The following is a 72,089-nucleotide window of genomic DNA, read 5'->3' on the forward strand; positions in this document are numbered from 1 at the left end:
TTAATCAATTTGAGAAGTTGCTCTTTGATCGTAGGTATAGACAGACGATGCCACATTGTATCTTCCTGTGACTGGATAAAAGAACCAAATACACCTCTGGGACTGTGTATAACATTGCAAGCCAATTCAAAATAGCATATTCCAGTACACTGAGTCAAGTCTTGGTCTAATGGAATGGGAGGAGCTCCTGAGAGGAAATTGTCCTGGAGGGAGGATTGAGTTTCCTTCCTCTCCTTCCCACCTTGAGCACTTAATCTTTTAGTTCTTTTTCAATGCCGTCTGATTCTTAAACTCTTTGTGATCCTTTTTGGGATTTTCTTGGCAAAGATGTTGGAGTGGTTTGTCATTTCCTTCTCCAGCTTAATTTACAGATGAGGAAACTAAGGCCATAGGATTAAGTGACTTTCCCAGGGTGACAGAGCTAGTAAGTGTCTTGAGGCTGGAGTTGAACTCAAGTTTTCCTCACTCCAGGTCTAGCACTCTATCCACAATGCCACCCAAAAAGTAACCTTATGAATGTCAAAATGGCAGAAGTTGTAGAGCTCCTATCAACAAAAGCTCTGTTTCCTCAGAATTACAGGGGCTGGTGGCAGCTTGTGTATTGACAGCTGAGAGAACAAAAAGGACAAACAAATGCAATAGGAAGGGAACTTTACAAAGGCCCAGGGGAAGGTAACACCCAAGCAAAATTTGTTTAACAACAAGATCTGGGTGGATAGGTGAGGAAGGTAAGCAGGACTTTTAAGTTTAATCTTTATTGTTAGCATTCTTTCCATCTCTTTCTTAAGTCTAGAAATCAACAAAACAATTCATCAAGCTCTAGTTTATAACATTTTCTGTTTTCTGAGATGTCAATGCTCGCACTGAAAACAGCAATCCGTTCTCCTGAAGAGCATTCTGCTGCAAGACCTTCGTGAAGACTCTATGAAGGGAGAAGAGGACTTCTGCCAACCACACTGGAATGGTGACCTTTGGTCATATGAGCTCTTCAAGTTTCAGCCTATTCTTTCCAGGATTTTGCATGTGAAAAGGAAGGTGCACCCCCTGTTCGGAGACATATTTCTGTTGCAACTGTTTTTACTATACCTGCTTATTAAATACCCTTTCTAAAAACTAAGTTTAGCTGATAATCAATAGAGAGCACACTAGCAAGCAATGGTACTAGAAAATCCCCAGGCCCTCAGGGTTAACTTTAGCTGCTCTCTGGGGAACCTGGCCTGCCAAGTTAAGTTGTTATTGCTGTCTTTTATTCTCAAAAAGGGACCTATGACATCAGGAACACACTTGACCTGCAGGTGAATTGGCTTTAAGTGAAGGAGGGCTGTGCAAAGTCATCAGCCTCCCTCTCTCCTCCGAAGCCATCTGGGTCCAGTGGCAAGATATAGATCAAGCTGCAGTGAGAGACTTTGATCTTTTTTTTTTTTTGGCAATTGGGGTGAAGTGACTTGCCCAGGGTCACACAGCTAGCAGTATCAAGTGTTTGGTCTGAGGCCAGATTTGAACTCAGGTCCTCCTGACTTCAGAGCCAGGGTTCTATCCGCTGCACCACCTAGCTGCCCTGACAACCTGATCTTTTTAAGGTCTCAGTTTGTCTGATGCAATGGCCATTCAGCAATTAAGGCTAGATAAGAAATGAGGCCCAAAAAATGGCCTCTTTTACCTACTCAGAAAAAAAAAATCGATCTGGAAGGGGAAGACCCTCAGGGTTTCTGGCCAAAACAGAAACAATTGCTATTTACACTCTGAGCCATCAAAACCCAAATAATGACCCAGTGAGGCTAGGGCTGGGACCTAGTGTTGACCAAGGTAAGTAGGAGTGGGGCAATAGATTCAGAGGCATGCTACACAGCATAAGTTGTGACCAAGAGCGTTAAGACCTGTTGTGCCAAGGAACCATTCCATAACTTAAAGTAATGAGCAATCAAAAGGTCAAAGGTGAAAGATCCAGAAGCTATAAGTGAAGTTAGTGTCTTGTTTTCCCACCAGCTAAAATGCCAGAGAGCTGAAAGTGGTTATAGAGAAGAATTAAGAGACAGCAACTCATATAGTCAACTCATATAGAGACATATAGTCTCTAACTGTCTTCCATAGACCTATAAGATGTGCACACTGGGAAACTGGGCTGGCATATATCAGGGACCCAAAGGCAGCCTTGCCTAGGAAAAGCTGTCTGGGGAGTGTTTCCTTACAGGTGGATAAAGGGGGAATCAAAAAATGTAAGGGATTGGGGGATATATGCTGCTATTTTGTGCTAAAGAGAGCAGAAGATTCCACTATTGAGGAGATCCCATGGGTGAGGAGGTCTAATCACCCCACCCACGTGGCTGAAGCTGGATAAATACTTGTTGATTATTGCCTAAGAGCTGCGAACTAGATTCCTTGCCACCTCACACATGCAAATAATTAAAATATCCTTTGTTCACTTGGTTTCTTCTTATAGTCAGCCAATCAAGAAATATTAAGTGCCTACTATGTGTCAGGTACTGAAGGTAAAAGACAGTCCTTACTCTCAAGGAACTCACAGTCTAATGGAGGAGACAATATGCAAATAATGACAAACAAGCTATATACAGGATAAAATAAAACAGAAGAAAGATACTAGAATTAAGACTTAATTATAGGAAACAGGTCATAAAAGAAAAATGTATTATGACTTCAATTCTTTCTTTTTTATGTGTATTAGGAGGGAATGTGAGATTTTCTATAAATTCACTGTTGCCAAATTGCATATTAGAAAATCAACCTTGCCCAAAATAATTTTCTCAAAATTACTTTTAAGAGAGTCACTTTCCATAGATTTCAGCACATCTTATAATATAGTTCTTTTAATATGAGCTGCTTAGTCTCCTTAGAATATTATAAATTATTTATCTTAGAAAAAACACATTAAAACAGAAATAAAACATCTATTAGTTTATATAACTCACAGCAGTAAGTTAAAAATAGCAGAATGCATGCGATTGAAAGAGAAATATGTATGCGACCTCAAAGAACAATTTTTTGTCAGTTTCACATTAAACATTGAAAACAAAAGTTGACTTATCTTAAAATAAGCTAGTCACTATATTACTTAGCTACAAGCAAATGTTTAGTTTGTAAATAAGGATGAACCAACAATGCTTGAATATGTAGTTCATCAAAATCACAACAAGAAACCAAATATTCTGAATGTATAAAATTCCATGCTTATTTAATATCTATTACATAGCTGGCTCATTGAAACCAAACTCTGTAGAGACAAATAACATTTCTGATGAACATAAACATAATCATATAGTTGAAAATCATCCTGTATTTTCACATGAATAAAGATATCATTAGGCAAGAGTTTCAACAAGGAAAGACCTTTCTTTGAATTGATGTGACATCTCTCAACATTCCAACATAGCAATAGTCTTGACTAGATCTGTGAAGGACGGGACACCAGATAGACAGATCGGCACTGAGAAATTCACTTATCTTCCTCAGTGCTTGGCTGCTGTTGACTTGCCTCAAAGATACTACATCTACATCGGCTGCTGGCAATGCCACAGAGGCATTCTCAGAGGAGTTCTGGAGTTCATGACTGGTCTACCTAGGCCCAGAAAAGAAGAACAAACGTTAACATAGTAGATAGAATGTCAACCCTTAGATGAGGAGGGCTGCAAATTTGCTACTCTTTTAAACTAACTTTGTTGGTATTGAATACTCTCAGCTTAAATGAGGCCCTGACCTCCTTTTTTAATATATTGTGAGTGATTAGCCTTGAGGGCAATGATTGCTACTTTAGCTACACATCTTATAAGCAAATTGTAAGTTCACAAATTCTTTTAAACTTGCAATTAAGTTCAAAAATATACCAACCAACTAAAATTATTTACTCACATGAAGTGTGCAAGTTAGCAAAGAAAACATCAGCATTTTTGTCATTATTTCCATAGCAAAAAAATATTACATCATTTGCCTCGTGGATGGACTATTTTAAAGCTTATCTCGAAGAACTTAAATTGAATTAGCTACAGGAACACCATATATAGGTTTTCCTGAACAATATCATCACATGATAACATTATATAATTAATGTATTATATAATGCATACAGCACAGCGCTTTGCATATAGTAAGATTTTTGAAATTGTTTAACACATTCATTCATAACTAAATCCCACTATAAAGCTGTGAAATTCCACTAATATGATTGAATCAATCATCCAGTGATAGGTGGTACAATGGATAAAGTCCTGGGCCTAAAGTTAGGAAGACTCAAATTTGTGAGATCAAATCCAGCCTCAGATACTTGCTAGCTGTGTAGTCCTGGGCAAGTTGTTTAATCTTGTTTTCCTCAGTTTTCTTATCTGTAAAACGAGATGGAGAAGGAAATGGCGAACCATTCCAGTATCTTTGCCAAGAAAACCCCAAGTGGGGTCACAAGACTGAACAAGCAAAATGAGCAACTTATTCATATGGAACTAAATGATATCAAAACACTGTTTTGCCTAATACTGGGTTTTGGAGGAACCGATTATGTGCTAAATTCAAAATGCTCATCTCATGAAAGAGCAGATGAAGTCAGGAAAGGAATGCAGGAAGATAGAAGCATCATCTAGAGAACGTAAGAAACAGAAAAAAAAGGCAATTTGTTTTAAAATGTTTAGCAAGTCTAAAAAGAATCTTTATTCATTCTTTTTAGGAAAGAGCTTGCCCTGATAAGTGGTTGAGCTAAGGAACCTTTCTCCCTTCTCTGTGGTCAGACTTCATTTTCTTTTGACTTAATAGTCTGAAGCACATCATGGTTGGTATCTGCTAGGACAGAGGTAAGAGGCAAAAAAATGCTTCCTACTAGATGAAAAACTCCCAGAGGATAGGGGCTATGGACACCTTTATATCCCTGAGAAAGTCTCACACAGTTCCTGGGGTTATTTTGGACACTTGATAAATGTTTTTTGATGGACTCAGTGAATGAAAGGCCCTAGCTTCCTTAAGAATTTATATTGGATCTAATGCACTTAAAATAAAATGGGAAATGGGTATCCTGGGGGGAAAATCTTTGAAGCAAGTGTCTCTGATAAAGTATTAATTTCCAAGATATGCAAGAAGCCAATTCAAATTTTTTTAAACTAAGAGCCATTCTCCAACAGATAAAGGGTCAAGAGACATGAAGTCAGTTTTCAAAGTGATATGTCCAAGCTATCAACAACCAAATGAAAAAATGCTCTGAATTACTAATAGAGAAATTAAATTTAAATCATTTTAAAGGTTCAAACTGGCAAAAATAATAAAAGAGAAAAACAACAAGTATTGGAAGGGCTGTGAGAAAATGAGCACACTAGTACTCTGTTGGTGGAGCTGTGAATTGGTCCAGCCATTCCTGAAAGTAATTTGGAACTATGCCCAGATACCTACATAATCGTGTATAAGCTGGGCCTCCATTATACCACGATTAGGTGCCACTCCCCAAAGAGATCCATGGAAGGAGGAAAGGACCTATCTGTACAAAAAAAAAAAATTAAAGCAGTTCTTTTCATGGTAGTCAGAAACTGAAAACTAAAGGGCTATCCTCCTATTTATGAAGAATTAAACAAATTGTGGTACATGAATGTAAGGGAATACTATTGTGACAAAAGAAATTGTGAAATGCTAGGAAGAGTTTATGAACTGATGTAAAGTGAAGTGCGTAGAAATAGAAGAACAATTTATGCAATGATAACAATATCAGAGAGAGAACCAATTTTAAAAGGCTTTACAATTCTGATCATGCAGTGAAAAAGAAAAAAATAGTACAGGAGACACAGGAGCTAAAGCTACTATATCATAGGTTCAAGTCTATCCCAGATCCAGAGAAATTTAATTTCTTCTTTTGCCATACACTTATCTCTGCAACTTAAAGCTATAACATCAGACCAATGTCTATTTATGTAATATATCTGCAAAATCTTCCCTTTTCCTAAACTCTTTTAAGAGAAGCCAATAAAAATAAATTATTATTATTATTAGTCATTTAAAACAAGCAGGGCAGACAGCCCAATACAACACAAATGAAATATGGTTTTTCCCTGGTGAGTGAGGTTACAAATAGGACAGCTAAGTCCAAAAGCCCAGGTGAGCAGGCACTCACACATTTTCCTTTCATTTTTTTCATTTCCTCTTTTCTGAGGTTATGCAAGATGAGAAATGGGGGGAACAACAAGAATGAGGTTACAGAGATAAAAGACAAAAATGACCTGTGGGGGTTGAAGAAAAGATGGTCTTGAGAGATTCTAGAAATGAAGGAGAAAAAATAGTGACCGAATTGGCCAGCAGCTAAACGTGGGAGGAAGGGAGGCAAACGTCAAATGTATGAGCTTGGAAGAGTGGAAAAAAATAATAGCACTAGCACTTCCAACAGGGATACAATATGTGAAGAGCAATGCAGGGGGCAATAAACACATTTCTAAATAGGCAAAAAGAGCTAAGAATAAAGCTTACCTCCTCTTCTTTCTCCTCCTTCCAAGGCCCATGCTTTGATCCCTGGAATACATTTAGTGAAATGTTAAAATTAATAATCATGTTAATATAAGGCTTTGATGAAAAACTAAAATTGCTGCCTTAACTGTTACTTTCTTTCTTCATTTTACTTCTTATAAGGATTTGTGTTGAAGATAAATACCCAGTGACAGAACCTGTTACTATTGCTTACACAACAGTGAATGCTCAAACAAAAGGTGGAGTGCCTACATGAGAAGACACTGATAATACATACACACAAAAGAAGTTTTTCTGACTGGCCTATTTTTGGTAGGGGGTTCTTTGTTCTGATTTGCAATTTTGGACAAAATGTGGTTTTTTAAAAATTTTATTTCATTTATTTTATTTGTATTATTTATTTTATTTTCCTCATTTATTATTTATTTGCTTTGAATTATTTATTTTTTTTTAATTTTATTTCCTCACATGTACTCACATGGTGCATATAAAAGAGATCTATGAGCAAGAAATGTTTGCATGTCCTCATTCAGAAGGAACAGCCAGTCCATCTCTGCACTTATCCTTATAACAATAACACATGGCCCAAGGATTTGTCTTTGGGGTTCCTGTTACCTTGCTGAAATCTAACACTACCTGGCTTGCTTCCTGATCTTGGCCCTGTTTCCATGGACAAATGCTTAACTGAAGAGAGGGGAGCAGAGCAGAGGAAAGGGCAGGGCCAGGAAAGAGTTTTGGGGGATTCCTACAGTTAGTATTCCCTGGATGAAGATCCAGCAGAGGAGGGAGGGAAGTGGTCAACAACGTAGGGGGCAAACTAGGCAAGAGCAAATCAGAAACCCTTGGAGAAAAGAGAATATAAAGGAGAAGAGGGTAATCAATAGCACCAAAGGCTGCAGAGAGGTCAAGAAGGATGAGGACTGAGAAATAGCCATTCAATTTGGCAGTGAAGAGATCATTAGTAACTTTGGAGAGAGCAGTTTTGGTTGAATGAATAAAAGACTAAAAAAGATATTCCCAGATGGCTGCCTAGAGTGATTTCCTTCACACGGTTCTTCTCCACCCAGCAAAGTGTCCTCAGCAGTGGCCTTGTGCCAGTGCTATGAGGTCTATCTCACCGACCTAGGAAGTAGTGTCCTACTCCCATGCCATGCTCAACTGAAGGCACACTTCATGTTGATCACCCCTGTTATTATTTGTGATAGTTTCCCCGAGTTTAAAAATTCCTGCTTATGGCTTGGTTTTCTGGTCTTCTCCTGGTCTCCTGATTCAGTCAGTCAACAAATATTTATTGAATGCTTACTATTTGCAAGGCACTATTCTAAACCTTGGGGATACAGAGAAAGGCAAACCAAGGCCCCTTCCCACAAAGAGCTCACATTCGATTTGGAAAAATGACATGTGCTTTAGGAAGATCCTCACCTCCCCTGCCAATCACATGATTTCTCGCAGCTCTAGTTGAATCCTAAATTCCTTCTCCACATTCATCAGAAGCTACACAACTGGTCCAAGTGACTCTGCTTCCTATGTCACTATGACTTTCACTAGCTGTGTCATAATGGATTTTATACTGTTTATATTGATCTTAGAAGCAAAGACCTGAGGGGTGTGTAAGAGGACTCAGTGCAGCTGTTAACTACCATTTGTTAAGATGCATAAACTAGAAGTAAGCAGCAGCCAGATGAACTTGGAACATCTGATCAGAACCATAAAAGATTATTTGAAAATGCCCATTTTTGAACTTAGGAAGTTGTCATTTTAAACATTGCCACCGGGGACAGCTAAGTGGCACAGTAGATAGAGCACCAGCCCTGAAGTCGGGAGGACCTGAGTTCAAATCTGGCCTCAGACCAAACACTTAACACTTATTAGCTGTGTGTCCTTGGGCAAGTCACTTAACCTCAATTGCCTAAAAGAAAAGAAAGCATTCTTTAGGGGGCAGCTAGGTGGTGCAGTGGATAAAACTCTGGCCTTGGAATCAGGAGGACCTGAGTTCAAATTTGTCCTCAGACACTTGACACTTAACTAGCTGTGTGGCCCTGAGCAAGTCACTTAACCCCCATTGCCTCACCAAAAAAAAAATAAAATAAAATAATAAACATTGCCACCATAATTAACGAACTAATTGCCCTCTATGGCTGATCATTTTCCTGACATGCTCAGTCTGAAATTGTCAACTACTTTAGCTGCAGACTTCATCTTTAAACAACAAAATACATAACTTCTAAAATACTAAGGAAACATTTCAATGGGTAGATACAGTTTGATCTTCAGGACACCAATGGAACTACATGTGCTGTTTCTCTCCCCTGCAACCATTCTATCATCATGTAGCTTCATGTGTACATGTGCGTAAAATGGTATCATCTTCAAAACAGGAAGCATCACTACAAAGTCAAGACTGGCTTCAAAGTATTTAATGTGTCAATTACTGACCTTCAGAATGTTCTGCACGATTGAATTGCATTGTTATTTCTACTACCTTTAGTTGTATGTGAATTATGTTTAACATAATCAGACTAATTATTATATAAAGACAAATATTAGGTGGAATCCAAGAATTATTTTATTTTAATGATTTTGGTCATAAAGTTAAACTGAAGGCAATGGGACTTGTAATTGAAGTCCATCTACACTGGATAGAAAACTACTATATTTCTACCATCTTCTGGTGTGGTGAACACTTTTGTACTAATGAAAATGCTAGTTCAGTCAGTGGCATTTCAAATAAGGAAGCAGAGGCTATACTTTGGAGCTGAACATAAACATAATTTGAAAAAGTGATGATGAACTAAGCCATATTTACACAAGTATTTGAAATAATGGCTTACGAATCCTGGAGCATGTCCTCCCTCCTCCTCTCCCCTTTTAACTGAATCACATAGAGTATCCTATTGGTTCACTGCTCAGTTCCTTATTCAGGCTCTAATCTTCCAGCAAGACATGAAATCTGGTCTGTCTCACCACCATTTTTCACATTAAGCATGCATCTCCTGCTGTGGTGCTGGAGCGAGGGGTGAGATGTTGGAGGAGGGAAAAGGAAAACTCTGAGGTTTTCTCAACATACTTCATTATTTTTTAATTCTGAACTTCAACATGTGAAAATTGGAATGACAGACCACCTAAACCTTATATTCATTGATGAATTCTGCAGAAACAGTCATGATAAAGGGGGGTAGGTGTGTATTACCCTGTCAGAGGTAGATACCTTTGCTGTGCAGTATCAAAGTTCCAGAAATATCTGCAGGTAAATGCTCACTGGGGGAAAAACACATGCAAATATAATATGTGATGGACTTTCCTTCTACTACATATTTATTCTCACTGTCAAATTCCTGTCAAATTCAAATTCAAGTTTACTGTAAAATAATATATCAAATCATGATAAAGCATCTTAGTGGAGTAAAGTCTTTTTCTCCTTCTGGGACACTGGACATTAGTGATGCAGAAAAAGTCTCCTATGCACACACATCCAACTCCCCTAACATATCCATCAGAACCCATCAATTACAAAACAATTTAATTAGTGACGTGGTATTAAATTACGCGTTCCCCATCTTGAAATCTTTTTGCACCTGCTCACCACAAAACAATTATCAGCCCTACCAGGTTCAGATCTAGAGAATACACCATTGCCACTACCAAGTACAGCACACGCTTGTGCTTCAGTGATAAAACTGACTGCCATCTATATTTCCCAGACACAAATGGCTGCTTAGATGGCCCAAGCACAAATTGCTCTAAGTAGGGGTTTTGAAAATATGATCCATAGACCTCTGGTGGTCTGGAAAGATACTTAAGATGGTTAAGGCATGTATTAAGCACACCACATGTAAGACATTATGATAGGTTCTGAGTAATAATAACAATAATACATTCAAGACGAGGTTTCCAAAGCACTTTGTATACATTGTCTTTTTTTTTTTACAACATAGTTTCTGTCTCAGAGAGCTTATAATCTATTTTGGGTTTTTAAAATGACCATGTTTATGCTTTTACTTCTGACATTAGCTGGTCATTATTTGTGATATGCAATATAAATGAGGAGTTTGGTCTGCCCGTTGCCACAGGAAAGATCTAGTGGAAGAAGAATGTCTTATTACCCATATTTCAAGATCACTAATAGCTAAGATAACTAAGATAAGAAAACAGCTAGCATTTATATAGTATTTTAAGGTTTGAGAAGAACTGTGTATATGTTATCTCATTTGACCCTCACAATAACTCTAAGAGATAGGTACCATTATTACCCCAATTTTACAGATAAGGAAACTGAGGCTGAGAGTTTAACTAACTTGCCCAGGATCACACAGCTAATAAATGTCTGAGGGAGGAGTTGAACTAATTTTTCCTGACTCCAAGTCCAGCACTCCAACCCATTCCTAGCCACCCAACGTATATTGGGATGGACAATCTAGAGAGCTTGTTGAATAGTATGCATATCTGTGACATAGTGCGGATGGTCAGTAAACTAAGCCCAGAGTTGCAGAGGATGAGGAGTGTAGGCTATTGCTTTCTGGAAATTGCAAAGCTCTTTTACTGACTTCAAGATTCCCACAAAAGGAAAAGCCCATCTTTTCAATTTTACCTTTGTTGCTGTATTGCAGCTAGAAGTGAAATACCACTGCTTCTGAAGAACTAAAGATGATTATCCACAGAAGACAATGGAAAGCCACATGGTAGGTGTGAAACAAGTTACAACATATAGCCACTAAGGAACTGCGAAGAAGTAAAGGAATCAGGGAATTGTATAATAGGAAGAGAAGATGGGCTAATACATGGCAAGAGTGAGGGATAACAGGTGGACATCTGGAGTACTCCGGTGGTTCCATCAAAAGAAGGTAAAGAAGGCATCCAAAATTCTTGAGTGAGTGGTGAACTTTTGGGAGAATAAGTACCACAGTATAGGCAAGTATAGATGGACTATTCTCAGCCTCATTAGAAGGATGTCCTAAATCAATGAAATCACTGAACCTTTTGAGTATAAATAAATAGAAGTTATTGTCTTATTTGAGATCTCGTCAAAAGCAGCAGCAGTTTCCATGTTTAGTTGTATGGACTATTTTTGTAGGATAAAACTGAAGTGGGTTGGGCAGGTAGCAAGTAGGGTCTTGTCACGTGGAAGTGGTGAATGAGTTGAAACATTTTTCTAACAGTAGCAGTCATGTTTTTATTCACTAGACCTAAGATTCTTAGCTGACTCTGAAGAAGTGTGATATAAAAGCAAACCTGAATTTGATTGATTGAATGACATTGGAAGGTTCCTAAATAGTTCGATGTAGAGAGAGTTTGCATGTTCTAGAGGAGTGGCTTTTTACAATCCATGGCATCTTGCTTGAATCATTTCCTTCAGCCCTGATCATGTTCCATTATTACAGTCCACATAATGTAGCTCCAAGTCTATAACCAATACCTTGAGAAAGTAAAATGAATTTGACAGGTTTACCTTTGGTTGACTGGCATGTTCCTCACCAACACCCCTTAATAAAAGGGGACGTGCTCGGTGGTTCTGTATTGCGAAAGAAACACAGACTCAAGATCACAAAGAAAGAAGAAATGCATGAACTCTACTGATTTTTTAAAAGGTATAGTCAACACATTATTCAGGCTAAATTACCCCCTGAAAAAAGCAGAGGTTTTAGTGGTGAATAGGCCTAAAAATACGGGGCACCTTTTGAGACAACATAATATTCTACAAAACTCTTTATGGAAAAATGATGCTTCCCAATTGGCTCACACACATTAGTGCTGCCTCCTGGCTGCATAGTCACTTTTCTATATGAATCACCAAATCTTTCTTGTCTCCAAGGTTAGGACCCATTGACACCATTCTTATTTACAAACCATGCACAATTTCACAATACCATCTATGCTACTATTGTTCAGGATTTATTACCTTGTATCAGGTTTGTCTCTGAACTCTGGTTTTTGAGGGGAAGAAGCTATCAATTCAGCATCCATTCATCTTTCCTAATGCCAACTCAGAGCATATTTCTCCATCCCTGTTCTCATGTCCACATAGAGAAAGCGTCTTCTAAGATGCTAGCTAATATAAGGTTGGTTATCAGAACATTTAGTAATGAAAATTGCCGCACTTAATAAATGCATTGTTTTATTCATCCAATATTCACTAATTTTAAAAAATAATTTCAAAAGCAACTCAAATTCAATGGTATATCCTCTGAGGTAAGTGCACTGGCCATAGCAATTCTAGCTTTGTTGAATGAAGGGTGATGATTCTCTTTGCTCTCAGAAACCTCACATAAACCCAAGCGACTCCTCTATATAGAAACTCAATCCATTAACTACAGGAACATGAGTCACATTTAGTACTGAACTGTTCAAATGGATCTCTAATCTCGGTGACATTGGTCTTTCCTTCAACGATGCAGATCACAATCTCTCCATGCCTGTCCATGCCTGTGTAAATGTTGTCCATATCTTTCCAGGAGTTTCCCATCCAACATGTTGGAGGTCTTCCTCACTTTTTCCTGATGTAGTGAGCATACCAATAGAGAACACGAAGAGTCTATTGGAATAATATGATATTCTATTAAGAATACCAAATAAAATATCTTATTGGTTTAGCATTGACTAAAGGGTCTAATTGTTCTGAAAAGCTCCTTATTTTCAGCAATGGAATTCAGACTATGTATTCTTTATTTTAGCCGGACTACTAGTCATCTCTAGTACAAGCTGGGCATACTCCCCTACAAGACTTTTGCTTATGTCATTCCTTATACCTAAATCCCCCTTCTAATGTCAGCTATTTCTTTGGAAATTCTACATATCTCTCTCTCTTTTTTTTTTAATTTTATTTTTATTTATTTGGTTAGGCAATGGGGTTAAATGACTTGCCCAAGGTCACACAGCTAGTAAGTGTTATGTGTCTGAGGCTGGATTTGAACTCAGGTCCTCCTGAATCCAAGGCCAGTGCTCTATCTTCTGTGCCACCTAGCTGCCCCCTCTACATATCTCTTAAAACCCAGTTCAAATGTCACTAACTGTAAGGACCCTTCCCTGACTACTCCAATCAAAAATGATCTTTCCTTCCTGACATTACACAATACTCTGCACTTGCCCCCACCTAGATTGCAAACTTCCTACAAGCAAGGAAAGGAAGGAAAGAGAATAAGTATTTATATAGTATCTGTCTGCCAAATACTATGCAAATTGCTTTTTATAATTTTTTTTATTTGATTCTCACAACAACTCTGAGGTGTAGGTGTGATTATTATCCTCATTTCACAGTTGAGGAAACTGAGGCAGACAGAGGCTAAGAAGTTTGCCCAGAGCAATATGGTAAGTGTCTGAGGCTGGATTTGAACTCAAGTCTTCCTGACCGAAGGCCCTGGGCTCTACTGACTAATCAGGGGCAATCTTCTTGATTTTTTTTTAACCTCTCACCAGTACGTAGCAAAATGCTTTGTATATAGTTGGAAGATGGAATGGGTTGAAATGAACTCTGGAGAAGTGAAGCATTATTGTCACTTGTACTTATATGATACTTTATCCTTTAGGAAGAATATACATTCATAAGATTAAGTGCGGAAAAAGGTAACCAGGACACTGAAAGGCCTCAGAGCCGTGACACACGAGGATTATCTGAAGGGACTGGGGACCTTTGACTCAGATAAAAGAAGACTTCAAAAGATCATGATTGCTGTCTTCAAGTTATCTGAAGAGTCGTCATGCACAAGATTACATTTGTTCTTTTTGGTCTTGTTGGGCAGAAGTCGGACCAATTGAAAGAACTGGCAAAGAGGCAGATTAGGCAGGAAGTTAGAGAATGCACCAACCTGGGATGTTTTGCGTGTAGCTGCATATCAGAAGATGTGAGCTCCTTGAGGGCAGGGACTGTCTTTTGCCTCTTTTTTGTATCCCCAGTGCTTTGGCACAGTGCCTGGCACTTAGCAAGTGCTTAATAAATGTTAATCAATTGATTGAATGATTCATCAACTTTTTTAATCATAGCATCCTTTATTCTAGTTCTTCTTCATAGTTCCCCATTAGTTGTTACATCCTATTCACATCTATCAATAGCCTCTATTGCTCTCTGAATGATGCTCATTTTTAATTCTCAGAGACTACTGTGTTCCATGACTTGAAATTATACAACAACAGAGGTAAAATACAGGCATTAAAAAGAAAGAACTTTAACTGAGAGGTGTATAATTATGATCGCCAACCTTGGTACCAACGAAGAGATGAGAAAATGCACTCCTCTCCCTCTTTTGTAGAGTTTGGAGACAATTGGTGTGAAACCTTCTATATGATGTTGTAATTTGGTTGATGCATTGGTTAGTTTTGGTGAACTATTTCTTTGCACTCATTTTTATTCTTTTTTTAAAGTATAACTCTGAGTGGGAAAAGGAGAAGGTATTGTTTTTGGAAATGAAAGTAATGATTAAAATAAAATTTTCAAAAAACAATTTTAGGTGGGCCTTTATTTTAGGGAGAAGCCTGGAATCACTAAGGTTAACTCACCAATTTCCAGCCGGAGATAGTGTTGGAAGACTTGTGTTCAAATACTATCTCAGATGCTTACTAGTTTTGTGATCCTGGACAAATCATTTAAGCCCTCTCTCAGCTTCAGTTTCCTCATGGTAAAAATCAGACAATAGAATCTATCTCTCAGAATGGTTATGGGAATCAAATAAGATAAGACAGGTAAAATGCTGTATAGTGTGCTATATAGATGTTAGCTATTTCACTATTATTACTAACTATTAGCTGCTACTACCTTTACTACTACTACCACCACTGCTTTTAAAGGCAATCCAGTAATCTTTCCTATATTTTGATAGATGTGTTCTATATAGGTTTTTATCTCACTGAATATCATAATTGGGACAATAGTCATTTTTCATCCACTTGGTTTTTCCTGAGTAGATGGATTGGCCAAACTCTTTGGAGTAATAATAGATCTTATCTAAGAGTCTCTGAAATATTCCGAGCTTTGATGTAACCAGCTCAAGATCATCTACAAAGAGGAACATCTTACAGAAGTTGGCTTGATGCATTAAAAATTTACCATCTATCGAGAATCCCTCTTCAACTGTGACTCTGCTTTGGATCTCCTGATACTGACAAGCATAAACCTTGTTTTATGTCCTATCTGATAATAATAATCAGAGAGTCATCAAACAAGTTTAACAGTTGTTATAAATTTCTAAGAATCTTGAATAATTTTGATGTATGCATGGGTGATACCTTTTTTGGAAGAGAGCTTTTTAGGTAAGCTTTTGCTTTAGCAAATCAAATGCATTAAGATTGCATATTTTTTATATCTCTAGCAATTGTATAAAGACAAAAATGTGGCCTACTGCAATGAAATATCACTTGAAAAAATTTGCCTATCCCCCACCAATAACATCCTCATCTAGGAAGCCCTTGATGCATTCATGGATTATTTTCACAAAAATTTATTAAAGAAATATCAAAGAATCTTGGTATACCAGTTTAAAAACTCAATCACTCCACACAAGGATTTTAAAGAATCCTCCTTCTCAGGAGGGAGCATCACTATGCCCTCTCAGAGACAAGGCAAAAATCAAGCACATTATTACTAGCTGAGGCTAATTTTATCCTTGACGTCCTGGGGCTACTTAACTACAATCCAGTTATCTGCTTGTGGCACTAACCAATAACAGGAAAGAATATCCGTGGCAAATCCATTGTACTTAGTCTGTGTGATGCCAAAAACAATCCAGAGATTTTAGGTCCCTTCATAATGATCAGATATCTCTGAGGTGTCAACATTTGAGGAGCTAAAAAGCTTCTGGTCATTTCCTTGGTAAATATGCTGAAACTGAAGGATCAAATAGCTTGTTCAATTTATAATGTCTTATTACAAATTTTTAATTTTTTACAAATGAATTATTAAAGTCACAAGTGATAGTGGCTCCCTTTGAAGAATTATTTAACACCTTCCTTTAGAAATCAGCTTAATTCAGCACTTAAAAGATAGTAAAAAATTCCAAAAAAACCTGATGTGATCTCTGAAGTGTCAAGGTGCATGTGATGATGAATACAATGGAAAATTTTCCAGGTGACTTCAATCAAGCTATATGACATGACTTCTATTCAGTGAATAAGGGAAGTTATCAGGGGAAGAGAGTGGTTAGCCAATGTACCAAATAGCAAAAAGATCTCTTGGTCTGAAACATGGGTAGCAAAAATGAGTTTCTTATTCACTTAAAGGAATCAAGAGGATGCATTATAGTTCTAGCTGAGCTGGCTTACTCCTAGAGGAAGCTCTGAATAAATCAGTTTCCCAATCTTTAAGAATTATCACCCCTTCGATATCATTAAGATCAATGAGGATTATTTTGAGAGAACAGAGACCTCTGAGCTTATCTGGAAATTGTGGTAGCATAAATTTATATACCCCTGTGTGTCTAAGGAAAGAATTATTAAATGAAGATCAGAATGAGAGAAAGCATCCAACTTGGAGTCAAAAGATCTAGGTTTGAGTCTTGGCATTACCACTTGCCTTTCATGTGGCCTTGAACAAGGTGACTTTGCCTCTATGAGTGTATAAAGCATATGAAATCAGTCATAAGTGTAAAGTGCTATGTAAACATGAACTATTTCACACAGAAGAGACAGTATGAAAAGCAGTGTATCATAGTAGATAGAGAGCTGGCCAAGGAGTCAGGAAATCCTGGGTTCAAGACACAGACTGTTGCCTGCCCCTGGACAGTCACCTGGTTTCCCAGTGCCCTAGACCAATCTCTATGACACTAAGTTGCAAAGAAGATGTCACTCTGATTTGGTAAACATTCCTCACTGGAACCTTCCTACACTGAAGAAATCCCAGGTCCTGTCCACAAAAGAAGATGCAGAAGGAAGAGGAGGAGAACCAACAACAGGAAAGAGGGTTTATCATTGTTCTACTTGGTCTAAGAAAGCAGAAGTAAGAGCAATAGATCAAAGCTTTAGAGAGCATGGTTTTGACACAATATAAGGAAAGATTTCACAAATAGAGCTGTCCAAAGGTGGAATTGATTGTCTCATGAATCAATTTATTCCCTGACACTAAAAGTCTTCAAGATTATTACCAAATTGTGAGGATGTTGTAGGTGATATCCATGCCTTTAGCATGGGTTGGACAAGAAGATTTCACAAGTCCCAGATGACGCCATATTGTATGACACTTGAAAGCTATTAATTCCAATTATAGAAATCTATGAGTTGTTCACTGTTGAGAGATGATCTGCTCAATTTGGGGCTCATATTCCTCACCGGTAAAGACAAGAAAGGTAAAAGGGTCTCACTAAGACTATAATGTTCATGATACCCAAAAAGCAGCATGAAGATTACAATAATAAAAATTTGTATTCCTATAGGCTCTAAAGTCGAAAGAGACCTTAGAGATCATCTAGTGTGACCTCATTATTTTTAATTTGAGACAACAGAGGCCTAGGTTGATGACATGACTTATCTAGATTCACACAGGGCCCATACTGAAACCTATTTGCAACTTAATGCCAACCCAGAACTCTTAACATGAAACCTTCTGCCTTTTTTGTTGCTTTTTTTTAAAAAAGCATGTTATAACAGTACTGTCTCCTTGATGATTTTGGGGAGGGCTGTGGGCATCCACAGAACAAAAAAAGGATGCCAATCAGTCCTCAGTCTTGTGCAGCCCACTTCTGCTTTCGCAGTGCTGGTGGCAGAGTGGGAAATTTAAAGGAAAGAATGCTAATCACACAGGTTTGTTTGTTTGTTTGTCTTTATTGTTTATAGACATTAGCTGCTGCTGCTGTAAATTTAAGATCCTTGTCTAATAAAGTACAAGTGGAAATACTGCAGGTCAAATGAGAAATGGAAAATAAAAGAATAGATAATAACAAAGATTTTCAACATTTCGCAAAGAAGTTTAACTGAACCAGTAGAATTATCAAAGGATACTATATGGAACTTCAAGATATAATAACAGAACCCATTTGCAAAACTAAAATATTTAGACTATCAAGGGAAAGAGGAAGGGGCAAAATAGGAAATAGCACTTCTAGACCTCCAACTATATTATAAAGCTGTAGTCATCAAAACCATTTGGAACTGGTTAAAAATGGACAGGTAGAACAATGAAACAGACTAGATAAGGGAAAATCAGAAACAATGGAAATCAATAAATCAGTGTTTGATAAAGAGGAAAATATAAATTACATAGAAAAAAATCTCTCCATTTGATTAAAACTGCCTGGAAAACTAGAAAGTCCTTTGACAGAACTTAGGCTTAGACAAACATCTTAAACCATATTCTGCAGCACATTCTAAACAGATACCTGATCTTAGTATTAATGTTAAAAATCATACTATTAAAAATTTAGAAGTAGATTATATATCTTTCATGCTTATGGGTAAGACTATATTCTTACCTAACAAGGCATAAAGGCAATTACAAAAGATAAAAGAGATAACAGTGATTGCATGGAACTGAAAAGCTGCAGCACAAACCAAATTAATGTCCCTGGGATGAGAAAAGAAGCAGTTGAATGGGAAAAAAAGTCTTTGTATCAAATTTTTCCGAAAAGGGTTTGGCATCCAATATCATACACAAAAAATTAACTTGTGTGTATGTCTGTCTATATAGAGAAATTCCTACATCCATATCTATATCCCCATACTAATGTCATTTTCAAATAGATAAGTGGTCAAAGGATATGAGTGAACAGTTCTCAAAGGATGAATTACACACTATTAACAACCTTATGGAAGAATTTTCCACATAATTAATAATAAGAGAAATATAAGTCAAAACAACCCTGAGATTTCACCTCATATTCTATAAATTGGCAAAGATGACAAAAGATAGAAACCATTAATGTTGGAGGGGTTGTAGGAAAGTAGGGATGCTGGTGCATTGTTAGTGGAGTTGAGAACCATGCAAGCATTTGGGAAAGAAATTTGGAATTATGAAAACAAAGTAACTAAAATAACCATGTTATTTTACCCATAGATTCCACTAGCAGTCTTATACCCCAAGAAAGCTGCTGATAAGAAGAAATTCTGATTTACAACAAAATAATTATAGCAATACTTATTGTGCTATCAAAGAGTTGGAAATAAAGTAAATATCCATTGATTGGAGAATAGCTATGTGGTACATAAATACAATGGAGTGCTATAAGAATACTACTACAAGAAGTGATGAATATAGAGAGGCACAGAAATACCTATGTGAATTGATGCAAAGTGAAGTAAGTAGAGCCAAGAAAACAATATACACAATGAATACAACAACATTAATGGAAAAAACAACCACACACAAAAAAATCAAAGGTGAATGTTGTAAAATTAAAAAGAAAAAGCATGACTTGAAAGAAGAGACATGAGGGACCTCCTTTTGCAAAAGTAGAAGGTCCTCGAGTATGGTATATTTCATGTACTTTCAGACTTCTTATCTCCTGCTGATTTTTCACTTCTTTTTTGTCTTCAACAATACTATTTATTCTACAGAACAGCTCCCTAAAAGGGTCAGAGAGAGGTGCACTGTGGGAAATGATGGTGATGCAAAAAGAAAAAACAAAAGACATCAATAAAAAGTCATTTTTGTTAAAAGAAAGTTTAACTGGCAAAATAATCGTCATAACAAGGAGACTAAAAGAGCCTAGAAATTGTCTCAGTCAGCAAACATTTGACCTCCTTGCCAAGAGGAAAATTTGGCAAGTACTAGTTTAAAACAAAAACTCATTTATAAAATCTTACAGAGAAGGATGGAAGAAGTTTATAAGCAGTAGTTTTGCCTCATAAAACATCATGATGTAGTATTTAGAAAAACAAGTCTCCAAAAACCCTAGCAAGATATCCAATTTAGCAAAGTCATCCTTTGGTCACTTCGGAATAAAACTAGATGGAAAATAACAAATAGAGGGAAAATGGCAAAGATTTGTAAAGATTATTTTTCACCATAAGTAGCAGCAGAACGACTACACTGAATTCTAACATCACAGACCTATGATGTGTTGATTGACAAGGTGGAAATAGTACTGAATGAAAGAGATATGTGATGAACAGCTCTCCTAAGCTAAGTATGCAAAGAGGACATTGATGCTGGAGAGAAAATAATTTTGACAATATTGAGGGATCAGTTAACAAAATGTATGAAAGAGGGAAGGATACAAAAGGCTTGGAAAAAAATCTTGCACCTTATTATTTTTTAAAAGTGACCTGGAATAACTACTGGCTCATGTCTGCTTTCCCATCACTAAAAAAATTTGAGACTAATCTACACATGCATTGAGGGCATCCTTGATGAAGGTTTAAAAGGCTGGCTTTGACAAAGATATTTTATATCACATATTTTACATTTTACATTCATTTTACATTTACATTACATACTACATCTTCATAGTCACACAATTCATTTAAAGGTCTAGACATCACATGATATGGCTGTGTTGCTTTAAAGACTATTACAAAAGCATTTGATCTGGCAGAGCTAAAATCAGCCTTAAAGGCTCTCCTCCAACAGGTTGTCTCTCATATACATGTTGAAATCACAGGAAATCATGTCGATTCCTTAAAACATATTACAGGGGCAGCTAGGTGGCACTGTGGATAGCGCACCAGCGAAGTCAGGAGGACCTGAGTTCAACTCTGGCCTCAGACCAAACACTTGACACTAACTAGCTATGTGACCCTGGGCAAGTCACTTAACCCAAATTGCCAAGAAAGAAAGAAAGAAAGAAAGAAAGAAAGAAAGAAAGAAAGAAAGAAAGAAAGAAAGAAAGAAAGAGAAAAAAAATTACAGAGATAACTTTTTTCCTCAACACTATTTGATCAAGGATCCCCAGATGTTTATTCCATTCTCACCAAAGAAGTTCAGCCAAAATTCCAAGTGGTACAGAGATTCTTTATCAATGATAACAGATTCAAGGTGTGTGTGTGTGTGTGTGCATGTATGTGTATGTGTATGTGTATACACACACACACATATATATATACATAGATTTATACATATACATATATAAAACAATATTTTAATTGTATCAAGCCTCAGAATATGGCCAAGTATCTTAAATGATATCCATAATTACCCAAAAGCATTTGGACTAATTATCTACACAGGAAAAACCAAGTGGATGAAGAATTTCTATTGTCAGACTACAATATGGAATTGGATGGACGATCCATAAAAATAATTTATATATTTTACATATATATAATTTTATACATAATAATTTATATATTTTTTCCTGAACATACAGTGCAAAGGGAAAATAAGCTGGATCTAAAATTGAATGAGAGGAAGAAGCAGGATAGATTGTCTTTGGGAAATTATGAAGTTCTTTTAATGACCCCAAATTTCCCTCTTAATCAAAGGCTCAATGATATTCTTCTAGTGATACTGTGTAGCAATGATTCATGGAATGCCATAATAACTAAAACATTAAAGTTGAGAGTCATTAATGAAGCAATAGAGAAATTCATATTAGATATGGACAGGCAGTAACACATTACAAATTAAGAACTATACAGGAAAACACACACAAAAAAGGATTCAGAAAGCATCTTTAGGATGCTGCAGGAAGATGATGAGCTATCAAAGAAGGCTAAAAAAGGAGGAATCAGAAATGTATCAAGGGATCCATGAAAATACATCACAGAAGTCAAGGAAGGAGCAGCTAAATTTTATATATGTAATCACATACATTTGTTCACTGTTTTACTAAGATGACTATGTTAGCCTTAACAGCACAAACACCTGTAATCATACCTCCCTTCAACTTCACTTCCAGTGTCATCTCATACCCCTCCCCCATCCACAGGGTATTCTGGTTTTTGTCTTTGATTTGGGGTTGGGTTTTTTTTGGTCTTTTAGAAGGTACACAGGAAGACAGGAGAAAAAGTAAGAATAACTTAGTAGTGGGCTGATGATCCTTCTGTCATTCTAAAATTTAATTCTTTGTCCTCCAGAATCCTACTTGACTAGAGCAGGCCCAGTGCAATTGGGAAGAAATGATGTAACCCAGGAAGAGGAGGAATTTTTTTCTACATCCCTTAAAGACTTCACACAAACACTTTTTTTTCAGAGAATCGTCGGATTTCACAAAAACCTCTAGATTTCTTTATTTCAAACCTCAGCCTTAATTATCATTTTTGAGATTTGTGAGGCACATAATTTTCCCTTAATTTAAACCTTTCTTTTTCTAGCAGGATTTCAGTTTTTGTAACTCAATGAAAGCCTGTTCATGTAAAAAATAAAATTATTGGTTAGAAAGTTATTCTTGCCATGTTTCCAAGAATCCAAGACATGTAAATTTAAAACAAAACAAAACACACTGTGATTTGCTTAGACAAAATGGCCTCAATGGGGAAAAAAAGGTTTTAGTTCAGCTATGAGTTTGATCAGAACAAGTGTCTAAATTGGTAAAATTATTTTTTCCTTCTCTCTATTCACTAACTAGCTTTACACTCTTAAAGTGACTTAGCTTTTTTAATATGTCCAATATTATTTGTTTTATTTTTTCCAATAATTCTAAAAAGTTAAAATTGTTGACATTAAGATGATGAGGAAATTAAGACAATATCACTGTTTGTAAAGAGACTTCAGTGTCAAAATTAAAATGTGTTTTATATTCATTCCATTGGTGGAAAATGAATGAGTCAAGCTGAAGGAAAAAGGCTCTCTTAGTCTACTTAGGGGAAGCAGAGTAGTGTGATAGAAGGAAGTTTGGATTCCAGTTACAACTCCACCACTAACTATCTAGGAGATGGACTGAACTGAATTAATGACTCAATTCAACAAATACAAGTTAGTGAAGGGCTTCCACTTGGGTACACTCTCTACTCCTGGGCTTTCACAGCACTATTCTCAGCTACATGTCTGACAACTTCCTCTCAGTCTCCTTTTTTTGGATCCTCATCCATAGCATACACCATAACAGTTGGAGCACCATAGGGTTCATTTCTAAGTCCTCTTCTTTCTATACATTCTCCCTCTTGGTGGCATCATTGACTCCCACGAGTCAATTCAGACAATTCACAGATCTATATATCCAGCCCGAATCCCTGTACTCAATTTCACTTCTACATCATCAACTTCCTATTGAACATTTCAAACTAGACGTCCCACAGACCTCTCGTAACTCACCTTTATCCCACGTATCTAATCAGTTAGCAAATCTTGCCATTTTCTATCTCCACAAAATCTCTCCTACCTGACCCTTTCTCTTTATTCACATAGCCACCACTTTGGTTCAGGCTTTCATCACATCTCTTTAATCACATCTCTGCCTTGTTATTCCCTACCCTAGTTTAGCTTTTCATTAAACATTATTAGATCATTCTCCTCCTCAGTGAACTCCAGTGCCTCCCTACTGCATCTCGGACAAAATGTAAACTCATCCGTTTGGTTTTTAAAGTTTTCATGACTTGACCAGAAGCTGTCTATCCAGCTTATAACATTCTACATTGTTCCCCATGCTGCACTCCATTATTCAGCCACTGATATTTTCTCTCTGTTCTTTCCACATGGTACTCCATCTCTTGTCTCTGTCTGTGCTTTCCACTGACTATCTCCCATTCCTGGAATGTTCTATCTCCACTGCCAACTCATAGAATCTCTATCTTCTCCCAAGAATCAGTTTAAGCACCACCTTCTCCATAAAGTTTTGCATAATCCAGCAACTGCTAGTGTCTTCTATCCCTAGCTACCTTGTATTTCTTTTGCATTTAGTCTACTTATAAATGTATATAGATGTATCTTCCAGATAGAATATATTCATTGAAAGTTGAAATTTTTTTCATTTTTTGTTTTGTACCCTTAGAACCTAGCACATTGCTTGTTAATTGATAGATTGATGATTCTTTAATTGCAGCACAATTTAGTACACAAGTTAGTACAATCAGACACATTTTTTGGAATTAGTGAAAATGTGTAACAAAACAAGTGACTCCTGACTTGCAGCACTAGAAAGGCCACTTTATTGTGGAGAAAGCTACTGGACTAGAAAATATTGCAAAAATTTTCTGAGGATCCTTGTGCTCAGGATATGGCAAAATGAAGAATCGCGAAAGCATTGGAAAATTAGAAGGAGTATTCAGTACAACTTCTGACTGCTGTTTTCACTCCTGATTTTCCTGGACATTCTCTACAATGCCCCAGAAACCTCTTTACCCTAGAAGTTCACTTTACTCCAGGATTTTACACATTGGAAGCGCCCTCCACCTCAGTGGCCTCTCTTTCTGATCAACTGGCTTCAAACAGAACCACCATTTTAGGAGCATAACCAGGCCAACCACATCTTCATTCTTCTCCAGGCTGCACTTTAAACTCTGCAAGATTTCCTCTACAAGGCCACCACACTAGGCACCTTCATCTCTTCTCTTTTCCTCTGTACCCTTTTCAGTTTCCTTTTTATGTATTGTTTTCACCATTAGAATTGTAAAGTCCTTGACAGCAAGGACTCTTTCTTCTCATTTTTGTATTCCCGGAACTTAGTAGAGTCCCTAGACCATTAAGTGCTTAACAAAAGCTTACTGTATCACTTTGACTTGACTAGACTCAAATGGATATGTGTCCTCATGGATTTGGAAACTCCCTCTAACAATACAGATTGCAACTCAGGTGTGCCTGACCATCATATGAAATTCTTCTCCATAACCTTCCATAAATTCTCCAAAAGAAGTCTACCCAATTTGGGGCATAATTTTCTCCTGATCAGTGGGATCAGTAGATTCCTCTTGTTGCTCACTTATGTCTTCTTGTTTTCTTTGCCCTTGCCATGTAACTAAACCATCTCCTTTTTTTATCACGCATTTCCTTGGTGAATTTTTTTTCTCCTGTTGTTCTTGAGAGTTTCTATTTGGTTATTTGTTGCAGCCTGTCCTGCTCTCACTCACAATGAGTCTCTCCATTGCCTTCTGTCTTATATTCATCTTCAGTTCTTCAGAGACTATTGTGTTCCATGCCTTGATGCCATACAGCAAAAGTGGTAGGATGTAGGTGCTAAAAATGTGATCCTTTGTTTCCTTGAGAAGCTTGGGGTCGTTAATGAAATTTGGCAACTTCCCAAAGGTGATCAAGTTGTCTTTCTTCCTTCTGTCCATCTTTGGTTAAAATTCATTGCTCAATTGTATCATATATCACAAATATATGTATAATGATGGACAAACTCTATAGATTATTCATTCAAATGCATGTCACAATCGTGGCAGGATACATTCTTCATCCATTTGATCTTTCCTGTATAAATGTTCGTGTCAACTCCTTTGAGTGATTTTCACTCTCTTCCAAGAAGCACCATAATTTCCCTGGGTTAAATGCAATCCTGAAAAACATCATCTGGAAAACCTCACCATCTATATAGAAGTCCTATTCAACTGGTACTCTATACTGGATCTCTTTCAACACTTGAAAATACTTTTGGCTAACATATATTTCCCTGTTTTATGCCTCACCTGATATTTATGATCAGTTGCATTGACCATAATGATTTCTAAAAGAAGGAAGAAGAAAGGAAATGAAGATTTATTAAGTGCCTACTGTGTGCCAGGTGCTGTGCTAAGCAATTTACAAATATTATCTCATTTGATCCTCACAACAACCCTGCCATTATTATCCACATTTTACAGTTGAGGAATCTGAGGTAGGCAGAGGGTAAGTGATTTACCCAGGGACACATGTCATTATTCAGTCATTTCAGTCCTGTCCTATTCTTCTTCATGACCCTATTTAGGGTTTTCTTGCAAAGATACTTGAGCAGTTTGCCATTTCCTTCTCTAGGTCACTTAACAGATGAGGAAACTGAGGTAGACAAGGTTAAGCGACTTGTCCAGGGTCACACACAGCTATTAAGTATCTGAGGCCAGATTTAAACTCAGGGAGCTAGGTGGCACAGTAGATGGAGCACCAGACTTAGAATCAAAAAGATTCATCTTCATGACCTCATGAAGATGTTCACAAAAAATAGTTGGAGGAAGAAATGGTAAACCACTCCACTATCTTCACCAAGAAAACTCAAAAATGAGGTCACAAAGATCAGAAGCAACTGAAATGACTCACAAACAAACAACTTCCTGACTCTAGGCCCGGTGCTCTATCCACTAAGCCACCTAGCTGCCCTTACCCAAGGACACACAGCTAGTAAATGACTAAGGCCAAATCCAAATTCAGGTGTTCCTTACTCTAGGCCCAATACTCTATCCACTGTACATACCCAGCTGCCTCTGAAGTTAGTTTTCAAGGATATTGAATGATTTTGATGTACGGATGGAAGATATCTTATTGTAAAAGAGCTTTCAGGGTAACATTTTACTCTACTAACTAAAATGTTATTTTTTTAATGTGAAGCAATTGGGGTTAAGTGACTTTCCTAGAGTCACACAGTCAGGTCCTCCTGACTCCAGGGACGGTGCTCTATCCACTGTGCCACCTACCTGCCCCATCAAATGTTATTTTTTGTAATAAAAAGTAAGTGCAACAAAATCTTATATTCTCTGCATTTTTCATTCAAGTGAAAATTGTGAAGTCAGTGCACTGTTGTTTTTTGGAGGGCAATTGGGGTTAAGTGACTTGTCCAGGGTTGCACATCTAGTAAGTGTCAAGAGTCTTAGGCTAGACTCTAGGGTCAGTGCTCTACCTACTGTACCACTTAGCTGCCCCAATTCAGTGCACTATTAAATACCATTTGCAAAAACCTATTTGTCAACCTAAAAAACCAAAATGGCCCCTAAAGTATCAGTTTCTTTCAATGATCCACTTCACTTTGCCAAAGTTCAGTTGGACATGTTGAGAATTCCCTGGATCTTAGATAGTGCACCTACTACCTTTTCTAATTCATAGTATTGCAGAAAAAGCAGTGAATTTGGAGTCAAAATGATTAGGTGATCTTTAAGGTCTTTTCCAACTCAATAACCTCATGATGCTATGGTATACCTTCCAACTCCTGACAGTCACTTCTGAGTTGGTGATTGAGAGAGTGAAGCAGGATCCAGCTACTTCTACCCAAAGGAAGCTGAACGAATTTCCATGATGCCCTCATGGAACTAGGTACAGACTCCAGGTGCAGATGCTGGTGTTTCTTTATGTCCCCACCTTTTTCCTTCCCCTTTGACAAACATACAAAAAAAAAAAACAGGGTCTAGCCAGCACCCAGATAATCAACTAGCATTTGTTAAGTGCCTACTTTGTGCCAGACATGGGAGCTACAGAGACAAAAATGAAACAATCCCTGTCCTCAAAGACCTTCCATTCTATCAAGAGAAACATATACATATTAGTATTTGCAAATGTATGCACTAAATAAATACATAGGGTTTGGGGGAGGGGATCACCAGCAGCTGAAAAAGGTTTCTTTCAGAAGTTGGTCTTTGAGCTGATTTTTGAAGGAAGGAAGGAAGGGAATCTAAGAGGCAGAGGTGAAGAAGGCGTATATTTCAGGCCGGGGGTAGGCAGGGTAAAGGAATGGAGATGGGAGATGGAGTGTTATGTGTAAAGAACAGCAAGGCCAATTTGGCCGGCTAATTTGCTACCCATTTAGCAAAGCCTGACTCTGGACTAAGAGTCTGTTTAGGGAAATAGCCCTAAACTTTTACTTCATGCGCTCTTCTCCATTGTGTACAAGGATAATGTCAGGCCTCACCAAGAAGTCAAGTCCTTCTGTAGGGAGTTAAAAAGACCTTCAATTAAAGTCTATGGGCACTGAATTTCTGATTTGCTGTTTAAATTACTCATTAAGCTTCATGATGACCCCCAATAATCTAGGCAATCATTGATATGGGAGAAACCATCAAGTAGTTAATCTTCAAACATTACTATGTTAATATTTTATTGGTTGCACTTCATTTTAATTGCAGCATGGCTAAAACTCCATTGAGTTAAACACCTTCCTTTACATGAGTACTCTAGAGGATAGTAGCCATGAAACATTTATCACAGAAACAAACATACACAATTACAGAACAATTATAGCATCAAAACATCTGTCAGTGGCCAGCCCAATGTAATACTACATCTAAAAATCAATGGTATCCATCAAACTTTGAGGGAAGAGCATGATTCTGGGGCTAGGCAGAATAATCCAAATTTCAGAGTGAACTGAGAAAAAATGTCCTTCAACTGCTGTTCATTTAAACTCCTGACATTTTGATAATAACCTAATTCTATTATCTATATTCAGAAGTCAACATCTGAGTTGTTCAAGCATATTGTCAAAACCAGAGTGCATTTATGGAATTAAAAGGGTTCACATTTTCTCTTTAAAAAGGCAATAGGGAGACTATGAGAAAGGGAGAAGTTCATGGTAGCCCTAGTGAGTTACTGTCTCTTTTCAACTCATCCATTTCAAAGAGTTAAATACTAAAATCACTACTTGAAAGTTCCTTGTGCATAGGGTTTTATTCCTTCATTGGCTTTGTACTCTCAGTTTAGTACAGTGCCTGGCACATGGAAGCTGCTTGTTGACTGATAGAGCCAAATTTTGCTGTGTCATTAATTCCAAATGTGGGAAGTAACATTGTTGGGCTGGCTTCTCATCCACTGTCTTCCTCATGTCATGTAATAATTCTGTGCTCATCCATAGTATTTCTTTTGTTGATGCTAGGCAGATCAAAGTCTTTAAAAAACAAAAGCCCCACAACCCCTTCTCCATTACAGATGATTAGAGTCAGATTCCAGAGTCCAAATATGAGTCTACTCTTACAAACATAAAAAAAGAAACGTAACTGCACCTACTGGCTATGGGCCTGGAATGAGATCCATAATATAGGACCTACATTTCCCCCCCTTTTCCCATAAAGACTTTGCTATGTCTTAATTTCTCCTCCATACTTGTGTGCTGCCTTAGCAAAGTATTACATCTCTGGCTAGATGCTCAAGGTTTTTTGGTCAAATGGTACCAAATAATAGCCAAACAATAAGTTTCTTCCTTATCTAGCTTCCGACTGATTATCTCACTTGTGTATTATCCATTCCCTAGATTGTCTTCTTCCTTTTGTTGGCTTCTTTCAAGGGCTTATATAGCCCATTAGCATTTCCAGTAGAAGAGACATAGGGAAAGAGAATAGATGAAATATATGTTTAGATCACTCAAAAAAGTTATTCATTTTATTTATTTTTTTAAATTTTTAGACAATTGGGGTTAAGTAACTTGCCCAGGGTCACACAGCTATCAAGTGTTTGATCTGAGGTAAGATTTGAACTCAGGTCCTCCTGACTTCAAGGCTGGTGCTCTATTCACCGAGCCACCTACCTGCTCCCCAAAAAAGTTATTTATGAATAGTCCTGGAAACATACTTAGTGGAAGAGGAAATGAAAATTATTAGTTAAAATAAAGTTTATAGATTATTCCTCATGAGCACAAAAAACTGGCTATAATTAGATCTAAAGTGAAAGTACTTTGAGAGTCTAGAGACTAGATCTGTGATTTTCTTGGTTCAGTGAATTCCTAGGAGAGGAAACTCTATCGATGCAGATAGACATATTTTATTAAACTTATAGTCATAAAGAAGTGCTGAGGGAATTGAAGGATTAAGTTACTTACCCAGGTTCACTCTACTCATATGTGTCCAAGGTACAATTTGAACCCAGGTCTTCCTGACTCTGAGGTAAAGACAAACTTCTATACATCTGTAGTTATCCACTTCGAGTATAACTGTTGTCCACTTGAATGTACCACCAAGTCCTTAGACACCATGGCAAAGACTGAACTTCTTATCTCTCTCCCCATACACCCAAGCTCCTTTTTAATATTTCCTGCAAGACAGCATAACCATCCTTGTTCCCAGCTCCCACACACTCAAAGTTGTAACTCTGGTATATCTTTAATTATACCCTCCCTTTTATCCTCCACAGTCAATTTGTCATTAAGTCCTGTCAATATTTCCTTGGCAGTATCAAATTCCATCCTCTCTCTCTGCTTTCATACCTACCACTCTCCTCTAGGGCCCCATAACCACAATTTCAGCACTAAAGCTGGTTCTTAGATCATTATTCTGATTCAACTATGTTCTGTCAAATACAGTTGCCAGCATAATCTTCTTCAAATGCTGTTCTCCTCATTTTTTTTTAAAACTTCAAAACAGTGAATATATCTGATTTTGGTAATGTCCATACCCTCTCCACAGATAACAAACTTCAACCCCTTTACAATGTAACAAGAGGTCTTTGAGAATTGCTGTGAACAAACATGGTGATAATCAGCCTCTCCAAACTGGGTTAGGCTGGTTCTCAGACAACCAGCATCCCTCCACTCCATCACTGTGGCAGGGCCAGCTTTTTGGCCCCTGCTTTGGTCTTAGTTACTGTGGAATAGATCAGAGTGATGTATTTAGGAGAAAAGGTGTGATATTGACCAAGGATTGACAGGATCTTGACTATTCATTTTGTGTTATGGACCATCTAGTATATTTCTCAAGCTAGACTACATAAGAACTTCATTTTGCACAAAAATCTTCTTTGCTCAGCTTTTCTTTTCTCCTTATAAAGAAGCACTTTTGCTTTGTTCTGCCATTGCCGTTTAATTTAATTTGCCATTAGACTGCCCTTGGTGGAAAAAATCAATGATGATAATAAATAATAATAGCTAGTCTTTATATAGTGCTTTAAGGTTTGAAAAAAAAGTTTAACATCTCGTTTGGTCCCTAGGAGACAGGTACCATTATTAACCCCATTTTACAGATGAGAAAACAGGCTGAGAGAGGTTAAGTAACTTGCCTAGAGTCAAATTGCTAATGAGTGCCTGAGGCAAGATTTGAATTCAGTTCTTCTTGACTCCAGGTCCATACTCTACCTACTGTGCCACCTAAATGACATAAACACTTTTGGTCAAATAATGTTTTCCTCATTTCATTATCTCTGTCTCTCAGTACATAAAACCAGTGCACTAAGGATAATCATCATAACTAAAATGTATATTGTGCTTAAGATTTGCAGAAGATGAGGAAATTTACTTTTTTATCTGCCCTGGGAATACGTATATAGGTCTCCTTCTTTCTTAGTGGTCTGGGGGAACTTTTCCTCTTAATCTAACCTAGACCCTCTACAGGTGCTTGTGATACCTCATTAATCATTCTCCCAATAATTGGTATTACATTCTAGCTTACTTTTGAAGTAGTTACGACTGGACTGGCAAGGAAGTAACTGAGGCAATGAGTTGGTCTTTGAACTAGCAAGGGAACCTGGCTAAATGGAACCTGGTGTTAATGGAATTAATATCAGTTAATATATCATAATTATGTAAGAGAGAAGTCTGGTCATCAGACAGGTGGGTACCACTGGGATAAGGAAGACCTAAACCCAAATCCTGAGCTCAGACCTGCCTCTGACACATAATAGTTGGGCACCTTGGGCAAGGCACCTGAATTTCTCAGTATACCAAGCAGTTCTCTAAAACTATAAATTACACATGAGTTGCTGATCTGCATCAGCAAAAGAAGTTTCCCTAGTGGAAATTTTTCACACTGATGAAATCATTGATCTGAAATAGAAGAAGATATTAAATGTTTGATGCAAAAGATGTAATTTTGGAATACACCAATTTCATAGAATCTAACATGTTCTAAATTATTTTCAATAATTTTCTTGAAGATAGAGTAAGGATTTTTTTTGTCTTCTACTGATTATAAAGATTCAGTCTTTGAGACTTAAGTATCAAAAAAGAATGTACTCTTAACTTTGTATTTAGGGAGAATATTGCAGGTGCAAATTCTGTAGTTTGAGCTACCCCTCTCTACCAACTCCAGTCCAGTTAAATAATAATTTCTCATAGTCCTAAAGGTCAAATTCTACCCAAAATTTCTGTATGTTTTTGATGAGTAACACTGGGTGTAGAAGGCATCACTGGGGCTAAATTGACTTCTCTAGCATTAGGAGTTACTAAGTGATGCAGGTATGAGGGACAGGCAGGTTACCAAAGTGACTCCTGGAGATTGAAAGAGCAGAATCACTTCACATCCTGATGCCAAGGATAGGTCAAAAGGAAGGATGAAATAATCATCTTTGACCTCACAAATAGGCCAAGCCATCCATCAATCATTGGTTCTTATGGTTGATTCCATTAAATCCTGTTAAGGACAAAATTTCTTAACTATTCATATATTAAAAGGCAAAAGGCACATATATTAAGAGGTTTTAAAAAAAAAAAAAGGCAGCATGGTGTAGCCAATAGAGAGCTGTCAAAGACAGGAAGACCTAGATTCAAGACCTGCTTCTGATATGTACTAGCTATATTACTCTAGGCAAGTCACCTAGTCTCTCAGTGCTCTAGACAGTTAAGACTGAAATTTGCAAAGAAAGGCTGATTTGTAGAAGCAGTTTCCTCACCTGGGAGTTTCCTGCATCAGTGGCATCACAAGTCTAGTTTCCATTCCTTACCAGGTATTAAGATGCAGCTGACATAGTGCTAGACTTAGAATCAGGAAAATGTGGGTTCAAATCCCACTGCTGACATTCAGTATCTCTATGATCCTTGGTAAATCATTTAACTTCAATGCATTTCAGACAATTTCTTAGGGGGAAAAATTATACAGCGAAGGTACTGTTTATCAGTTATCTGGTTTTTGTAGCATTTTGAATGGATTCTTATACTTTTCACCATTGTATATTATGATCCTCAATTCTCAAATTATTCAGCTCACAAAATTTGTATTGTATATCTTATATGACTAAGTTTCCCGTAGCAAGATTCTGAATGAAGTTCATCTCAGACATCATCTATCACCTTCCTACTACCTTTATCTCAAACATCCCACTTATTCTATATACCTCTTGTGTGTAGGTACATAGTTGTTTGCACATTGTTCCCCCCTCCCATTAGAATATGAGCTCCTTGAAGTCAGGGACTGAGGTTCTGCCTTTCTTTGTATGCCTACTTTTAGCAAAGTGCCTGGCACACAATAAGAGCTTAAGAAATGCTTGTTGACTGACTATCCATCCAAAATCATTTTGTAGTTTTATTCTGCTTAGTCTTTGAAATTGACAAGTATCAGTTTGTTCTGTATACTTATAACAACTAGCTGAAAATACCTTCTTTGAATAACAATAGATAGATAGTATTTAATGGATCTCAGGCAAGGTACAGCAGAACATCGAAACTATTTCTTTTCTCTAATGTGTAGAGTTGCAGTGGCTAACTCTCAGGGACTAAAAGGTCCTAGATTTAGAACTGATTAAATGTTTTGAAGGTTATCTTATCCAATCCCTTATTTTTTGTATGTGGAAACTGATGGCCAAAGAAGTAAGCAGTAGAGTCAGGATCTGATTCCATAGCATATGATTCTCGATTCAGTATTCTTTCAACCACAGCATTTTGAATTTGCTTCTTTCTGATGAAGATAAGCTGTGAGTCATAGTCAAGAGAGATAGTGTGATACAATTGGAAACAGCACTGATTCTGGAGCCCCAGGAGTCACAATAAACCTGATGTTTATTACCTATGTGACTTTGGCTAACAGTGTTACACAGTGGACAGAGCATGGAACTTGGAATCATGAAGACCTGGAATTGAATCTCACCTTTGACACTAGCCATGTGACCCCCAGGCAAGTCATTGGCACTTGCAGGACTTCTGGACATTTGACTGACGTTCCTTTTGGTTCCACATGTCTATGACCCCATAAGCCTGCAAAAGTCTGATTCTGCAAGCCCAGTTGGTAGAGGTATAAGTGAGGATCTCTGGAAAAACCCTACAATTTAAAATGTGAACAGGAGGCACCATAAATGTGATGTAATATTAAATCTCACTTCTGAGACAAAGGGAAACAAGGAAAGATCTATTACTAGGCACTGTTCAAGAACAGGTATAGCCTGGGGCAGCTGGGTGGTGCAGTAGATAGAGCTCCAGCCTTGGAGTCAAGAGGACCTGAGTTCAAATCTGGCCTCAGACACTTAACACTTACTAGTTGTGTGACCCTGGGCAAGTCACTTAATCCTAACTGCCTCACCAAAAATAAATAAATAGATAAATAAATAAAAACCATTAAAAAAAAAAAGAATAGGTATAGCCCCACTGCTAGAGGAAATTTTTCAGTAAAAAAGAAATGAGCCTCTCAAAAGATTAAAACTTTCTGATCAGAAGAAAAACCAGTTCCAGGAGGGCAGGAGGGGCTCTACTTAATTTGCATTTTCATGCACAGCAGGACTTTACCTCTCTATATATTCATTTCCACCTGGCTTGACTTGAATCCTTTCCCAACTTCATGGGTCATTGGGACTGAAGGCAGGAGGAAAGAAAAGGGAGAAGCCTTCTGGCTTCTATTACTGGGTAGTATCATAAAATAGTATGTTGCTAATGCTAGAACCCTGAGATGATAGAAACCTAAATGCTAAGAGAAACCAAGCTGAATGAGACAAACCAAAGAAACATTGATGTCCTTTTTCCTGGACTGTTTTTTGCCCTGAGTGGAGTCAGGAATTACTAATAGGGATTTGCCAAAATGTACCTGAAACTACAGTATGTGACAGTGTCCTGTTCTATTCCTGTGGTGAAAGCAACAGCAGGCACCCAGCATAACAGAAGAAACTGCTATTGGCTCAGTAGCAAAGAAGAAGAGGGCCAAGAGGAGCAGGAGGGGAGAGGAGAGAGAGAAAGAAAGAGAGAGAGAGAGAGAGAGAGAGAGAGAGAGAGAGGAGAGAGAGAGAGAGAGAGAGAGAGGCAGACACAGACAGAGAAGGGAAAGCAGAAGATGGAGAAGAAAGAAAAGAGAAAATTTCTTCAGCACACTTCTGTCACAAGAGAAAGCCCTGAAAACAGAATGATACCTACTTCTATTGCAAAAAGGCATTAAAATGTTAAGAGGTAGCTATTTCCCAAAATAAGCTGCTTGTTTACCTGTAAGACAAATGGAACTTATATCATATTATGCATCTTTTATTTGGTAACCTAAATAGGAGGCATATCCAGTTAGATGGTATAGTGGATAGAGGGCCAGGCCCACAACCAGGAAGACCTGAGTTCAAATGTGACTCTAACACTGTCTAGTAAGTCACTTAATTCCTACTTGCCTCAGTTTCCTCAACTATAAAATGAGCTGGAGAAGGAAATGGCAAATTACTTTAGTATCTTTGCCAAGAAAACCCCAAGTAGGGTCACAAAGAGTTGGACACAACTGAAACAACTCAACAACAACACATTTATCCAGAAGAAAAAACAGATATACCATTAAAAAATAAAAAGGAACTGATATCTCTAAATGCAAGTGTACTCACTAGCAAAATGTTTAAATGTTATTTCTGTAAAGCTAAAATGATCATCTAAAATAATAATAAGGTAGAAACATTTAAATTTAAAGAATTTGATAGTACACATTTTTCTATCATTTGTAAATATATTTGGCTTGAGACATTTTAACTGTATTATCAATTGAATGTAAAGAAGTCCAAAGTTTTAACAATATTCTCAGCAAAAATTATATGAAATTTGTTACTTTATTTTCATATGCCTATTCCCTTTAAATTTAGTTCTCAAGTTGCCTTTTTTTTTAAATTTCAGTATGTGTGTATTAGGGCAAATGAAAGTAACATACAATTACTAGAAAATGATGATTTTGTTATCATGAAAGGCTTTTTTCTGTAAAAACAAAAATATATTAATAAAAATTTTAAAAATCAGTATACTTTTTTCCGTGTAATGATGACTAATGTAACAATATGTGAATCCAAGGATTTAGTTATAAACACATAGATAGATGGATAGGTAGATAAAGTTCTGACTCGATAAAAATAAAACAGTAAAATTACTACTTTACATTTATATAGATTATTTACCCTGAATATCTCAAACCATTGAATATGTGTTACTCAATTATTCTTACATCATTTCTGTGCTATGGGCAGGTATTTTAAACTCCACTTTCCATCTGAAGCAACTAACCTGTTGATGAAGTCATATCTACATGAAGCAAGTATTTCTAATTATGGTTTGGCTCAAAACATTCTTCCTCCCTTCCCCATTTCTTTAACTATATGGCATAAAAGAAACAGAACAGAAAACCATTTGCCATTTGTATGTTAAATAAGAAATGGAAAGGAAAACATCTGGGCCAAAATGAAAAAAAAATGTGCTAGTTTGGAATAAACATTCCTATAAACTATTTGGTGGGTGGATGGAGTTTTGTTATGAAGAAACTACTTCACAGATTTCTTTTTCACTAATTTTTCTTTTCCCACATTTGTTTCCTGGTGTGTTGACACTAGTTCAGTCACTGCCAAAGGTCACAGTATTTGCATCATTGCTGAGATCAGAATCCAAGTCTTTTGACTTATGCCTGGTTCTGCACTCTGTCTACTAGGTCTTGAGAATAATTTCTTCTAATGACCATGAAGGTGGCTGAAGCAGGCTCTGGGGAATCACTTTGAGCTTAGTCAGAAATCAAAGATGCCAAGGTAATATATTACATCTGGGGCCATGGCCAGTCATCTTGACTTTTGTCTTTCCACTGGACTTTGATGACCCTGGAAGAGAGAGTAAGGCTGATGACTTTGTGCAACTCTGCCTCACTTAAAGCCAATTCACCTGCAAGTTAAGACATGACCCATCATCTACTATTTTACCCCAATATCATGATGTCATTGGTCCTCTTCAAAAGGAAGGAAAAACAACATTGCCTTGAGAAATGCAAATAATAAAAAAGTTAAATCAGGGGCCTTACACATCTCCCAGAGAAAGAGAAAGCTAATGTGAGTCACAAAATCCTCCTTAAATGCTACTCTAAGTGCAGCTATTCAAGACACCAATTATCCAGATAATTCTGTCTGAATTTTCAAGATATTCCAGGCCATATAGAGTTTATCTTAAAAAACCAATTATTATTAAGTTGTTGTCAATGATACTTTACTTTGTTTAATTAGCTATTCTCCATAATTTGTCTTTAAAATGACAAGACTAAAAATTCCTTTAACACTAATGAGAAAACTGAAACTGAAAGAATGCATGCATTGGCCAAGGTCATGAAGTTGGTCAGCAGTAGCCATAAATTTTAAACTTAGAACAACTCAGAATTTTTTACTTAGACTGTATCTACGTATGAAAACAATTGGTCAATTTTTGTCAATTGTGAAGTTGTCATGATGGTATGAAGTGAATTGGGTCAAAATGATTAATCTGAAAGCCTTGGATCTGAACACTGTCTTTTATACATTCTTCCACCTGGTCTTGATTTTATTTAGTAACTTACCTTATTTTGGAAAACTTACCGCAAGATGAACAATTTAAAAGGTGATCTTTTTTATGTATATTTGTACGTTTCACTTTTTAATCTATAGTTTAAAAGACTGCAACAAGTTTGAAGCATAAAATAATTGTCAACCATATGTCTGTAACCCTATTCTTAATAATTATACCTTACGTTACAGAAGTAGAAGCCAATAAGTAAATACCTTTTCATCCCACTATTTCTGGGTTTGTTTTTACAAATTAAGAATGAAATAATTTTTTTTGAAATTATGAAAAATTTGCTGATGTTGCCCTTTTTAATTATTTAAAGAATATAGGTCCAGGATCAGGCCAATTTTTAATTTCACTGATTGGCACAGTAGGAAAATGCTCATATTTCACAGGTATACCATTATTAATGCCCAATCCTGTAGTCTTTCCACAAGCAGAACTCCCACTGGGAGTACCACACGAGAAAGAAATGTAGGATGAGGCCCGATTATTATAATTCACAAGACTAATTATGACTTTGAGTTTTCCTGGATAAGCTAATTCTTCTGGTGCCCTGGGATCAGTGAGCACAAAAGTATTCTCAGAAGGGTCTCACTGCATTTAACATTACATATATGTATAAATAAATGCAGACATTAAACCAGAGATCGGTGATAGTCTGTTTTTTTTTTAATACGTTTCTGCTTTTTTTTTTAAAGAAATAAAGAGAAGGGAAATGAGGTAGTGCCACAGGTGTAGGGCTATTGAAAATAAGCACTTTTCTTTTGGCACTGGCTCATTTGTTTTAAACAGACTGTTTGTTTATTTTTGTTGGCATCGATGGTGAACGGGACTTGAGCAGGGCATGGGAAAGTGAGGAGTAAAGAGAACTTGAAAGAAAGAAAGACAGAGACAAACAGAAGTTGGAAGGAAAAGAAAGAGAAAGGACTACTGTAAGATTTGAAAGAAGGGTAGCAGGAGGGACTCTGCTTAATTTTCATTTATAGGAAGCTTTGTGAATGGTATAAAATGATTAGATGTTTTTGAATGGTCTGAAATCCATGTTTGTTTTATGGTGTGACAAATCTCACAAACACTGATTCCAGGCTTTTCTATGATGTCACTATCAACAAATCCCCTCAAACAGCCCTTTTTTTATTCAGTTACCCATTGTATATATCTATATGAGAGGGAATTTCTTCGTGCACTGGGTAATTTCCATGTTGTGAAGTTTCTTGTCTCTAGCTATCTCTAGTTTTATGCTGTAGGAAGAAAATTCACCTGACAATGATGATGTTTAAACTCGAGCAAACACGGATTTTTGTGTCTTTATACAGAAAAGAATTTCTATACTGCTTCCTATATAGAAACAGAATATATGAGATCGACATTCACCTTGTACATAGAAACAACGTCAGTGTGGAATACAAAAAACAGGTTCTTTCTGGCTAAATAAAAGGGATACCACCATGATCCTCCTACTCGGCCACAGAAAAAATAGTTATGCACCTGGCCAATGAAAACAATTTTTTTAACTTGGAGGGGAGAGGGAAAAATCCACCATCCAGACACCTGGGAAAATGTAGAGTTTTCTGGAAAGAAAGCCTACCTATAAAACTTTTTAGGACAGAAGTATCATCAAGCTAAGGTACTACACTTATCTATAATAGCACATTGTATCCTGGGTATAATACAATGTACCTGCCATACATAGCAAATATAATTACTGCTATTTTTGGTCAAAGCGACCGTTTTCTTCATTATCAATTCATCTAATGTTTTATCAAGAATGCTATTTATTGTCACTTAATGCTTACTAGGTAGCCCTTGATTATGACTAAAGAGACAACTAAGATCATTATCGGGGTCCTATTTGGAGTCAGCTATTTTGATCATAAACGTGACTACACATTCTACATGTGGAGTCAATAAAAAATACACTTTCATTTAAAGGAAACAAAATCTGATGGCCTTGCTTGTAAATGCAGGATCCAAAGTAGAAATCTATTCTAAAGGAGACCGAAGAAATTTGAGGACTTTCACAAAAGAGTTTTATTTAAAATATCTCCAGCACATTCCCCTAGCTCTGGCGTGTACCTACTCCTCATTGAAACCCAAAGGATTTTGTTTCCTTAACTATAAGCATAACTGCATTGGGGCCTTTAACTTCATCCACCAAAATAAATAAACTTAGAGCAGAGACAGCAAGTGCAGCTACATTTAGGCTTATATCAGCATTTCTGTTAACACATCTTAAAACTACATTTAAGTAATGTTGAGGTTATGACACAAAGTGACAAAACCCATATATATGAGCAGGATGAAACTATCTTTAACCATCCTTGCTGTACCAAAAGTATTGAAATATATGGGTTAAAGGGAGTTTAGGCTTTTACTCTGAATTTTCTGAGGTGGGATGGCCCTTTTCAAAGTCTTGATATTAAACCTATCTTATCTAGCCACTATAAGGGCATCTGTGGCTAGCAAACAAGCCAGTGAAGCTTGAGGAAGCTTTCCCAACCTAATCTCTTATTTTCATTTGCTTCTCACTGCCTCCTCCCTTCCCATACCTATCTACATACCTCTTCTATACCTACAGCAGAGACCAAATAAGCAAACAAGTAAGAAAGATGTCTTTGGCGGCTTAAATTAGGGACTGGGGAGAGACATGAAATTTCTATGGTTGGTTTTAGCTGAAATGTGACTTTTCTGAACCAAGCTCTGAAACTGGCACAACAGAGTGCAATAAGAACTGACTTGATGAAGACAGGAGAGGCTGCTTGCTTTTTCCATTAAAAAAAACCGAATCTGATTTTTTTATATAAGCAATAGAAACAAATGAAAGGAGAGCAGGTGGACAGGTATACACAGAGCAAAGTGTTATATAATTCAAAGAGCACTGGAACTGGAGTTAGAAGAGTGAGTATAAATTCCAACTGATGTTACCAATTCTCTTAATTTCTCTGGTCCTCAGTTTCCTTATCAATAAAATGAAGGGGTTGGACTTAGGTGATTTCTCAGATTCTTTCCAGTTCTAACATATATATATATATATATATATATATATATATGTGTGTGTGTGTGTGTGTATATATATATATATATGTATATGTATATATGTATATATATGTATATATATGTGTGTGTACACACACACATATACACACATATACATATATACACACACATACGGACACACATATACACAGTATGCATGTATATCTATGTGTGCACATATGTGTGTTTACATGTATGTGTATATGTATACATGTATACATACACATATATGCATGGAAATATATGTGAGAGGAATCATGTGCTAGTGGATAGAGAGCAGACCAAGATAAGAAAATATAGGTTGATGTCTTATGCATACTGGCTGTCAGTTTATCAGTCAATAAACATTTTATTAAGTATATACAGTGTACCAGACCCTGTGTTAAGCACTGGGGGTACAAGGGAAGGTAAAACCTAGTCCCTGCTGTCACAGACCTCACAGTCTAATGGGGGAGACATGTGTGACCATAAGGAAATCATTTAACCTTTAAATAATTATAAGGAATATACTGCTTTAGATATTCCTTGGTAGAAGAAGTTTTTTCACTGGAAGTTTCCTATTGACATAGGAAATCACAGGTCTTAACTCCTTTCCCCAATAGAAGGCTATATATCTCAAATTTGGCCCTATAACTTACAGAGACCTTCTTAGTGTCCATCAAGAAAATAAAAATTATTTTTGATTGGGCTATTAAAACTTTTCTGGATTTGTATTTTACTGTCAATATTTACTCTGAAAAAATACAGATCCCTTCTTAATATTGTTAGTTGGTGAATATTCAAATAATTATGATACAATGATATTTGTAATGATAAAAGATTTTTTAAAAAGCACTTAATTTTAATGCTGTATCATTTTGAGTGAAACTTTCTCTAATGGAATGAATGAATAAAAATTATGATATGTTGTAACCTTACTCAGTTTCTTAAATTTGCATGATTAAAACTTTAGAAAAAAATTGAAAAAAAATTTAAACTTGTACTATTTTTGTTTAAAGAGAATATTCTTATAGTACAAAGGGAAAGTGATCATTGTTAAGTTTCATAAATGCATATGGTATTTATTAATTATGACAATTAATTGTGAGACTTTATAATATTGATTTATAGAATTATACATTTTTGGTTCCTTATTTCTTCTAAGAGTAGAAAGAACCCAACTGAACCAATCTTAACAGATGTTAAAAATTTAAATTACAGAAATGAACAACTACATTTCTAAAGACATCAACTTAAGTGTTTTATTTAAGTGAAATAAAACCAAGCCTGCTTTAAGTTATTCCAAAACTATATTGCTTGATTTTGTAAAAACCCACATCAGAAATTAGTCTAACATTACAACTGAATTGCTTTTGGTAAATTGATAAAAAAAAAATGGGAGAAAGACTTTCATTTAGAAAAATATCAAATGAATCAGTATGCTTAATTAGATTAAGGTCATACGAATTATTTTTCACAGATTTACACAAAATATCAACAGTAACTCTTTATTGTTTTAGAATTACTCAAATAAAATTAGAAGAAATTAAAGCATTTTCCTTTTCATAAGGAATTTGAAAAAAAATTTAATTGCAGAACTGAATGAAATACCTGTTACTGTCAGCCCCTATATATCTGGGCTGGGAAACTGTTTTCAAACAAGCATCTTAAATATAGAACCTGTTTTTGTAAGTAATGCAAAAGTTACGGAAGAAACTGTTAAATTTGAAGTTATATCTTATGTTGAGATTATTTCATAGATCTGGTTTTTAACAATGACTTAAATGTCTGTTCTTGTAAATCCATTTCAAAGATTTTCTGGATTTTAACAAAATGTTATATTTCTTTTACCACTTTCAAAACCCACAAACTTATTCTAGATCTTGAGAAAGTATAATGTTAGCAGCCTGAAACATACAGGCAAACTGTTTGGGGGAACAAGAATTACTTCTTATAAAATATGAAGTCAGATGTAGTGGAAAGGAACTGATTTGTAGATTTGGCAGGTATCTAAAGAAGAAACCACCCAGGTAATTACAGTGGCCCTGAGGACCTGCATATTTCAAATGCATGTGGAACAAATGTGAATAGTAAGGATAGAAAAAGAATTTTTAGCATACCACATGCCAAATGCCACAACTCCTAAACTAATGGGATGTAGGGGACATTGAGGCTCAGCATGTACTTCACTGCCATGATCATTTGTATTCAAGCAGATTTTAGTGAGTGAGGATGAGGGTCTCTGGGTGTTATTACTGAGCTGTTTGTCACGATATTTTCTCCTCAAATTTGATTACTACCAAGATCTCCCACTTCTCTGGATTTCACCTACATAAAAAGTTTTTTCTCCCCCTGTGGTTTTGTAGGGCATTTAATACTTCAACAAAAATCCACTGATAGCTCAAGAATCCTCCTCTTAAAAAAAAGTTTTCAGGTGAATATTTTACCTATAAGGTACTAACTGAAGGAAAATGGAGGGCATTTGCAAATGACTGAAAACTGGAAAACAAATATAACTAAAATAACATCACAAAGGAAGCAGAACTACTACCATCCTCAAATACAGAAATAATTCTCATCTATAAATAACTAAATTTTATTTCTGATCTAAACGACATCCCTATAAATCCTTCCCTTGATTTTGACACCTTGAGCTTAATCAAAGTGAGCCAAGCAATTGTTAGAATACTCAATCCAGTCAAGTTTGAAGGCTACAACCACTTCCCTCTCATCCTCGCTCAATTCCATGTGCCAATGTCTTTCGTGAAGGGAAAGAAAGAAAAGTCTGCCACTGTGCTATGTGGAAGAAAAGGGGCAAAGGGGCATCACTCCAATCTCTTGGCTCTGGCTCTCTTCACTCTTGCATCCCCAGAGAAAAGAGATGCTCTTCATTCACAAAACAAAACAAGAAAATCTCTATAATTATTTTTGGCTCAGCTCCATTGAAATTCATTCTCCTGGAAGCTTCTGTGCTTTAGATTAAAACAATGCTTAGAATATTCATTCTCTGAGCAGCAAATGTGTTCCCCTCCATGTTTCCTCCTCGTTTCACCCCCCTCCCCCCTCATGTTTCCCAATTTCTTTTACCATGCTTCTCTCTCTCTGGACCTATTTTTCTTCTTATAACTAAGTCAGGCCTGAGAAGTATCTAACACCAACGTCTAGATTCACCTCTCCAGCTCTTGTTCATGGGCTTGGGATGGATGGAGGGCTAGGGATAAATATGCCCTCAATTTCCAAGTTATAGAACATCACACCTCATCTTTTCTTGTTCGTTAAAATTAGGCATCAAGCTCATTCCCTGTCTTGTCTAACCCCCAAAGATGGATAAAAATCGTAATTGCCCACAGCAGGAGGTACTGTGTTAAACCTCAGGAGTGGAAAGAAGGCATGAAGAATCACGACTTTAAACCCAAAGTTCTCTTCTTAAACCCTGACCAAGTGGAAAACCAAAATGTTCTCATTTTAGACCCTTGAGTCTTCTTCCCTATCATTGATTACAACTGTGACTTTACAAAACTACACCATCACTAAAATAAAAATAAATCTAGCAAGTGGAAAAGGGGAACTGCTCTCCCCAAAGTAAAGTTCATGGTTATTTAGATAGAAGGAAGGGATCTGAAATATCAGATGAGGAATTCTTTTTTCTTTAAACAATAGACTCATTTGATGCAAGTTCCTTCTGAAGGTGAATTTTTTTTTCAGTCCATAATTAGGACTTAAAGTTCATGGAATCTAATTCTTTATACCTTTCCTTCTTTGGTATGCATGGGAAGAAAGATCCTTAGAAACACAGCCTGCCTGGGCTGGCCCAGAGAGAAGGCTTAGACACCTGTTTTGTTCACCATTGAAGTCCTTTCCTATTTCTAATGTCTCCAATGTAACATTTATAATGTTTTGATTGGAAATATTTGTTCTCCCTCCCCCATTTTTTTTCATTTTCTCAATGTTCTGCTGGTGCATTGCAGCATAGTGCCCTTCATCCACAAAGTTTGGACATTGAGTCCATTCTTGCACTCTTGGGTAATCAATATTTTGCATTGATACAGTTGTCTCTTATAAGACCTTTTCCTTCTGGCGCCACCTTGAGAAACAAAACAAAACAAACAAACAAAAAGCACTAACAGCCCATGATACCTTAAATTTAACTGGAAATTGCTACTTGCCAGACAAGACTAAAGCCAACATCAAATTGAATATTTGTAAGAATTTGCTTGTCTGTTTCCAAGTCTTTGCAAACAGTCCTGATTACTGAACTCTATTTGGTTTACTAGGTTAAAAAAAAAAAGAGCATAAGTCTCTGCTGTTAATTACATCGTAAACATTTAATAAATATTCCTTCCTTTTATCCTTTGCCCTTTTCAAAAATGAAAGGTTGTAATTTACATGTACTGTGACTTCACATAACCTGATTGTTTTATTCCTTTCCCCTCTCCCTTCCTTTCTTTGCCTTCTTGTGTTAGGAAGAGGTGGGGCACATGAGATAGAACTGTTTCTCCTAAGAGGAAACAACCTAGGTACCTTGTGAATTTATCTACTGACCTCTGCTTAACCACTAATTCTGTCAAGCTGCATTTTTAATTGCCAAATGTTGAAAAAAGGAATACAGTAAAAACACATAGCACTCAATGGTAAGATGTTTAAAAGCAATGTATGGCTACAGGGATGGTTATGTTTGGGGATCCATGTGCATGTTCAACTCACACATTCAGGCAGGGCAATAAAGCAGAGAAAAAACAGCTGATACACAAAAGGGACCGTCTAGACAGTGCCCCATCAGTCTGGCTAAATTTGGTGCTGGCATTCCCAATGGGATAGTAATATAATTGTTCTGGTGTCTGCGTTCATTCCCCCTGTCAAACACCATTCTAAAGATACATCCTTTCTTACCACCTCCCCACACCCCCGCTCCTTCTTCATCTTCAAAAATGAGGCCCAAACTAACTGTACCACTTTGCAGAGAGCTTCTAAATGACCTGACCCTAAGGAAACATAACAATTTAGCAAAATCGTACTGTTTAATTCCTGGAAATCCTCCTGTTATTTCTTGACCCAAACCAGAATTAATTTTAGTCAAATTGCAATGATTTTAATTAAAAACCTGGAAACAATTTAGAATGCAAATACAAGCATTCCTAAAATATTGAGCACCTTGGATAAAAGCAAATATGTCTTTTCTCCTTTTACATTTATTAACCTCTAAAGAAAATTTAACAGAAATCAGAGATGTGAAAGTATAATGATGGGCATGGATCATAAATTCTAATGAAGAAAAGGCTAATGAAAAAAGGGAAAGTGATAACCAGCAAAAGCACTGAAAAATGTAAATTATGTTATTTCACCCTCCTAGCTTTAAAAAGAATAATATTTTTCTCTATTAAATTTAGCCTAAGTCACAGTTCTGTTTATTCAGATATGGATTTTTTAATATATTTTCTAGGTTATATTTTAGAGATAGAAATATTTACCCAGTGACTTATTCTCAATTAATACTTTTTTGCAGTAAGCTAGTACTGTAAGACAAAAAAAATCTAAAACCTCTAATTTCAAAGAGGAAAAAAAAATAAACCAAGGGGATTAAAAGAGACATCTTGGTATCATCATTATGTACATTAAGCCACAAAGCATTCACAATTCAAAAACTTCCACAACATTTAAATTAATATAGAAGCTGTCAAAGTAGTTCTAAAAAAGTAAGATGCAAAGGCATATTTTTGGATCTCAATGTAATACGTTCATCAGAAATGTTTTTCACCCTACTTCAAAGTCACCTCTGTGCTTTGCATTGTTTAGAGATTAAACTAGATCATGACTCTTTTTTTTTCTTGTCTTTTTTTTCCCCCTGGCTTCTTTTCCTCCCTAAGAAATACTTTGGGAAAGGAGTTCTGGGGGAAGGCACCTGTTTTGTTTTGTTTTATTAAGTATGGACCAGCATGTGGCCCTCAGATTTTTGGAAAAAAATTATTTTCCTATCAATAGAAAATTGTTTCCTATCACCCATTAGACCTGAAGAGATGGCTCAGAAGGCCAAGTAAGGGAGGAAATTCCTCTCTCCCCCACCCACCACTTCATCAATGGCCCTTCTGACTACAGGAAACAAAACTAAAGAAATCTCTGCATAGTGGCCAGAGTTTGTCCAACTTCCAGAAACTGGAACACAAGGAAACCAAGGGAAACTAGGCAAAGGATAAAATTACTGTCCCTGGAAGACCCTGACAAGCAAGATCCACTGGGTTTCCATCCAACTCAGAGACATGATCAGCACATAAAGCATTATCAAACTTAACAAAAGTATCCCAGGAAACCCCAATTAATATAGTTTAAATTCTGAAGTGGCAAGTATTGTGAAAAATAAGAGGTTTCTATTTTAATTTCAATGATAGAAATAGTGATTCCTATGGATTGTTGTTCTGTTGTCATTGTTTTTTGGTTGTTTTTTGTCACGAAGCTGGCATGCTAAATTAGCTTAATGTGTACTAGAAACAATTCACTATTAAAAAAGGCCACATACGATAATGTGATCAAACAGTGCCTGCCTCAAGCTGGATTGTTTTGTTTAATTTTTTTCCCCTTCTTTTTTAGGAGCTGCATTGGTAGGAAGTGAGAGAAAGGCATTGGGTAAGGCTCCTTTGAGATCACCAGTGTTGCAAAATCTGAGTTTTATACTTGATTTTCAAACTATTGAATAATGTCCTATGAGATCTCTTAGGTCTTAACTGGATTAAAATGAATATATTTGTGCTAGAGCTCTTTTCAACTAACTAATGTGCATGCGAATTGATAGTGTGTGTCAGTGGGAGGATGTGAGAGCAACTGTAGGTGACTGTAAGAGTGGGTGTGGGATGCAGGTTGAGTTGTGTCTATGGGAAGGGGAAAGAGAGAGCAAGGGAGAGAAAGAGAGAGAGAGAGAGAGAGAGAGAGAGAGAGAGAGAGAGAGAGAGAGAGAGAGAGAGAGAGAGAGAGAGAGAGAGTATCATGAGAGAGGGTGAGAGAAATGAAAATTAGCAGTCCTGTGTGTCTGGTGGGTTTTGTTGGGCACCACGAGAGATGCATGGGGGGGGGGGGAGAGGACTAGGGAAAGGGGGGGCGGAGGAGAAGGGGAGGTTTGGCATGCGTATATGTGTTGGCGCGGTGGCTTCAGTTATGGCTGGGGCCCCAGGTTTTTGTTTTGTAGATTCCGGGGGTAAATAGGCTGGAGTTTCAGGTTCAGGTTGGAGTGCATGGAAAAGGATTGTTGCTGTGAGTTCCTCTTTCTGCTCTTCACTGTGGTTGCTGCTGCTTGGAACATTGCTGGGTGAGGGAGGCGGGAGGGAAGGGTAGGGGCCTGTCTGCAGCTGCCCCTCTCACACTTGAATAAAAGAACTTTTTTTTTTCTGGGGTGGGGGAAGCTGTGAATACCTTTCCCAATAAGAGATGAGGCATATTGAAAACTATATTAAATTACCCTGATTAACAATTTAGCCACGAACAGGGGAGCTTTGGGAGATCTCTATAGGCAGGGCTGGGGGCTATTCATGCCAGTAGCTAAGAGGTCGAAAGGTTTCTGAAGTTCACAGGCTCAGATCCTTTGTTATGCTAACAGACAATCTCAAATCAGCTGCCTAGTAGAGTGTGAAATATAAATGATTCCTTGAGAACTTCCAATAAGTTGTCACTCTTGCTCTCCAAATACCAGGACAGCTGCTAATTTCTAGCAGGCCCTTTTTGCAACATCGCTAGCCCTAAATGAATGCCTTTGTAGTTCAAATAATCTTTTCAAGGGAGCTGTCCTATCATAATAGCCCAAATGCATCTTGGTTTTGACTATTAAATGAAAATCAGGCCTCAGCCGTGCTTGACTTTTCCAAACTGCCCGGTGCTTGGGAAGGGTGGTAGCAGCCCACAAGTTAGCACCCACTGCAGGGGTCTAGGGCATTAATAACACTCTATAGACTGGGAGTTACTGAGAATGGAGCTTCAACCCCAGGCCTCACCCCTCCCCCTACTATAGACAAAGCTGGGGAGGTGGGGGGTAGGGGTGCGATTTACGTGTCTTCCTTCCCTTATTTGAGACTGCCTTCCTCTTTCAACCCATCCAACTCCACCATGATCTATGGGCACTTTGTCCAGCAAGACAGAAAGCTGACACCCAGTTTGGTTGCCAGTATCTCACTAGTCATCTCAAAGCATCGATTTTGAGAATGGGTGTGTTCATTTTTCTAGGGTGAAGGGAAGAAAAGACTCAGAGGGCATGGTATGCTCAGGCCACGTCCCTAGGATCAGATCCCTGCAGTTGAAGACAGGCTACATACATGGCTTGTGCTCTCAGATGGGTACTTTAAATATGTTCTGATGACCCAGAAAGAAGACTTACCTACTATGAATCTAAAACAAAAGTTATCCGAATAAATAAATACTCCTCCCAAAGAAATATGTAAGAGGGAGATTGTAACTACATTAATCATCCTTCTAAGAAAGTATATTCTATTTTTCAAGGGCAAGATATGCTTATATTAAGAAAGAAAACAAAATGAGGCAAAAGGGAAGAGAGGTTAAAAAAAAGGCTAGAAATCCTACCATATCTGTCTTCCCAAGGGTAGGCAAAAAATGGTAATATGGCAAAACAAGCTTGAATTCAGCAAAATTTGCTGTATTTTTTTCTTTGCAGTCCAATATTACACTTATGGAAACATGAAAAATGCTGTGATTTTATAGGGGTCCAGGCTTTTTCCTAGCAATAGAAATTCAGTTTGTAGGTTGGGGATAGGAAGGAGGGAAATAAAATATTTATTTCAATAGATTCTTAAGAATAACTCTGTAAAGGTTGTTAATACAGTTAGACTATCCAGAGAAACTGAAATGCCTTAGTTTCCCTTTACTCATCTACTTCTCTGACTGTGCTCATTTAAAAGACTACATAAAAAAGACTTTTTTATGAGTGTGGTTTGGCATAGACAAACTTTTAAGCAAACATTTTTTTTCCCAATCACAGATGTCCCCTCTCTATATTTGTGCCAAGTATTTTGCACCTTCACTAGAAATTAACAAGAAATGAGGTCTGTTCTAAGAAGTATAACTTTTGTCAAGCTAAGTATCTTCTGTTTAAAAATTCTGAAACTTGTTTTTAGATAAATCACAGTAGTTGATACAGCAGGAAAAGGGACATGGGGTGCAACTCGATAATTTTTTGATGTGATAAGATATTTGGAAATCAGATCACTATTTGTCATTCAAGTCCTTTGTTAATTTTCTGCAAACGATAATGGGGCATAATATAGCAAGAAAAAATTAGTCTGGATCTCTGACATTGAAGAGGCAGAAGTTTGAGGTTTGTTCTAACAAATGTCAGAATCAGACTGTAATTTGTTATTGATCTACTCACACCCCTTTCAGAGGTATCTTCTCAGAATCACTGTTTTCACTGGGATAGCAGGATGACTATTCACCTTAAGATCTACTTTTAAATACACAAAGAGTTAAAAGTTTCAAAGACACAAGTCATTTCAAAATTGATTTTTTAATTTTTCCTTTTTTTCTTTTAATAGCTGTCCAAACTACACATCGTCTACATGTTAATAGTATATATGCTACAATATAATACATGGAAGATTCAAGGAAGAAATACCTTCACAGGGCTTTCCAAATGCTTATTCTAACACTTGGAAGTATCTTCTCTCCCTTTCCTGTCTTTAATACATCAAAACAGGAAAGAAAGAGCTTTTGTGTTATGACTACAGAGAAAACATTTGAGAACGTGTCAGTGTAGTGAATGCCAGCATCAGTTTGGGGGTTGGTTTGTTTTTCCCCTTGCCATGGTATTCTTTTTTTTCCCCTTTGCTTTTGCAGTCTTTAAATTTTGGCCACTTTGAGAAAAAGCAATAGCTGAAATGTAAAGTTAGGATGAATTACATTAAACCTACATGTTTCAAGAATATGAGCATGATGAATAGGAGGTCTGTGACATCATGGAGATTGATCAGTTCTTCACAGAAAGCCTCTCCTTTCCTCCCTCCCTTTGCCCCCCCCAAACCCTCTCCTCACTCTTTCTAAAATATACTAGCTCCAACTGAAAGGGGGGAAGGAGAGTATTGAGTTAAAAAAAAAAGTTTGCAGTACTGCCATTTCTAGGCATGAGGGGTGGGGGCTGGGGGAGAGAAGGTAGATAACAGCTCTGGACACTGTACATAGAAATACATAAACAGTTCAAATAGATATTTGTCTCTTTGAATAAGTTGTTTACAGGTCTCTCCCAATCTTTGACATGTGTTTCCTTTAGGTGTGCATTTATTTCAGAAAGTAGAAAATAAGATATGTACATTGTCTCTAGCCTCGGTTAATATTTATAGCCCACAATGGGCAACAACTTTTACAAAGGTATATTACATCCCTTGTATTATACTTATATCTTTTTCCATTATAATTGGGACAAATTAAAACAAAAAACACTCTTCCATTAACAGAGACCTAGGAATAGAAAGACTAAGAATTAAAAAGCAAAATGACTCCAAGATGGCTGCCTTTCCTTCTTCTCCCTCCTTCTGCCCAGTTTCCACACAGAAATTAATATCATATTTTGTTTAGAAATCACATTTTAGGTCACTTGCAAATGAGGTAGCCCAAGTGGCACCCACAGCTGCCTGGAATACTGCAATGCTATAATCATGGTATAGAGAGATTAAAATGCAAACATTCAAATGTATTTAGATGTGTACACAGTGAATAGACACACACACACACACACACACACACACACACTTGCATGTGTGAAACACACATACAGCTGCAACACAATAAAAGACAGAAATCCTACTTAATTCTTAGGACGGAAGGGCAAAACAGAACACCAGGGCCACTACCTTCCTCCCCAAAGGTTAGAAAATGCAGTGCTCATTGTCTAGATTTGATTTTTTTTAAAGATATATCTTACTGATGACTCTCTCATTAGGCAGACTTCTGAGGTCTGGGGAGACAAGATTTCCATAAATTATCTCTGTAACTCATCTCATGCTGGTGCAAAATGCAAAGCTAAAATTGAATTTTATGTGTGTGGTTTATTTTTTTTTTAAAGATAGAATATCAGGTTGCTCAGTTTCCCTGACAAATATATTAAAGGGTTGATGACTAATAATTACTGCTATTATTTATGATAATAGTGGTTTTTTTTTAAATCACAAGATTCCACCCATAAAGCTAAACTGAAAACAATATACTGAATAAATAAAGCTGTATTGGGGGAGTTTACACCATTCAATATAACTGGTTAGCAGGTTATTCTGCTCAGAGTACAGGCAAAGAACAAAGCAAATGGTTCAGTTCCACTAGGAAATATATTTTTTTAAAAAAACCCTTTATCTAAAAGCCATCAGGGACAAGCACTCAATACAAGTTAACAAGCAGGAACTGATAAGATAACATTTATATGAGGTCAGAAGTCAAATGCCAGTCAAAGGCTTTTAACCTCTTGGGTCATAAACAGGAATAGTTAAAACTGAGAGATAGTTATTTATCGGATTTTAAGGGTACCTGATCATTGTCAGAGGATCACCGATGATGAAACTAATTGGGATTTATAGAAGAACTTGTAGCTGTTCAGACAAAATGAAATCATGAACCTATAATTCTTCAATTCTTAGAAAAAAAAATCCCCCCCACCCTTTTTGTACATAAATCTACCAATTTAAACAGATTTAGGAACAAAATATTGTACACTGCCTTCTAAAGAGGAACATATGTAACCAACACACAGATTGATTAGCAGAATACGTGACTAATGTCGTCATATGTAGATTCAATATTTACAGTCTGAAAATAATAAATAAGCAGCCACAAAACTCCCTCCCCATTGTGCTGCTGGTGCTCCTCCACCCCCATAGGACTCCCAAATCAGACAAACTGTAGCACCAATATTAAAATATGTCTTGCCCCACAATGCCATCTTTTACACATTCATGAACAGTTATTTTTTTTTAAATTGCAATTATTGGCACAACTCTCTAATATAGGAAAACGGAAACCCACTTAATTATATTTTTTTTATCTCAATCTAGTTAGAGATACAGGCATCCCTCCTTTTCTCTGCTGTCACAGTATTTTTTTTCTCTTTGTTTTGAATTTTTTGTTTTGTTTTGTCTAGTGTCGGTTTACATTCTAAACTCTCAAACAATTCCTGGTCCCCAAGCTTATACCTAGCTTGTATTTTCAAAGCCTATCTCCTCCCCCCACCCTTTTTTTTCCCTTTGCAGCAGAAGAAAGCAAATCTAGATATTTCTTTCTACAGAAAGATAGAGGGATTGTTGTAAGGCCTGCTAAGGCCCACTGTTTCTTTAAACAGAGTCCACAATACACTAGGCGAACATTGTGGATTTAAAATGCTTTTAAATATTTATCAGAAGTATTTTATCATCATATTCAAATGACACCTGGAGTGCACTCACCTTTATTGACAATCTCTGTTCTGAAAGTCCATTTGCTTCCTTAAAGCCCCCCAAGCAGAACAAGCACTACCCGTTTTCATTCAGTTAATGTTTAGTAAAAAACCAAGCAACCTTAATCAGCATGCTGATTGCATCGTCAACTAACAAATAATTTACTACTCTGAGCATTGCATTCCATTAAAAGCTCATTAAATTTTCTGTTCTCCAATGGGAGGTTTAGCTTTTGAACTGCATGCTTTTGCTTCGAATGATCATTTATTCAATTTTTGCAAAATGTTTTTTTCTAAGTATAGGTGAGCATTTCAATACCTATAGAGTGCAAATATATGAAAAACACAGTCTAGGGTTTGATTTTGTTCAGTCATTTGATTTATAAGCTATCTTTATCAAAATTCAACACAATCATTTGCACTTTTAAAGAATTGTAAAAAAAGCTCTGTGTGGCTCTGTCTGACCCAAACTAACCTTGGAAACATAAAGAGATATACTAAAATGCCCTACAAGTGCTATATGTATTACATGTATGTAAAATATGTAATATGTCACATATTATATATGTAATATATAATGTATATATCTGAAATTCCCATATTCCTCTCAAGTAACACTGCATTAATATAATTTTTCTTATTTTCCTATTTGTAAAGGGTTGCCTTCCAACTATTCCTAAAGGGAATGACATTGCAAAACCCTCGCCATACAGAATGTCAAACTTAGACTATCCAGTAACAAAAAAAAAAAAGATTCTGAGTAACCCACAGATTCTGAGCCTGAACAATTTTACAATCCTCTGGATCCTTTTCTTGTTCAGTTATTCTAATAAGGTACATATTATCATTATATTTAATATAGAAAAATGTAAGAAAATAGCCAATCCCAAAATTAACATGCATCTTTGGGTTGCTAATTGTGCTCATTGCAAATTTGGGTCATTTTGCATGAGTGATTCTAATGTAGGGCTGAGATTGCCACATAGCGTAGTGGATTCCTGATTCCCTGCGCTAATCCTGAACTCGTGATTGCGTCAGGTGCAGTTCTGTATGCTCTAGCAGCTGGCTCATCCTCATCAATGCAAATAAGGCAACTCCTACAATCAAAGCCTCCTGAGTGTAAAGCCTGATTGCTGAGGGCAGGCGAAAGCACTACACAGACTCTCACTTTCAAATCACATTAAGTGACAAGACAACTGCGATGTCCCCCTGGTTCAAAATCAACCTTTAGAAAACAAAACAAGAAGAGGAAGAGGAGGAAGAAAGAGAAGAAGGGGAAGAAGAAAGAAGGGGAAGAAGTCCCTACTCATTTGAATGGTCAACATTCTTGTTTAAATGGACTTTCTCTGGATGTGGACTTGTGAACTTCAGACAAGCCCACACTTGGGCAGACACTAGCTAATATTCATATAATTACTAGGCAGGCACCAAATCTCACCAACAATATACTGATTATTTTCTCAAGGAACTTTCAGAGATGATGTGTCTCTGTACACACAGAGAAACAACAACGACAGAAAATGCAGAAATAACATTGTGCCATAATTTGAATATCATTTGATCTTATAACTGAATTCCCATTTGACATATTGCTCCTACCCAAAGCATGGAAAATGCTATGAGTAATAAAAAGCTCAAATGCTTTCCCTAGTGTTTCTACACAGAATCTGGACAACACTTAGTTCTAAAAATGTAAAAGAAAAAAAAAAGAAAATGCTGGTTTTTCTTTTAAAAAAAAATCCTAAAATATGTACAGATTTCTGATTCCATCTGAGCCCCATCCTCTGTTTCATTTTCTCATTTTAAGGGATGCTTAGCAGTAGCATTCAGCTTTAGCATAGAGCAGTTTTCTAGGTGAGGACATGTATGTAAGAGCTGAATAAATGGCTTTCCAGAACTGTTTTGAGTGCATAAAGGAGCTTCATTCTGGGAACCAGTACTAGATTCTTATGTAGACAGATCAGCAGACACCTTATGTGAACTTTGAGGGGTCGTCTAAAGAAATATAAGTAGATATCAATTACTAGCTGTGTAATCTTAAAGAAGTGACACTCTCTCAAAGCCTCAGTCTCCTCATCTGTAAAATCTGGAAGTTGGATATTGAACTAAATGCAGTCTAGGTCCCTTCCTGAACAGTCTGTAATTTGGTATTGCTCTTTCTTCTATAGTGGCTTTTTCATTTTGTCTCTTCTAGATGTAGGGTACTGGAATATGATATCAATACTAAGGGAAGAAAAGTAATATTGGCCAGGAACAGGTCAGCTCCCAGACCCTTTTCCCCTACAGCAGTGAGTAGATGCAGTTAATGCTGCTGAAATTTACCCCAGATAGCTTCCTAGGCTTGATATTCCCTCCTACAACCAACAATGCCACTTCTTTTGCCAAACTCATTAAGCCCTCTGAACCTGGATTCTAGGAAGTAACAAAACCCATCAACAAACTAAGGAAACAAAGGTGAACAATTTTTGAAGACTTCTCTTCAATTAAGAAAAGGACAATCCCTTGATTATTACCTGCTTCTGTCCAGCAATGAAGCTAGCATGATGTTTAAAGGCCCACTGAGGTAGGATGCTGAGCTGGTCAGAAGGATGGCTCTAGGACTCTTGCAAATCATTGACACTTAGGGGGCTTGAAGTTGGGAGAACAAGTCAGACCAGTGAGTGATTCGATCTTTCACAGCTACTGCTCAAGACTCTCTCCTTCTCTTTCTCTCTAATAGGATTAACAGATATTTTCCTAAACGGAAATCAGAATGTGTCAAATCATCTGTGACAGTCAATTTGCTGACAATGCCCACATTCTTGCAGTACTGATGCAGCACTATTCATAAACAGTTTCATTTCAAGGGATACAATACATCTGAGAGGTAAACATTTATCTTCATAATCTTACATTCCTTTCAGACTCCCTTAATTCTTCTTCGTGTATTCTCCTCCTCTTTCACCCTCCCCACCCCACCTCATCTTCAAAACATCTCGTACAAAAAGACATGACATCCCCAGTGAGCTAGGGTCTCTAGGATCCTGATGATGCAATATGTATGCTATATTATTCCTAGGAAGTCCTTGTTATGTTACCTTTTCCTATGCCACAGCTCCACATTGTTTACAGGGTCATTTTCTAGATGACCTGTTAGGGTTGCTTTCTTTCCTCCCTCTAACCTCACCCCAAAGTGATCATCCTCCTTCTTCCCTTCCTCCCCCACACTCAGTTTTATGGTTTTTATTGCAATAGCTATTCTTACCACTGGCACATCCCTCTGCAGTTTCTCCTTGGGGATGCATTAGGTTTTCCTCCCTGCGCTCCTTCCAACCTGTTTGTCCTCACACTTTTCTCTACAGTATGGGCTGGAATTATCTCTGGAACCCTCTAAGAAGGAATGGCTATTTGAGGATTTTCAAAACTGTATCACTGATATACCTGAAGTTCTTTTACCCTTTTTCAACTTCTCCTGGAGACCACTTACAAAAACAATAGAGTAGATGCCCTTAACTAAATAAAGAATTGTCAACTAGTTCATTTTTATTCTGAAGTTTATAAAGACAAACATATGATCAGGGAAACAAGCATCTACCTTTATTCCTCTTTCTGCAGTTAATTCAATTCAAGAAGTATTTTATTAAGTGCCTACTGTGTGCGAGGCATTGCTGGCTACACACTCATATACAAAAGATGTATTTTTAGTTCACATGAAGAGATATATAAAATACATTGGCTTTCAGAAGTAGTGAAATATTTTAGATATCACAGGACCTTAACTGGGTTGGACCTTGAAAATTACCTAGTCCAATGTCCTTATTTTACAGAAGAAGAAAGCATACTAAAATCCAGAGAAGTTAAATGAGTTGGCAAGGACACAGCTAATTAGTGGCAGACCAAGAGTAGAATGTAGGTCTCAACCCCTGGTCCATTGTTTTCTACTATACCTCATAGCATGAGTATGCTATTTTATCCAAAAGTATTTTTAAGCACATTGTCAAAACACAATTTAAGTATCATCAGCAACTCTATTCCCCTTGAAAATGAGGGAGTGTTGTTATTACCAATGTGCAAATGAAAAAATAGATAAAACCTATAGACATGAGGGGAATCCAGGACTAAGCTAAGCAGGGGTGTGCAGAAGTTGTTCAAACCAGCCCAGGAGAGACTGTAGTTAATTTTTGTTTTGTTTTTTTGGCCAGGCAGTGGGATTAAGTGACTTGCCCAGGGTCACACAGCTAGTAAGTGTTATATATCTGAGGCCAACTTTGAACTCAGGTCGTCCTGAATCTAGGGCCAGTGCTCTATTCACTGCGCCACCTAGCTGCCTCAAAGTTAAATTTTTAGTGTTAGCATTTACACCACAGAAATTAGAGAAAACTACAAATCAGGGCTTGATTTTTGTTGTTAATAGGCTAAATTTAAAGTGATGAAAAAATATTAATAGTGCAGATTAAATTTTAAAGTGTGTCATGCGTAGTTTTTTTCCCTCCCCCAAGGAGTTGGCTGTTAAACACTTACTAGCAGACCAATGAAGCCAAGTTTCCTATGCCTGTGCAAAACCAAGGTATCACTCTCCTAGCCCACTTCAAACTTCCCCTTCCCCTATAAAATAAATTTCTCGTTTATTTAAATCTTGATTTTAAGATTGCCCTACTTTGGAATTTTCAATATTTTTTCATATAAATGGTTTGTCTTTAGCAAATACATGACTAGATGACTTGTGAAGTCTGGGAATTAAAAAGTGCTATCTTATATCTGAACGAATAAATCATTGGTATTAGCTCCTTTCTATTTCTAGAACAGTCAGAAATTGGCAACAATCAGCAAGGTATCGCAACTCTTTGAAATGGTGTTTTCATTTAGAATTTTTTTTAATGCTCCTGCATATTGTTTACAATGAGCCAAATGTCAATTAGCATTGGCCAGAAAAGAACTGCTGGGTTATATGCTTTTCTATGTATCTTTTCATTCATCTAAATTATTGCGGCTTTCATTTGCATGATAAATGTGTCTTCAAAAACCAAAAAAAAAAAAACATACTTAATATTTAGCATTTTTTTAAAAAATACCATGCTCATAACCCCATCTTTTCTCTTTTGAATTTATTCCCCTGATAAGGCAAATGACACTTTAGCCTTAGTTAATGTAAAAACAGAAAAGGTGTTAATCTCATTTGCAACGTCAGCTCTTCCAAGTAGGGCATTAATACCCAAGGTGCCCCACTGTCAAACTCAACAGAATTGTTCTGGTAGTGAAGGAAGGTCCAAACCATTTCTACTTCCCTTTATAGGATATGCTCAAATCCATTGAGTATTAGTAGATATACACAACAGTTCAAGGGTCACCTGCTAAGGAAGGCCTTTCCTGATTCCCACTCCCCATAGTTGCTATTGAGGCCCCTGTAAATTACTTTGGATATGTTTTATTTTTACTTTTCCACATACTAGTGGATTTCCCAAGTATAATGTAAGCTTCTTGAGGGGAGTTTATGTAAATTAATTATGTAAAATTGCATTTGTATCTTTGTATCCGAAGCACTTGGTTAACACAGTGCCCATCACATAATAGGTGTATAATAAATATTTCTTAAATAAATGAAAAGAAGATTGGAAAACTATTGACTTAGAAACAATATTGAATTCATTTTTCAAGTCTATACCAAAAATAGTCCAGTTTGGTTCCAGACTGAGGTGTATAAAGGAGAGTAACGTGTGATAAATCCAAAAGATCAGCAATAGGAAGACATTGGAACTTTTTGAGCAGTCTACTTACATTGCCAGACCTGTGCTTTATTCCACAAATGTTTAGTTAAGATTGGTGTTAAAGAGCAAACAAATATGCTATATCCAAAGAACACAGTAAATATATAATTGCAACCGATTTAAATAGCACATTACATGTAATAGTTCATTTGAGCCTCACAATAACATTGCAGGCAAGGTGTAATAGATCTTATTTCTTCTGCTTTGTTGTTGTTCAATCATTTCAATCTCGCCTGACTCTTTGTGACCCCATTTTGGTTTTCTTGGCAAAGATACTGCAGTGGTTTGCCATTTTTTCTCCAGCTCATTTTACAGATGAGGAAACTAAGGCAATCAGGGCTAACTGACTTGCCCAGGGTCACATGCCTATTGTATCTGAGGCCAGGATCTTCCTGACTCTCAATCCACTCTGCCACCTAGCTCCCACTTTCTCTACTTACAGATGAGGAAACTGAGGTCCATAGAGGTTAAGTGGCTTGCCCACAGCTAAGGAAATGTTGGGAAAAGGACTGAAACACACAGTATCCAGATTCTAAATCCAGCATGCAATCCACCAGACCATACTGCCTTTCTGCTTGTGATTCCCTGGTATCATAAACATTCAGTTCTATGCTTTGTTTAATCTATTTTCTTTTAAAAAATAATTTTAAAGAATAAGACAAGAATGATGATTGAACATGATAGAGGACAAATGCTAAGATCCCAATGCCCACAGGAAATTGTGTTTTAACTCCTAGGAGTGCTGTGGGAATTTGTTAAAATAATTAGTACAGGGCTTCCTATTTTAGGTTTCTTCTTAATATAAAGGACATGAACATGAAAGAAAAAGGCTTGGTGACATTATGAGAATACTAGAAGCATCATGAAAACATTATTGATAGAAAAAAAATTGTAAGCATTTAAAACAACTTTTCTAACTACTTTTATCACATCACATTACTACTACAGCAGAAGCATTATAGAAAATTCCTGAATTAGTCAGGAGACAAAGAACATTAACAGAAAAAAAAAATACACACACATATATCTGTGTGTGTGTGTGTACACACATATACACATACATACATGCACGAATATACATATACACATGTTTACACAGTATACACATATGTATAAAATATAAATTTTAAAAACTATAGCCTTGAATCTTTATTCCTAATTCTAGTTAATTGCATACATATTCAAAACCATTAGAATGTAAGGTCCTTGAGGGCAAGGGCTATTTTTCCTTAATCTTTCTGTCTTTAGCCCTTAGAACAGCACCTGCCAATAGTAGGTGATAATAAGTATTTGTGGAAGTGAAAGTCTGTATTTAAAAAGCCTCTTTCAAAATAAATGTGGAATTTTCTGGAAATTCCATTTTATTTACAAATAAATCAGAGAGGGTAGATTTTATTTTTTTTTTGTACTGCTTTTTCCATTTGGCAAATTCTGCTTTTTAAGGAATTATTTCATCAATGATGTTTTGTGCCTCTTTTATATGTTGTCCAATTCTTTTTTTTAAGGTGGTGTTTTCTTCAGTCTTTTTTGTGCCTTTCCCCACCTCAAAGCTATTGTTTTTTTCATACTTTTCTTCTCTCAGTCTCATTTTGTTACCTCATTTTTTTTCCTCTATCACTTTTATTTGATTTTTAAAATGATTTTTAGCTCTTCCAGGAATTTTTGTTGGGCTTATGTCCAATTCACACTTTTATTTTTGCCTTTGAGGCTTTGCTTGAAGTTGTTTTAGCATCAGTATCCTCTTCTGAATTTGTGTCTTGATTTTCCCTGTCACTGCAGTGACTTTTTATGGACAGATTCTTTTTTTGCTATAGTTTGCTCATTTTCCTAACCTGTTTCTTAACTTTGAATTTAATGATAAAGTTGGGCTCTGTTCCTGGCATTGGGAGGGATACCGTCTCACTCATCAAGCTTTTTTGCTCTGCTGTTTTCAGAGCCAGTTCTGGGGGTTTAGAAGTTTTGGTTGCTTTGATGGTGGAGTGATTTGGGGAGAGGTGTAGTCATTGCTCCCCTGGGCTGTGCTGGTACCCTGCTCCTTTGGGATAGCAAGTAATACTGCTCCTCAGGGCCCTTGCTCCTTTGTTACTGAAAGTGCTCCTCTCTGCCTTTGAACTGAGACCTGGAAGTGGGTATAGGAAATGGAGTTACCAAATAAGATCCAATCCTGTGCCCAGTGCTGGCACAGAAGTTCCCTGTAATCTCTTTCTGACCAGTTGTTGAATCCCCTTTCCTTCTCTGGCTTGAGAGCTCCCAAAGCTGCTGCTGCTGCTGTCAACACCACCAGGTTCCACCACCGATGTTGCATCTACGTGGGCTTTGAGCCTGGCTCTACTCTTGTCACAAATCTCTCCTTCTAACCTCCTAAGTTATCTTGGGCTGAAAGAATGTCTCACCCTGACCTTTCGTGACTGCTGCTCCAGAATTCAGTTTTTGGCATTATTTTAAAGTTGTTTGGAGGGAAATGTTGGGAGAGCTCAGCTTTGGCTTTGCCCTTGGATTTTATTTTTTAAATGCTTATTTTGAAGTTCAAATAAACATTCAAACTAAGATTTGTTATTAATAAATATAACTGAATTTCTAGAAAATTCCATATGGCTTCACTTTAAGGAATTTTTTTTCTTTTTTGGGGGGGTTTTATATAATCTAATACTAGAAACTGATACATTCTCAGGAAAATTATGCTTAATTTTCATATGTAGTCAAGAAAAACTTAGATTGTACATTTATAAGTTATAGATATTGATGAATATGGGACAATAAACCTTAAATGCCAAGAAACCTGGAAAGGATGGCATGCTTAAAAACAAGAAGACATAATAAGACAATTTAAAAAGAGGGGAAAGAAGAAATTGAGAGAGTTGTGTCACGGAAATAGGTAAAAAAAATAGAAAGAAAGAAATGAGACCCTGGATTCAGAGAAATTGAATTAAGACATGAAAGAAAGATTTAAAAAGAGTTATGAGAAGCAGGTATAGATAAGAATAACACCTCATAAGTGAATAGCACTTTACAGTTTTCCAAACACTGTTTATCTCATTTTATCTTCCTAACATCCTTGTGATATAGATGGGGCAAATATTATCTCCATTTTATGGATGAAAAAACTGAGACAGAGATTTTAAATGAATCCCGCAGTTACTAAGTGGCAGAAGGTTATGAAATAAATTTGTTCCTTTATGTTCGTGACATTCCTAGTTAGATTTTTTCACTTCCTACTATACCATCCTTTAGAGAGTGGTGGTGCTGGGAAGAGCAATAATGAAAGGGCAGATAGGATGTGAAAGCCTGAAGAGTAACTGAGGAATTCAGTGCTATAGAATATGTCCAGGAAAAAAAAAGTCAGAGCAAAGAATGAAGTGCTAAGATTTTTTTCCTGTTCAAGGTAGTGGTTTGGCTCTTATTTTTATTCCAATCCTGTCCTCATTTTTTTTTAATCACACACAAAAAAATCAAACTGGGAGGTTTTCAAAGGGTATTCCCCTCCCAGTTTGATGTGTGTGTGTGTGTGTGTGTGTGTGTGTGTGTGTGTGTGTGTGTGATTAAAGGGGCCATCCTTTGATTCACTTCTTAAACAGGCCTAATAACTGAATTCAAGTTGCCTCAGTCAAAGTGAGAACCTTGGAAAGACCTCAGCTTAAAAAGACCAAGTTATCCACTGCATTCTGAGCCACTCCCAGTTCTCCTGATCTATCTGGCCACTAGACCCAAATGGCTCTGGAGGAGATAGTGAGGCTGGTGACTTTGCACAGCCTTCCCTCACTTAAATCCAATTCACTTTTAAGTCATGGCATCATCTTCTTGATGCCATGGTCCTCTTTGAGAACGAAGGACAAGCCACTCCTTTCGTCATATATATTTTGACACAGTATTTTCTAGTTATATAATCAATCTCCTTCTTGCCCACTGAGTCAATACTTTATCACTTCCCAAGTACTATTTTTATATCTTGCCAGGGCAAGGATGTTCAAAGGAAGAAGAGGACAAAAGGGAGGAAAGTAGAGGGAAAAGAAAAGACAGGTGAGACAAGATAGCTGGTAGAATGTCTTGTAGTTCCAATCTCTCCATTTCCCCAACTTTTGTTATGAATATTCTCTGAATCCCTAGTCTGTGCTGGATGTGTGTGAGTGAGTGAGTGAGTGAGTGTGTGTGTGTGTGTGTGTGTGTGTGTGTGTGTGTGTGTGTATGTGTGCTGGGTTGACCCAAAACATAGATGATCTCAGAATGAATGACTACAAGTTCAAATGCAAACACTGTTCATTAAAGATAACACCTTGCAATCTGATGCTTTAAATCTTTAATGTTACATTTTAAAAACTTTTCTTCTTTATAATGTACCTCAGTTAATACTTGTACAATTAACTCCATTTGTGACATTTTGAGTTTCTTTCTTATAATAGTCAATTTGATATAAGCTTACCTGAAAATTTGAAATGGCAAAGGTGGCAGGAACCTTTATTAACTGGTCTAAGACAATATGAAAAAGTTTCCATGGTGGGGGTAGAAAATCAGTCACTGAAAGACAGAGAAAGTGAGAGAATCTAAGAATTAAAGGATGCCTAAAATTCAATTCATTTAGCTTCTATGGAGCATAGGCTATTTATATGGTGATGCATTGGGTACTGCGAAGCATAGAAATGTGTAAGCACAATGATATCTATCTTTAAAATAATTTCGAATGACTTTAAAATTCTGATAAATGTGATAATAAACCATCGGTATAGAGGTTTAAAGATGAAATATGGTACCCATCTCCTGCCAAAGACATGATGGACTTAAATTCAGAAAAGATATGTTTTTGGATATGGCCAATAGGGAGTTAGTTTTGCATATCTCTGCACATTTGTTCCAAGGGTGGTTGTTGTTCAGTTGTTTCAGTCATGTCTGATTCTTCATGACCCGATTTGGGGTTTTCTTGGCAAAGATACTGGAATGATTTGCCATTTCCCTCTCCAGTTCATTTTATAGATAGAGAAACTGAGGCAAACTGGGTTAAGTGATTTGCCCAGGGTTACACAGTGTGTTTGAAGTTCTAACTACTAAGAACTAGTAAGTGTCTGAGGCCAGATTTGAATTCAAGTCTTCCTGACTCCAGGCCAGTGCTCTATCCACTGCGCCACCTAGCTGCCCAAGGGTTATATTATTATCATTATTATTATTATTATTTATTTTTTAATTGTTCATTTGGTGGGGAGAGGGTACAGTAATGGGAGGAAAAGATAATAAATATTTCTAAAATAAGGGAACAAATAAATGAATAGATGAACAAATTAATATATAAGTAAGCAAATAAAAATTAATAAATGAATTAATGATCATTAGTCAATGAACATTTATTAAGTGTCTACTATATGCCAGGCACTGATTTAAGCACTGGAGAAACAAAGAAAGGCTTAAGACAGTCTCTGTTCTCAAGGAGTTCACCATCTAATATGGGAAGCTAATACACAAAAATAAGTTGGAAATAGGAAGTGAAGGATGGGAATACCCATTGGTATGGGGGCACATTGAAGTCCTGCAGTAGGGCTGGGAAATGAGATAAGGTTTAAGTTATAGAGTTGATTTCATCTTGCAGAAGAATGAGAAATCCAGGAGGTCAGCTGGGTGGGAAATTATGAGGTGAATTTCCTGGATGCCTTCCTTAAATGGTAGAGGATTATAGAGGAGCTCACCAATGGTCAACATGCTCCTTCTCCAATCAGGGAAGACAGGGACCCAGGAGCAGGGGGTGCTGTGATGGTGAGAGTTTCAGAACTGACTTAATTAATGAATAAATTTAAGGAGAAAGCAACAACATGTAATCTGTGAAGCCTATACTCTAGAAGGGGTATGTCTGGGATCAGTTTTAGTATTCTAAATTTGAGAGAGACAGACAGACAGACAGACAGAGAAGACAGAGACAGAGAGAAAGAAAGAGAGAGAGAACATATGTATTTAAAACATAGAGAAGGATAATGAAAACTCTTTGGGGAAAAGAAATCAAAGTCAAACTATTTTTATTGACAGAAAAAGATTCTACTGGTTCACAGGATTTAGGGTTGAAAAGGGCCTTGGAGACCATGTAATCCAGATGACTTCATTTTAAAGAAAAACAGAGGTTTAAGTGACTTGTCACACAGGTAGTAAATAATAGGATTAGAATTTGGTTACAAATTCAGTATTTCTTGGGGTTACAAAGTAGTGAGTAACCTAGGAAAGCGGTCAGCCAACTCAGAAGAGGGCTGCCAAGTGGTTTGCTCTTCTACTTCTGGCATGTGGAAATGGGTGAAGTATGTCAGCAGTCAGAGTAGTCAAGGTATATAGGGAAAGGCTGCCTTTAACCAGAACTATCTCCCCTACATAATCCATCAACTACAACTCTCCTTTCAAAATGCAAATGTCACATGAATAATTAAGAAATGTGAGTAATTATTAATCCATAATAAGCTGAGTAATTGATCTTTAGTATTATCTATAAGTTTCCAGGGTTTAGCTAAGGTGAGAATACTATTTGTAATTGAACCATTTATGTATTCAAGAGATCTATGAGAATATTTTAGAAATTTGTTTGCATTAGCAGAACCTTGTATCAGAATATATGAAACTGATATTACCATATACCACTGGGGATCCCGTAGTTTCTGAGTTAGTCTGGTAGGGGGCTTCCCCTCAGAAGGGAAAGTTTGAAGGCAAAGATAATGAGTTCTGTTTTGGATTTGTTGTTTAAAGATGTCTGTAAGTGAAAGGAGGAGCCAAGATGGTTAGAGTAACAGGAAGCAATAAAGCAAGCTCACTTCCACAAAATTATTCCAAATATTCCAAATAAAATGCAGCAGAGTGAATACTAATGGGTAAATTCAGAAAAAAAAAAAGTCATGCATCCAATCATTTTGGCATGAGGTCAGGGTCTGGCCAAGAACACCATTTCCCAGAGCACTCTAGTGCCAAGAGAGAAGCTATGAACCAGGACAAGAGGAGGTCCCAGGCCCTTTCTGCCACAATGTGACAGAGACTGTAGCCAAATGGAAGTTTTGTTGCCCACTACAAAATCTATCAGTTTCCCCTGAACGAAACCCCAAAATGAAAGCTCTCAGGAACATCATGGTCAAAATCCAGAATTGGAAACTACAGGGATGCCCATAAATTGGGAAATGGCTGAACAAGTTATGGTATATGGTTGTGATAGAATGCTACTGTGATTTTAGAAAAACATGGATAGACTTGCACAAAATAATGAAGAAATGAGGAGAACCAAGAGAACAGCAAGATTGTCTGAAGAACAACTCTGAGTAACTAAGTCATTTCGACTATTATAAATACTCAAATTAACTGCAAAGGGCTTATAAAGGAAGCTACTATCTGCATCCAGAGAAAGAAATGATAAACAGGCATATAGAATAATTTTACATATATGTGTATATGTATATATATATTTATACACATACATATCTGTGTCTAATGGTAACCATCTCTAGGGTTAGAGGGAGGAAGGAAAAAAAGGAAAAATAAAAGTCACATGATAACTATTATATATTTAAAAGGAGAAGCTAGCTGTACCTAATAGATTTGCATTTTCATGTGTGATCATCTTTTTTTCTATTCTACTATGTTATGGAAATGTTGGTTTTATTTCTTAAGTTCAGAATAAAATAAATAAAATTTAAAAAAAAGAAAAGAAACATGCTACCATCCCCTGGTAGAGAAATTAAGGACCCAGAGTGCAGAATCAGATAAATATTTTTTGTATATAGCCATTGTAGAAATTTGTTTTAATTGATTGAATTTATATTATATTATTTATATTTGTTTTATATTATATTTTATATTTATAGAATTATATTACATATTATTATATAATATATTTATATTTTATATATTATCTTATTTGTATTTAATTTAATTTAATTAATTAATACACATGTTTGTGACAGTGGAGGAAGGGGAGAAGATAGGTAAGAAGGTGGATTTTTGCTAATTTAAAAAAAAATTTACAAAAGAGATGTGTGCAGAACTTCCTGTTTGAAATGTCAATTCAGCCCTACAACAATAGAAATGGGGAGGGGTAGAACAGGATTGAAGCGCATGGCTTTTGTTCTGCATTCTTACAGATAAATCCAAATCTCTCTTCTTTTTTTTTTTATACATGCTAGGGTGGTATAAACAGAGATTTGACAATTACGCACCTGAGAACATTTTGGGAAGATGGCAACATGTTAGGAAACATGGGGCATCTTATACACTAATATCTGTTGCAGGTGGTAATGAAGTAGAGAAATCCTTTTAAGAACTCAATAGGACTCTCCAAATTAAATCAACATGTGCTTTAATACTCTGTTACTTCAATGCAAAAGTGGGCATGGAAAAGAATGATAAAAAATATGAGAGAAACAACAGAGGCTAAAGGCTTGTTGACTATACCAAAACTATGTGATTTATCTAAGAAAAAAGTCAGAAGGCACTGGCCTAACAAAACAAAACAAAAGTGAAATTTACCTCTATGAGTTATGACTATCATAGTTCCCCACCCTGTTCCACATGTCCTTTTCAACTACACCATACTAAGAAATCCTTGGGTCTTGTGTCCCAACTCAGATAATCTGTCTAGCTTCTGATTCTTGGTACTTCCTATCTTACCATCCTCTAAGTCATCATAGTACTAACACCAAACCTGATCAAGGAAACCAGGGGAGTTTACTTATCTGCATAATGATTCCATCATCGAAATATGTAGAAATAATGCAGAATTATCTATATCGACCATAACACTGCTGGGATGGGTTTGGAGAGGCAGAGTAGTCCCATCTCTTGGTGGTTAAGTGGTAGACTAGAGGTGCAGCATGAAACTTACATTTCTTGATATGGCTTATGTATAGATTTGTTTTGCTTAACTATATTTATTTACTACAAGATAGGATTTCTGTTTGTAGATGGGAGAAATTGTGAAGGGGAAGTAGGAAGGTAGTGATAGTAACACATAGAAATGCAAGTGGTGACAATGGATATCCTTGTTTCATCCCTGATTTTATTGGAAAGGATTCCAATTGGAAAGGAAAGAATTCTAGTTATCTCCATTACATAATTACATTACATAAAATGGTTGCTCTTAGTTTTAGAGAGACATTGTTATTTTAAGGAAAGGCCCATTTATTCATGTTCTCTAGTGTTTTTTCCTTTTAAACAGAAATTGATGTACTTTGTCAAAAGCTTTTTACTGTATCTATCAATATAATCATGTGATTTTTGTTCATTTTGTTATTAATATGGTTAATTAAGCTTATATTTCTAGTATGAATCCAAACTGGTCATAAGGAAATCATTGTGATATGTTGTTTTAGATTATGCTAATATTTTATTTGAAAATTTTTTTATCAATATTTATATAAATTTTCATAGTTTATGGTTTTCCTTTCCTGTTTTAACTCTCCTTGGTTTATGTACGATAGAAGGAATTTGGTAGGATCACATCTTTTGCTAGTATTGAAAAATAGCTTATATAATATTGAAGTTAATTTTTCTTTGAATTCATTTGTGATAAAATTCATTTGTGAATCCTTCTGGTCCTGGAATTTTTTTCCCCCTTTGCAAGGTCATTTATGGATTATTCATTTTATTCCTCTGAAGTTGGATTGTTTAAATTCTCTATATCTTATTATGTTAATCTGGTATTCTATATTTTTTAAATATTCATTTATTTAATTTAAGATGATGGCTTTATTACCATATAATTAGGCAGAATAGTATCTAACAGCACCCTTTATTTCTTTTTCCTTTCTTGTGAATTTTCCTTTTTCATTTTTAATACAGAGTAATTTGGTTTTCCTGTCCTTTTTAATTAAATTAGTTAATGGTTTATCTATTTTATTTTTCAAAAATAGCTCCAAGTTTTATTTAATTCAATAGGGTTTTTTTGTTTTCAATTTTATTAACCTCTTCTTTGATTTTTATAATGTGTGAAGGTCTCATTTCCAAGACACAGAAGGAACTGATTAAAATTTATAATAATAAGAATTCTCCACTAAGAGGCATTACTCAATTGGTAAATGGCCTAAGGATGTGAACAAGCAGTTCTCAAGGGAAGACACCTGACCTATCTATAGCAATGTGGGAAAATGCACCAAATGTTACTAATTAGAGAAATGCAAATTAAAACAACTGTGAGATTTCATCTCATATCCATCAAATTGACAAAGGTGACAAAAAAGGAAAATGATAAATATTGGAAGGGCTATAAGAAAACAAGAAATTTGATGCACTGCTGGTGGACCTGTGAATGGGTACAACTGTTCTAGAAAACAATTTGCAATTATACACCAAAGTTACTAAACAGTGTATGCCTTCTGACCCAGTTATACCACTGCTAGTTGTATGCCCAAAAGAGTTATTATCAAAGTCCTTTATGTACAAAAATATTTATAACAGCTCTTTTTGTGGTGGAAAAAACTGGAAACTAGGGGCAGTTAGGCGGTGCAGTGGATAGAGCACCAGCCCTGGAATCAGGAGGACCTGAGTTCAAATCCAGCTTCTCAGACACTTGATATTTACTAGCTGTGTGACACTAGGCAAGTCAATTAACACCATTGCCTAGCCAAAAAAACCCAACAAAAACAACAAAAAAAAAACCTGGAAATTAAAAGAATGTCCGTCGATCGCAGAATGGCTAAATAAATTGTGGTGTATGGATGTGATAAAGTACCATTATTCTGTAAGAAATGGAGAAATTAATGATTTCAAAAAGACAGGGAACACTTAAATGAGCTAAAGTAAGCAGAACTAGAAAAACAATGTATACTATAACATCAATATTGTAAAAGTGAACAATTTTGAAGACTTTTATAAACTGATGAAGAATGAAATTAGCAGAACCAGCAGAATAATTTATACGACACTGTAAAAACAAGTAACTTTGAAGGCTGTAAAAACTATCATCAATACAATGACTATTCATGATTGCAGGGGAGTGATGATGAAACATGCTATTACATTGCAGAGAGTGATGGATTTAGGATGCAGAGTGAGTCATATATAGTTTTCTATATAGCCACTGAGGGAATTTGTTTCACTTCACTATATTATTATTTATTGGTTTATTTGGCATATTATTATATTGTTATTTATTAGTTATTGTTATGAGAAAGATTTTTTTTCTATCTCAATGGGTGGGGGTAAGAGGGAGAGAAAATAGGTTTCTATTCATTAAAAAAATTAGGGAGTGCCACACATGAAATGTTGCATCTGGATTATTAGTTTTACTTAACTGTTTCACTTTGTTACAAGAGAATTCTCAAGAAGTGAGATTAATCTGTAAATGTTGTAATGTAAAAACAAAGCACACAAATCAAACTTTTGAAAAAAGTAAATGGGTCTGAAAAAACCATTGAACTAATAAAACTAGAATTTTTTAAAAAATATATTTCTATTTATTTTGTTTTTTCAATTATATATAAAAAAATTTTAATTCATTTTTTAAAATTTTTGAGTTCCAAGTTCTCTTACTCCCTCCTGCCCCTCCCATCTTATTGCAAAGGCAAGCAATTTGATATTGATTATACATGTGAAGTCATGTAAAACATATTTCCATATTAGCCATTTTGTAAAATAAAAGAGACCAAAAAACTCCAAGAAAAATAAAGAAAGTAAAATAAATTATGCTTCAATCTGCCTTCAGAATTCATCAGTTTTCTCTCCGGAAATGGATAGTATTTTTCATCATGGGCACTTTGGAACTGTCTTGGATCATTGAAATGATCAGAGTAGCTGAGTCTTTCATAGTTGAACATTCTTGAATTATTGCTGTTACTGTGTACAATGTTATGTTCTCCTGCTTCTGCTCATTTTACTTTGTATGAGTTCATACAAGTCTTCCCAGGTTTTTCTGAAACTATCCTACTCAGCATTTCTTATAGCAGAAAAATATTTCATCAAAATCACATATCATAATGTGTTCAGCCATTCTTCAACTGATAGGCATCCCCTCAATTTCCAATTCTTTGCCAACACAAAAAGAGCGGCTACAAATATTTTTGTACATATGGGTCCTTTTCCCTTTTCTTCGATCTCTTTGGGATACAGACCTAGTAGTGATATTGCTGGGTCAAAGAGTATGCAAAGTTTTATAGCCCTTTGGGCATAGTTCTAAATTGTTCTCCAGAAAAGTTGGACTACTTCACACCTCCACCAACAATGCATTAGAGTAGGAGTTGGTTTCATAAAAGGAAAAGAAAACAACAATAAAATAGATAAACCATTGGTTAATTTGATTTTCAAAAAAGTAAAGAAGAAAAGTAAATGGGTGGAAATAATAACTCGTCAAAAGAATGTAACACCTTTCTATTTTGATGAAAAGTAGCAAAACTGAAAATAGGAAAGTGCCAGGTTCTTTTTTAAAGGTATTGTTTCCACCCATTTCCATTGCTGTAGGACTATTTATGTTAAATGGATATCTCAAATCAGATGTGCTTTAGACATCTTAAACTCAACACATCTAAAGCAGAACTCATTATCTTTTCCCTAAAACCTCCACTTCTATCACTATGCCTCCTGGTAACCCAGGCTCACAACCTAGATTTCATCCTTAACTCCTCATTGGCACTCATCCCACATATCCAATCTATCCATAAGTCTTATTCTGCCTTTATACCATCTCTCATATATTCCTCCTTTTCTCCACTAACATTAATGTCTCATCACCGCATACCTGGATTACTGCCATATAGCCTACTGGCTAGTCTCCCTGCCTTGTCTCTCCTTGTTCTACTTCATCTTCCACTCAGCTGCCAAAATGGACTTCCAAAATTGCTGGTCTGACCATGTCACATGATAGACAGCTCCCTATCACCTTCAGGATCAAATATTAAATTTTTGTTTGGCTTTTAGAGCCCATAACAACCTGGCCCTTCCCACCTTTCCAGTCTTGGGGGCAGTCAGGTGGTGCAGTAAATATTGTACCAGGCCTGGAATCAGGAAGATCTAAATTTAAATCCAGCCTCAGATACTTAAGAGCTCTGTGACCCTGAGCAAGTCACTTAACCTCTGCTTGCCTCGGTTTCTGCAACTATAAAATAGGGATAATAATAGCACCTACCTCCCAGAGTTTTGTGAGGATAAAATGAGATCATAATCATAAAGCATTTAGCACAATGCTTGGCACATAATAGATGCTATATAAATAGTAGCTATTATTATTTTGCTGTCCCACACATACTCTACAATCCAGTCACACTGACCTTATTGCTATTCTGGACACTGTCTCCCAGGCTTTTACCTTTTCACTGGCCAGTGAAAATCCTTGACTCAGCCCAAATCTCTCTTCATGTGGGAGGCCTTTCCTGGTTTCCCCTAATGTTAGTACCTTCTCTTTGAAATTACCTTTCCTTTTACTCTATGAATCTTTTTTTG

General features: G+C 36.5%; 1 long non-coding RNA gene across 1 annotated transcript; it reads right to left on the bottom strand.

Annotated features, from left to right (window-relative positions):
- Positions 1 to 5,338: 5,338 nt before the first annotated feature.
- LOC110222886 (uncharacterized) lies at positions 5,339 to 53,061 on the bottom strand. Its single transcript, XR_002328524.2, has 4 exons — positions 52,985 to 53,061; positions 11,888 to 11,950; positions 6,445 to 6,486; positions 5,339 to 5,467 (listed from the first exon to the last, which is right to left on the bottom strand). It is a non-coding gene; the product is annotated as an uncharacterized LOC110222886 (long non-coding RNA).
- Between the last annotated feature and the right edge of the window lie 19,028 nt (positions 53,062 to 72,089).

Source organism: Phascolarctos cinereus, unplaced genomic scaffold (genome assembly GCF_003287225.1).
Source record: "Phascolarctos cinereus isolate Bilbo 61053 unplaced genomic scaffold, phaCin_HiC Scaffold_4;HRSCAF=312, whole genome shotgun sequence".
NCBI classification, from domain to species: Eukaryota; Metazoa; Chordata; class Mammalia; order Diprotodontia; family Phascolarctidae; genus Phascolarctos; species Phascolarctos cinereus.